At 43.4% G+C, this 72,089-nt stretch overlaps 1 protein-coding gene across 2 annotated transcripts; it reads left to right on the top strand.

Annotated features, from left to right (window-relative positions):
* The first annotated feature begins 24,788 nt into the window (after positions 1-24,788).
* Positions 24,789-71,573, top strand: sptbn4a (spectrin, beta, non-erythrocytic 4a). 2 transcript variants are annotated; one of them, XM_023962197.2, is made up of 20 exons: positions 24,789-25,435; positions 25,636-25,790; positions 40,567-40,830; positions 42,114-42,347; positions 42,493-42,582; positions 44,232-44,510; positions 44,591-44,721; positions 44,837-45,041; positions 46,303-46,548; positions 46,634-46,768; positions 46,884-47,125; positions 49,250-49,388; positions 49,491-49,575; positions 52,342-52,553; positions 52,910-54,351; positions 55,094-55,154; positions 55,233-55,501; positions 63,267-63,437; positions 63,523-63,565; positions 68,406-71,573. In XM_023962197.2, the coding sequence occupies exons 2-20, from the start codon at positions 25,668-25,670 to the stop codon at positions 68,688-68,690; spliced, it is 4,656 nt and encodes a 1,551-aa protein (XP_023817965.1). In that variant the 5' UTR covers positions 24,789-25,435; positions 25,636-25,667; the 3' UTR covers positions 68,691-71,573. The 2 variants fall into 2 exon arrangements, with proteins under 2 accessions (XP_023817965.1, XP_023817966.1); XM_023962198.2 differs by lacking the exon at positions 24,789-25,435 and having other exon boundaries at positions 25,535-25,790.
* Positions 71,574-72,089: the final 516 nt, after the last annotated feature.

Here is a 72,089-nt window from a genome sequence, read left to right as displayed (position 1 = left end):
TCATGAGCCAACTGCTTAAGTTCTAAGGTTGGTGCTTCTTTAATTAAAGTTCTCTTATTCAGTCTGTCATGTTTGCCCTTGATAAATTCAACATTTTTCCCAATCCTTCCATTTTTCGCAGATAAGTAACGTTTTTTCAGCGTTCACAGCTTTTCAACACATTGTACTATTTGTATTCAGGACCTCGTTCTTTTGGTCATGACCCAGAGCTCATGACTATTAGTGAGCATTGGAATGAGCAGTAAATTGAGAGTTTTGCTTTCTGGCTCAGCTCTCTCTTCACCACAACCGCCCTGATATGTCTGCTGGGCTTTGAGATACTCTCTGTTCATTAACGTTTGCTCACCAACATCTGAAGTCTTCAATAAACAGTTGTCATTACTCTGAAACTCAGAAATGGGTTTACACTTGTGGGAAAACTGTAGCAGAGTGAATACTGGTAATCCAGCTGATCAGATCCGTGACATTCTGGGTCCTGAAGCAGTTTGAAATGTTGCGCCTGAGCCTGTCAGCTCTGAGAAAGGCAGGTTTTATAACTACCACTGATTTATGGCAACACAAACATGTCAGATTTACTGCCGCAGTGTAAAGAGCATGAAGACTGCAGCCTCGGTCGGACTCTCCCTGTCCATTCATTTTTGACAGGTGACAGGACACCAGTAATTATCAGCCGCCATGAATAAATCACTAGATTTTATCGTGCAGCATGCCGTGCCCTCCGTGGAATAACCATTTTCAGGAGAGAGGAACCTGCCCAGCGTCCCTGAACCTGAGATTTGTAAATCTCCTTCTTGAGCCCCCATAATGACTGGTTGTTAGTCGTTTGTTATTAGAGGTCTGTGTGCCAAAACTTATAGATGTATATTTCCAAAGTGGTAGTTATGGCTAATAAGTGAGTAAGTCCAGGTTTGCTAACATGGGCTTTGCACTGGTATGTTAATGCATGTTTTTGGAGTGAGCCTCAGATTTTTCTCACCTCAATAAAATATTTCTAAAAAAGAAAAAAAGAAATCTGTTTCTAATTTTGAATATGTTCTGTTGTCAGCGACCACAGACATCTTAATCATAACTTGAGTTCTTGTTTTCAATGATTTCATGAAGCCACCATGGAAATTCTGAGTTCCTTCAATGTTTCAATTTTGTTGGATAATGTGATTAAACAGTTTTCCTCAAGCAAAGAAAGGACTTGGCATGGACATAAGCAGGGGCCTAGGAAAATATTTATTCTTACCATTTTTCAAGAGGAAAGCATCTTCGGGCGATGGGATTTAAATATTTAAAACTCACAAATGCTTCCTTTATATTGAGAGTCCATCTGAACATGTGGTACAGGGCCCCACCCTCTGTGTTCAGAATGGATTATTCGGGCTGTTCGATAACATTTTGCATTTGCTGGTAATGGAAGAGGGCTGCCTGCTGGTGTAGTGGTAAATATTCTGGTCCTACAGGGAGAAACTCTTTGTTAAAATATTGGCTGGTCTTTTTCTGTCCGGAGTTTGGATCCATCCATCTTCTTTTCCTCATCCGGGACCGGGTCACAGGGCCAGCAGTTTAAGCAAAGATGCTCAGACTCCCCTCTCCCTGGTCACTTCCTCCAGTTCCTCTGGGGGTCCCAGAGAGGTTCCCAGGCAGCCGAGATACATAGTCTCTCCAGCATGTCCTGGTGGGACATGACTGGAGCGCCTTCCCAGCGAGGCGTCCAGGAGGCATCCAAACCAGATGCCCGAATTACCTCAACTGGCTCCTCAGGATGCGGAGGAGAAGCGCCTCAAGCTCCTAGGTAGCTTTTCACCCTACCTATCTCTAAGGGAGGGCCCAGCCACCCTACGGAGGAAGCTCATTTAAGCCGCTTGTATTCGGGACCTGGCTCTTTTGGTCATGACCCAGAGCTCATGACCATAGGTGAGTATTTGGAAGAGCAGTAAATTGAGAGTTTTGCTTTCTGGCTCAGCTCTATCTTCACCACAACCAATCATAACAGCAGATGTTGGTCCTGGTGCTTTCGTGGCCCAACAAACAATCATGGAACTTGGCCAAAAACCTGCTTCATAGGTTAAGTAATTTCTCCAAATTATCCCTGCGTGTCGATTTGTGTGTGTGTGTTACTGTTAGTCTTAGCGTGGCCTGTGATCAACTGGATGTCTGACCCAAGACCCTGAAAAGAATTAAGGTCGGATTAAAAAAATAGACAGACAAATGATATCCTACAGGTAACATGTTGTGACCTCCAACCATCTTTCTACTGTCTTTATCAAGGTAAACAGTGGAATTAAATCTTAATGTGCAACCTTCATCTGCTCTTCCCAAGATAAAAACAAACAGACTATGAATCCTTCTTTCCTACTTCAGACTCTTTCCAAGAAGCATCCAGTCAGACATTTGCATGATAAAGGGAGGCTAACCAAACTCCAATTCAAGGTGAAACAGTCATTGTGTCCTTGGATAAGACCCTCAACCACATTTTGGGTGTTAAGATCCAGTAAATGTCTTAATCCAAACGTCTCCAAACTCTCTTTGTAGATCTTGACAGACGTTTTGTGATCATAATCTTCTTGGATTCAGTTAAGGCCTCAGTCACATGTACCCCTATGGGGTACAGCGTTGACTCAAAGGAGTGCCGTGGGTTTTTGGGTTGTCTAGACTGTAGATGCTCACATCCTGTGAGGCTCATGCAGCCACCTGAAGGAAAATCACGAAAGTGACACATACCATTGTCGTGCCTGTGGGGGGTATATGGTGAAGCATTGATAAGGATATTGAAATTGCACATCCTTCTGTCATGCAGGTGATGCTGTCGTCCCGTACACTTTCACCACACTCCAGTCATTAATAACTTGTGAGTACTGGCTCCTCCCTGACCGCTCACAAATGCTGCACGCACGTGGTGTGGACGTGATACACAAGCAAGTGCCCGGAGGATGTCCACACATACTACCCTCTAATTGGCTCATTTCCCTGTTTCGTGTTCATGCACTTATCACGTGAAGAGCACTAAAGGTCTTCTGTGCAATCCAAAGAAAAATCCTTATGAAGTTTGACCCACTTCACCCTTAGTCTTACTTGTTTTTTAAGTGTTCCCTACGACCTATTTCTCGTAGAGCGGTCTTTGATATTTCTTGCGGGTCACCTGTGTTTCCTGTACAGATTAGCCCATTTTTCACCCGCAGGCCCGCATTGACCCATAAGGGGCAGGTGTGACTAAGGCAAAACTGTAAGCCTCTCTGTTTGGGTTGAACTTAGGTTATCAATGCAAATATCTTATAACGATAAAGTGATGCTCCACAAGACAAAACACTGGGATGCTGAGGGTGTTTTTGTCCAAATAGAAACATTAACATTCCTGCAACACGTGAAAACATGATGTTGAGATTTATTTTTGTGTGTGAAATTTTTCTTTAATCAAATCATAAATCAACAAAGTCCTTGTCAATGAACAAACCCTTAACCCTGCAATGGTGCTTTTGTTTTGTTATTGTTATTGCAGACGCCTGCAGAAATCCATGACTCCAGTTTCCTGCGACACACGCTGGTCATGTTTGACTTATCTTTTTGTAAATCAGTCATCTTCCTCCCTGATTGTTACCATGTATGCCATGTGTGAGAGCGAGCCCGCCCATCCACAAAAACCATCTGATCGTCCATGAAAACTTGGAAATGCGTGTCTGCATCGGGGCTTTTTCTGATGCTTTAAAACAGAGCACCAAGCCAGCAGGCGTGCTGCCTCAGTAGTTATGAATCATTCTGTCTGAATTACTGGCAGTTACGTATTTGGCTGCTGAGATGGATTTTGTGCTCATGCCAGCTATAAAATCCTAGCAGTCGGGTTGAAACAGTGTCCTGCGAATTTCTGCATGCACAGAAAACGCAATTGACCAAATGTTTGCAGCCAGCGTGCTGACGCGTTCATGCTGCACAATCACTGACATTACCATGAAACATCTCGAGGGTTTTGTCGGTTTTTTTCTGCTGCAGCTTCTGCAACATTTGATCAACAAATAACAATCAACTTTGTTTACTGCCATATCAAGGTGTGTGATGATCATAGAGTTTTTCTTCAGGTCATAAAGGCAGCCTGGTTGCCATGCACAGAAAAACAGCTCTTGTAATGTTTGGATCACTAAAAAAGCCTGTAGTCTCTAATTTAGCCATAAGCAGAACATTACTTTAACCTTTTCTCTTAGTGATTTATTTTCTGAAGCAAAACCACGCAAATCTGTCAGCACTGATGTCATGACATGTCTAACAGTTTCCTCCACACTGGAATGCCTCTGGATTTCCTCCCCTCCTTGAATGCCTGAATCATCTAATGAATCACTCATTTTTTACAAAATAGCATGTACAAAGAGATCATATTCCCAGCAAACAGAAGACACTGCTGAAAAGAAGCATATTTATGATAGAGAGCAGAGGCCAGGTTTTCAAATGTTCACCTAAATCATGTGACACGTCTTTGCTGCAGCCTCCTGCAGATGACAAAAACGCACAAAAAGGCAGCAGCGCTCATTCATGCAGCATTCCTTCCAAGGAGAAGTCAGTCATTATGCTGAGTTATCATTACAGGGTCCGTTTGGAGCGCTGGAACATGTGGTCAAGGTTAACTGTCTGTGGGCTGGTTGGTTCCCACACAACCTGAGCTGTTAAAGTGATACATCTGACCGCTGCAGCGGCAGCGCAGCATCACCGCAGAGCTGTGGTTAAGTCAGGCCTAAGAAGTGTACAACATTTTCCTGAAGGGCAGCTAGCTCAAAAATATGAGGGGGGGGGGGGGGTCACTGGACAGGGGATGAAGAGCAAATCCAGACAAATGTGCAAGACTGGCATGCACAGTTCTGATCCATGTCCTGACCCGGGTCAGCGGGCCTGCATCTGGTCAAACAAAATCAAAACTTTCAATAAATGTAGCAGTGGAAATGTTTTCACAGCTCTTGCTGCTGTTTCATTAAAATGTTTCAACAGAATTAACTTTCCTTCCTAAAGGTTTTTCCCTTATAACAGTTTATGCTCATTTAAGAAACTGTTCCCAAAGTAAGTGGTCTTTGTGACCATCTACCTGAAGAGGTCAAATGATCGGAAGAGAAATGTCGTTACATCATTAAAATCCTTCACCCATTTTTGTCCAAAGGTTTCCCCCCAAAGATTGGATCAAATCCAGAGTAACTAAATACCATCCATCCATCCATTCTTCCATCCATCCATCCATCCATTCTTCCATCCATCCATTCTTCCATCCATCCATTTTTCCATCCATCCATCCATCCATCCATTTTTTCCATCCATCCATCCATTCTTCCATCCATGGAGCCATGGAGCATCATGAAGAAAGTAAAGAAACGAGTTAAAAATGGGAATGATAAAACTTTCACAAAAACTAACATCATTTGCCAGCAGTCTTTCATCTCTTTAACAAAATCTAATTGTTTTTTTTCTACATGAAATTGTGTGGCTCAAAGCTCTTGATGATCACACACACTCTGGTCATGCTTGTGTGTGCAGACTGTGGGATTAGTTATAAATGCATGCAGCCTGATCTCAACTTGTCCACTGGAACAAGAAAGGAAAATGATTGCAAAAATGGCGCCCTCTAGTGGGGAAACGCATCACAAACAGCTTCAGAGCGTCAGTGCAGTTTGTTTCAGATTTGTGCAGCAATTACTTACTTTTATCAGGTTGATGGCCTGATCCATCAGTCTGATTAGCTGAACTGTTTTGATGATGTTTATGTTATTTTGTTATTATCATTATAAAGTCCTTTTTAAAAACTTTAGCGACAAAACTGTACATTTGCATGTTTTATTTAAGATTCAAAATTCCCCTTAAAACTCTTAGTACATTTGCCTGTAAATGTACTAAGAGTTAAGTAAACCTCCTTTTCACACAAAAACTGCTCAGCTGTAACTCCAGAGACCCAGATGATGGTCTGTAGACTCTGATCTATGCTGATCAAGTTGGCCGTTCAGAACTTTTTAAAATACCATTTACCTGTTGCATTTTTCAAAAATCCTGCTGAGGTAAAGAAATCCATTACTCACTACCTCTTGACTGGTGTTCCACAAGGCTCTGTTCTGGGCCCAACTTCTTTTCTCTGTTTATGTTGCATCTCTGAGTTCCATCAATCCTGTTTTTGCTACCACTTGTAAGCTGATGGCACTCTCTGCTTTTCACACCAAAGCACCGTGTCATCACACATCTCTGCCTTCCCACAAACAGCTCTGAACATCTTCAACTCTTGAAGACAGAAGTCCTGAACTTTTCTGCCAGCTCTGCTGTATACCACAGCTTCACAATCAACCTTTAATCTTCAGTGATGATTGGTACAAATTCTGCAGGAAACTTAGAAGCCAACATTGATGACAAGCTTAGCCGTACCATCTTCTCCACCTCCTTGTCCACAGATTTCCCTACACAACATCTGGAAGACCAGACCCTACTTTCTTTTTTCACAAACCAGCTCCTTGTTCAGGCGCTTGTCATCCCTGCAACATGGAGTTAATTCAGTCTCAGCAATCAGAAATGCACACAACCTGTTTCACAAATACACACTCTCTGATACGCAACTTTATTTTGACGCAAATGTGCAATATAAATTTGGGAATGCACACGTTGTGTTTCACAAATGCACACCCTGTGTTTCACAAACACATAATTTGTGTTTCACACATGCACAATAAGTGTTTCTCACAAATGTGCATGCTGTGTTTCACAAAAACACAATACATTTTTCAGAAATTCACAATAGATGCTTCACAAACATCACTTTTAGGTACACTTGTAATATTTGACCACTTCACCCTCATCAACCCTGCTGCCCTTAAGGAGACCCAGCTCCATCTTTCGATGCCAGTTCGTTACCCCATAATGGGGACTACGTCTGGTCTGCCTGCTCATGCCTTGCTTAATCTTGCCTTGCCTCACACTAACCTTGCACCTCCTTGTCTCAGGATTCACCAAAACGAAGGTCACCCGTGTAAGTCATCTGTCACTTACCTGCTGCCTGACAACTGATAACAAAGAAAGAACCATAAAGAATAGCTAGAAAGCAATTAACTGCATAAAGGGCTATAAGGCAATTTCACATTTTTTAATGTGTCTCCTCCAAGCTGTAATAACATTCAACACAATAACATACCAGCTTTGGATTTATTTTCTCTCTTCTCCTTAAGGAAGCTGTCTTTGCCCATTCAGTCTAGATGAAGGAGTGTTGGTTTCAGGCTATGACCTGATGACCATCGATGACCGCGTAGCCGTCCTTTAAAAAGGCCTTGAGTCCTCTCTTCCTCGCCTCCTTCACTCTCGGCCAAAGACACTGACGAGTCTCCCTGTCTTCTTTGCAAAAGTCTTCTTTGAAACGAATATTCAGATCTTTGCAGATTTTTTCATTTTTTGACATTCTCCAGACTTGGTCTCGAACAATTCTAATTCCAAACTGGATGATAATTTGTCTTGGTTGGTTGTTTTTTCCTTTCTGTCCCAGCCGATGCACTATGTCTACTGTGTTTCACAGTTCCTCAACATTGACCGACATCGCTTTGGAAAGGATCTTTAGAATTTCACCTCTTGTGATTTCCCCTTCTTTCTCAGGAAGGCCAATAAGTTGCAAAGACCATCTTCCTTTATATCTTGCATGTTCCAGAGACATTTTATGGAGAGAAGTATTTTCTTTTTGCAGAGACACCATCTGCAGTGTGAGGCGGTTTACATCTTCCACAACACTTTTAACAGCAGCTGTATTTGCATCAACAGACTCTTAAACTTGTTTAACAGCATCTGTGTTGTCTTGCAGTTGAAACTCATATCCTTTCAGATATTCACGTTGACTATCAAACTTGGTTGTCAGGGTTTGAATTGCGTTAAAGAGGACACTGTTGGATATTTCTTCCTTGCTTTCTTGTGGAGTAGGGGTGTGTACTGGCAAGAGTCTGGCGATACGATACGTATCCCGATATTTTACCGGAACATATTTTCTTTCTTTTTTTTTTAAATATGACTTTAAAAAAACTGGCAGAATTTTGAATCAATACAAGTATCTGCAAATTAACTATTGCGATATTTTGCCAAATCGATTTTTTCTTACACCCCTATTGTGGAGCATTCTTTTTTAATCTTTTTAGGGTTTGGGCTTTTTACCGGTGTGTGGTGTCTGTGTCTCGTTTGATCTTGTGAGGTGTCTTCCTGCTCATCCGTCCATTCAACCTCTCCCTCGCTGTATGTCTGTCCTGTAGCCACCAGGTGGTACTCGTGGTCTTTGCTAGTGTTAGCCATTTCTTCTATCACGTCGAAGTTCGAAAAATACAACGAAAACCATATTCAGATTGAAAGTTCTTTGCTGGTACCACCTCCCCCCCCCCTAGACTTTCTCCAGCTTCCACACAGGTGACAAAAAGCCCCGCCCATCTTTGATTCTGTACCGGTCGGTGGTTAGCGTGTTAGCTTTAGCATGGCTCGTAGGTATATTGCCTTCGGTTACTGGCTTTTGCAACTTTCCAGTGGACCTTGAAGCAAGGCAAGAGTGGTTGAATGCAGTTGGCATTGATTGAATCCAGCGAACTGTGTCCTGGTGATGAGATTTAGAATGTGTTTCATTTAGGATAGTTTGCTAATACTTTATCCTTATTAGCTATGATGCTCGCGTCCTTTTAGCACTCAGACACCTTGTTCCCTTCGGTCTGGATCATGAGGAGGTGGAGGAGAAAAATCTTTAACTTCCACAGAAAGTTCTGTGGAGAAACTGGCATCACTTTGTACCACTCGCCATATTAAAAATGCAGTGTGATTACGTTACCTCAAGCCAACCTCCCTGTTAACCACAGATCAATACCCCCCCCCCCCATTTTTTTCTCTCCATTCTTCAAATCAGGGCTGAGATTGGAGTCAGCCTCCAACTGTCCTGTGGCGTTACCCCTAAAGTAAGAACAGAGTTACAATACTGATGTCCCTAATCATAATGTTTGATTTTGTTACTCCTAACTAGGGGACTTTGCATCTCCTGGGGCCTCATTTATAAACTTTGCGTACGCACAATAGAAGGCGTACGCCACTCTCTACGCAATAGTTGATATTTATAAAAAGCAAACTTGACGGGAAAATAAGCGGTCCTTCACGCAAGCTCTGACCCAGGCGTACGCACAAAAACGGGTGAAATGAGAAACGGCGACACCGTCGGCAGATGGAAGAAACACGTGAAAGTGACAGTGTGTGCCAAATCGTGCTGGCATGTGCTGTGCTACACAATGTGGCACAGCTTAAAAACGTGCCTCTACCCCCTGGCGCCGACTGCTGTGTTGGCCCCGACCCTGAACCCCATCCCCACGCATTTGAGCCAAATGCTGCTGCTGTGCGCCAGCGTTTGGAAGTGATGCGTCGCTTGTAAAGAATAACAAAAGGTGTGGAAAATATTATTTATTCAAGAATTCCTTCATCGTGCAGTTTATTTCAGTCAGTCTTGATTTCGCCCAATTCCTTGGCCACCTCTCTGATTGAACTAATGACTTCCCTCTGCATTTCAAGGACTGCATCGGTGAGGACACGTCCACTGCTGGAGGGCTGAGAGCCGCGTGCCGTGGAGACGCTGGGTCCAGACGGCTGCTCAGCTGCAGCATCGTAACCACTGGTCCCGCTGGAACACCCAGCAACTAAAATAAAATTGTTCTATATTAATAAACTGTAATGGTGTAGCCGACATACATGTGACTTGACTGCATTCATTTTAATTATTTCTCTTGCCCGTGTCACCCGGTGCATCTGGCGCGTCGGTGTGCCCCCCCGCCTCAGTCACCACTCCACTTAAAAGGGATTCCCCAATGATAGCCGCCAGTCTCTCATCAAGAGGGGTCAGCTCCGGTGTCCCCTGTCCCCCACCCGTGGCAGACACACTCTGGCGATGGAGCGCTAGACGTATTTCGCCTCGACTTTGATGTCCGACCTTTTCTTTTTTATTTCGGCCACGGTCCGAGGTTGTGAGGCTACAGCATTTACGGCGTCTGCCACCGTTTTCCACTCACGTGCCTTTTTGGCATTAGTAATGCCCACACTGTGCCCTCCAAACAACATTTTTCTCCTCTTTTCCACCTTGCCAACGATAACTTCTACTTCACATTGAGTGAAGTTACGTTTTTTTCATTTCCTCTCTTTGTTTGCCATGGTTTCGCAATCAATGAACATTCATTTGTGGGCGTTTCACGGACTATTTATGGACAAATATGGGCGTGTCATGAAGCCGCAAAAGCTGCGCTGCATTTAGAATTGGTTGTGATTTATTAAGGGAAAGATGCGTAGGATGTGCGTGCGCACGGTTTTATAAATCCTAATATTTCTGTGCGTACGCACGTCCTATGTTTCATCCGTACGCCACTTCTGACGCAAATCCTACGCAAAGTTTTATAAACGAGGCCCCTGGACTTAAAAACTTTTACGCCATGCTTGTTTGCCGTGCACCTTCAGGTCTGACATCAGTGTGGAAGCTGGAGAAATTCTTGGTAGCCATTCGATTGGCTAAAAGCGAGCACGCCTGCTTTGCTGATGAGTTTGATTGACAGATTCATTGGCCAATGGGGAAATTAGTTGACATGCAGCGTGAAGGGAGTCTCAATATTCACTGCAGAAAAATCTCTCACAAATGTGGGAAGATTCACAAAGGAGAGCGGGTTTGTGAATGCACATTCTAAAATTCACACGATCTGTGAGTTCATATTACAAGTGTACCTAGAAATGATGTTTGTGAAGCATCTATTGTGCATTTCTGAAAAATGTATTGTGAATTTCTGAAATATTTATTGTGTTTTTGTGAAACACAGCGTGCACATTTGTGAGAAACCCTTATTGTGCATGTGTGAAACATTTAGTGTGCATGTGAGAAACACAACATGTGCATTTCCAAATTAATATTGCACATTTGGGTAAAATTACAGTTGTGAATCAGAGCATGTGTATTTGTGAAACAGGTTGTGTGCATTTCTAATTATTGAGAATGCAAAGACCATCTGAAAAAAGTTTGGATCATCTACACACAGGGGGGTCAAACTCCAGGCCTCGAGGGCCGGCCTCCTGCTGCTTTTCCAGAAACCCTGCCTTGTCTGCTGCTGATTACCTGGATCAGGTGGGTTTTTTCCAGCAGCTGCTGAATCAGATTTAAAGCTTTATCCTGTGGGGAACTAAACAACACCTGAACTCCTTCAACAAGATCTACTTACCAGCTTGCATCCCACTTCCTACTGTGCTCTGAGAGCTGCGGCTGGTGAGGCACTGCCTTACCAGTCAGATTTACAAACATGTATCCAGTAACTCATTTGCCAATCACATATCTCATATAAGCATTTGTTTAGAAACATAGCAGGTTCATATTGGTCCAATGAAGACTATAAAATGTAAAGCACTTCAGCATGACGCCAAAAACACCAAGATAAATGCTACAGACAGACTATAACAGACACAGCACCACGGAGAATGCACACTCTTTAACACACACAAACACACAAAATTCACACACTGTTGTAGCCTGAAGTCCATTCATCTCTCCTTCTGAATAAAAATTTCTGTGACTTTAGTGTAAAATTCATCTTTTCATCTTTTAGTTTAAGAAGTCTGTCAGTCTCAGTAAGTATGTCTTGGGTTCGGCGTTGATCATCTATTATGTATTTATTTATGTTATTAGCTTTTAATAGAAGTTCAACTTTGAGGCATTTTTTACTGAGATTACATCCGCCATTTTTGCTGTCAGTCAGAGGAAAACAAAAAATAACAGACTCCTGTTAAACTTTATAACTATATAAGTTATATCTGGCCCTTCAAGAACAGCCACTATGCTGATGTGGCCCTCAGTGAAAATGAGTTTGACACCCCTGCTATAGACGGCCTGATCAGCGTGCCTGTGAAAAAGGAGCCCGGTCACTATGACAAACTGGCGTCTAAAGTAATGAACACCTGTTAGACCCAGTATTTATTGGAGACGGGACACAATTGGAAAAAATACAGTGTTTTCCATTGAAAAGGAAAGTGTTTTGCTGTTGACTGCGAGCTCCATGGAGAAAGTGTGTGTGTGTTAGCCTGGGGGGCGGAGCTGACAGCACAGACTCTTCCTGGAAGAGGCTGTTCTTACTGGTCAGTGTTGCCAGATTGGGTGGTTTTAGGGTCGGTTCTGCGTTTTTTTTTCTCTCATGAAAATATAATAGCGACTAGGCAGTGTGGCTGTTGGATTTCTATGTACTGGAGCTCCGTGAACACACCAGGCTCTGTCACATGACCTTTTGTTGGGGGTGTGCCGCCCCGCCTCTTAGAAATTGTGTTCTTTAAAGCTTGACACTGCGGCCGCGTGCAAGAGGAGCTACCAACTAATGTTATCGTCTGATCGCTACATAGGGCTGTCTCTGTGTATGTTTCACATACAATGCATGGGAGACACGGAGAATGTGGAGAGATCAGGTTTATTATTTTAAAGAGTTCTGCATGGTTCTCATGTCTCCATGTTTGAGTTCATAAGATCTTCCCAGAGAAAGTCTCTGCTTCAACTCCCGCAGTAAAAGCTGCATCACCGACAGAGTTTGAAGCTTGCTGTCCCTCGTTAATCCGAGAGTGATAAATAAAACCAGGGGACCTGATTTATAATTATTGTCTCGATGAAAATAAAAAATACCATACGGTGCAGGAGGCCAGAGCAGGCTGGCTCCCCATCCTGCAGCGGGTCTCTGTCTAGCCGCCAGCGTATTTATCACAATTGCTCCCACTCCATGAGCTCTGCGACAGACCGTCTAGGGCAGGGGTCTGGAACCGTTACCATTCAAAGAGCCACTTGGATCAGTTTCCCACAGAAATGAAAACACAGGGAGCCGCATCACCCTCTGCAATCAGAAGCGGTGAGTCAAACCCTCTTCCCCGCCTGTTCATATCCTCTGCATATCCTGAGAGTTGTTTTCCCCCGCGCTCCTCCAGTCTGTTCTACACAGAGAGCGCAAAATACGGTCAGCATAGCAGCAGGTTGACACAATAGTCGGGGCGCTCTAGCGCAAATTTCATTAATTTTACGTGGAAACAGAGAGAGAAAAAACTCACACATTTTGACGAATAGGCACCACGACATTCTTAGAACATAGTAATTATTTTACAAAAAACACAGAGAGCCACAGCACAAGGATGAAAGAGCCGCATGCAGGTTGCTGACCTCTGGCCTAGGGTGTACCCGACTTTGCCCCACAGAAGCCGGGACTGGCTCCATAAACCATAGAATGGATATAGCGGGTTAAGGAAATAAATAGAAGGCCGGTCCACTGAAGAAATGTTCAATACTGTACTCATTTTATTATTAGTCTGAACTATCTTTTATTTTGAAAAATAACCGGATCAAGATGCTAAATTAGTCCAGTAGGGGAAAAATAACAACACACAAAAATAGATAGAGAGAGAGAGAGAGAGAGAGAGGGACGGACGGACGGACAGACAGATAGATAGATATGGCTGGGTAGCTCGGTTTGTACGGTGAAGGACTGGCACGCAGGAAACCAGGGTTTCCTGCGCCCAAGGGGAGAATGAACAATCAATGGCAGGTAATGGTATCAAATGGTATCAATGGTGAACAGATAACATCATCCATTGAGGGCCTTTGGGCAAGACCCTTAACTACAACTCAAGCAATCCCACCCAGAGGGGTTACATGCAGAGAATGTGGAATGAATGGATGCTTCGGAACCCACAATCAATGCTAACTGCCAAACAACTGGTAGCTCAATGTTCTAATATCCACAAATGGCATCTCCTATCACAACTTGAGATTGAAGTGGTACAATACACCACTGGGGAGCCAGAACAGCAGATCAGAGTCTCTTAGAGTCCTGTTGATGTTGCACAGCTCCAAGCATTCAGTGATCCATGTGTGTGGCATTGAGTCATAGGCCTTCTTGTAATCAATCCAGGCTGTGCACAGGTTGGTGTGTCATGACTTGCTGTCTTGAGCGACTGTTCTGTCGACCAGGAGTTGGTGTTTGGCTCCTCTGGAGCCTCTACAAATGCCCTTCTGTGTGTTACTCATGAATTGATCCATGTGCCTTTTTATCTTGGTTGCAATGATGCCAGACATGAGCTTCCATGTTGTGGACAGACAGGTTATTGGCCGGTAGTTGGATGGGACTGCATCCTTTGAGGGATCCTTCTGGATCAGGATTGTTCGCCCTTCCGTTAGCCATTCGGCGTTAGTCCCATCTCTTAGCAGCTGGTTCACGGCTGGGTAGCTCGGTTGGTAAGGTGCAGGACTGTCATGCAGGATTCCGGGTTCGATTCCCAGGGCGGAATGAACAATTAATGGGCAATTAACATCACCCAGTGAGGGTCCTTGGTCCTAGGGGACCAGAGGTGGGGGGTGGGGGACCAGAGCACCCTGATGGAAAGTGGGCTACTGCAACAAGACAGAAATGGACTAGATGTGAGAACAAGGTTCTGTTAGAGTGCAACTACTCAAGTAATCCCACATGTGGAAAATGTGGAATGAATGGATGCATCAAACCCACAATTAAGGCTAATTGCCAAACAACTGGTCGCCCAATGCTCTAACATCCACAAACGGCAACTCCTATCACAACTTGAGAATAAAGCGATTCAATACAATACCAAGGGAGTGCCAGAACAGCAGGCTGTGCAAAGAGGCCCCTGAAACAATCCAGCACATAACTGCAAGGTGTAAGCTGCTGGCAGGGAAAGCATACATGGCTGGAATAATATACAGGAACATGTTTGCAGAATATGAACTGGAATGGATATAGCGGGTTAAGGAAATAAATAGAAGGCCGGTCCACTGAAGAAATGTTCAATACTGTATTCATTTTATTATTAGTCTGAACTATCTTTTATTTTGAAAATTAACCGGATCAAGATGCTAAATTAGTCCAGTAGGGGAAAAATAACAACACACACAAATAGATAGAGAGAGAGAGAGAGAGAGAGAGAAACTCCTCCAAACGTGGTAGAGAATGAAAGGGCAAAGATCCTGTGGGACTTCCAGATCCAGACTGATAGGATGGTAATGGAGAACCAACCAGACATTGTAGTGGTGGATAAAGAACAGAGGAAAGCCGTTGTGGTGGATGTGGCAGTGCCAAGCGATGGGAACATCAGGAAGAAGGAACATGAGAAACTGGAGAAATACCAGGGACTCAGAGAACAACTGGAGAAAGCCTGGAAAGTGAAGGTGACAGTGGTGCCTGTGGTAATTGGAGCACTTGGGGCAGTAACCCCCAAGCTGGAGGAGTGGCTACAACAGATACCTGGAAAGACCTCAAACCTCTAAGTCCAGAAAAGTGCAGTGCTAGGAACAGCTAAGATACTGCACAGGACCCTCAAGCTCCCAGGCCTCTGGTAGAGGACCCGAGCTTGGGTGAGAAACCACCCGCGGAGGGTGAGAGGGGTGTTTTTTTATTTTCTTATTTTGTACACATATATATATATAATGGAAATGGAAATGGGGCAATTACCATAAAAAAGACGGGCAATTACATCACCCAGTGAAGGTCCTTGGGCAAGACCCTTAACGTTAATGCCTACCTCACAACATGAGAGACAATGAACCACATGTCATGCCGGCTCAGACGTCGCCCGGCCAAACAAGGTCTGCGTCAGGTGTTGAGGAACCAGAGCACCCTGATGGAAAGTGGGCTACTGGAACAAGACGGAAATGGACTAGATGTGAGAACAAGGTTCTGTTAGAATGCTACAACTCAAGTAATCCCACCCAGAGGGGTTACATGCAGAGAATGTGAAATGAATGGATGCTTCGAAACCCACAATCAAGGCTAACTGCCAAACAACTGGTAGCTCAGTGCTCTAACATCCACAAACAGCAACTCCTATCACAACTTGAGATTGAAGCGATACAATACAATGCCACGGGAGAGCCAGAACAACAGGTCAGAGAGGAGGTTATGCCACACTTCCACCCTGAGATTGGGTACACAGCCCCAACAACCACAATAACACTGAGCGAGGCAGCAACTGACCTGAAAGACAAGATCATGTCTACAATGAACACTAGGCTACCCCGACACCAACTACGACGGTTAAGTGACGTACCTGAAAGTCTACTGGAAACTGTGAATGAAGCATTGAGGGCAATTCCTACCACAAATATTACAGAAACCAATGAACTGGTTTACACTTCAGCAGCAGTGATCCTTGAGATGCTTGGCTACAAGAGCAACCATGGAAGAAAACAGTACCCACCATGGAAGCAACGGTTAGAGGCCAAAATCAAGGCAACTCGGAAGGATGTGAGTAAGCTGACAGAGGCTCAAAGAGGTACAATGAGAAAGCAAGTACCTAAGAGATACAGCCAGATGCCCATACCTGAAGCACTGGAAACTGCCAAACAAAGGCTCCTAGCATTGAGAAGCCGCCTAAAGAGGTACACAAGAGACAATGAAGCCAGACGAATAAACAGGCTCTTCGCAACTCAACCTGCAAAAGTGTACGCTCAGTGGCAGGGTCAAAACAGCCGAGCAGACCCACCAAGGCTAGAAACTGAACAGTACTGGCAAAGTATATGGGAGAAAGAGACAGCACATAACAGCAATGCCCAGTGGCTGGTCTCTCTGAGAAAAGAACATAGCAACCTCCCTGAACAGAATCCAGTAACCATCACAGTGGCAGACATCCAAGAAAGAGTCTCAGGTATGAAGAACTGGACAGCACCGGGCCCTGACATGATACATGCCTACTGGCTAAAGAAGCTTACCGCACTCCACGAGCGCCTGGCAGCACAAATGAGCCAGCTGCTAAGAGATGGGACTCACCCCGAATGGCTAACGGAAGGGCGAACGATCCTGATCCAGAAGGATCCCTCAAGGGTGCAGTCCCATCCAACTACTGGCCAATATCCTGTCTGTCCACAACATGGAAGCTCATGTCTGGCATCATTGCAACAAAGATAAATAGGCACATGGATCAATTCATGAGTAACACACAGAAGGGCATTGGTAGAGACTCCAGAGGAGCCAAACACCAACTCCTGGTCGACAGAACAGTCGCTCAAGACTGCAAGTCACGACACACCAACCTGTGCACAGCCTGGATTGATTACAAAAAGCCTATGACTCAATACCACACACATGGATCACTGAATGCTTGGAGCTGTACAACATCAACAGGACTCTAAGAGCCTTCATAGGAAACTCAATGAAGCTGTGGAAAACCACCCTTGAAGCCAATGGGAAGCCACTTGCACAAGTGTCCATCAAATGTGGGATATACCAAGGTGATGCTCTGTCCCCACTGCTGTTCTGCATAGGTCTCAACCCCCTCAGTCAAATAATCACCAAGACTGGCTATGGATACCGACTCAGAAATGGGGCCAACATCAGTCACCTCCTCTACATGGATGACATCAAGCTATATGCTAAGAGCGAGCGTGACATTGACTCCCTGATCCACACCACCAGGATCTACAGTACTGACATTGGGATGTCATTCGGGCTCGAGAAATGCAGCCGGATGGTGACAAAGAGAGGCAAGGTAGTCCACACAGGAGGGGTCTCACTTCCAGAAGGAACAATAGCAGACATCGAGGACAGTTACAAGTACCTTGGAATTCCACAGGCAAATGGCAACCTGGAGCAGGCAACAAGGAAAGCTGCAACAGCTAAATACCTCCAACGAGTAAGGCAAGTCCTGAGAAGCCAGCTCAATGGCAAAAATAAGACCCGGGCAATAAACAGCTACGCACTGCCCGTTATCAGATACCCTGCAGGAATAATAAGATGGCCAAAGGAAGAGATACAGACCATGGATGTTAAAACACGAAAGCTCCTCACCGTGCATGGAGGGTTCCATCCCAAATCCAGCACCCTGAGACTGTATGCTAGCCGCAAGGAAGGAGGCCGAGGACTAGTGAGCGTAGAAGCCACTATCCAGGATGAAACATTCAAGATCCATGAGTACATCAAGCTCAAGGCCCCAACTGACAGTGTGCTCAGTGAATGTCTCAGGCAATGGAGAGCAGAGGATACAATGCTGGAGGACAGATCCTCATGGGAGGACAAACCCCTGCATGGGATGTACCACGGGACCATAACTGAAGTGGCTGATATCAAGAAGTCCTACCAATGGCTAGAAAGGACTGGCCTACAGGACAGCACCGAAGCGCTCATCCTGGCAGCCCAGGAACAAGCCCTGAGCACCAGAGCAATAGAGGCTCAGATCTACCACACCAGACAAGACCCAAGGTGTAGGCTGTGCAAAGAGGCCCCTGAAACAATCCAGCACATAACTGCAGGGTGTAAGATGCTGGCAGGGAAAGCATACATGGAGCGCCACAATCAAGTGGCTGGAATAATATACAGGAACATGTGTGCAGAATATGAACTGGAAACACCAAGGTCAAAATGGGAAACACCTCCGAAGGTGGTAGAGAATGAGAAGGCAAAGATCCTGTGGGACTTCCAGATCCAGACTGATAGGATGGTAATGGCGAACCAACCAGACATTGTAGTGGTGGATAAAGAACAGAGGAAAGCCGTTGATATGGCAGTGCCAAGCGATGGGAACATCAGGAAGAAGGAACATGAGAAACTGGAGAAATACCAGGGACTCAGAGAACAACTGGAGAAAGCCTGGAAAGTGAAGGTGACAGTGGTGCCAGTGGTAATTGGAGCACTCGGGGCAGTAACCCCCAAGCTGGAGGAGTGGCTACAACAGATACCTGGAAAGACCTCAGACCTCCCAGTCCAGAAAAGCGCAGTGCTAGGAACAGCTAAGATACTGCGCAGGACCCTCAAGCTCCCAGGCCTCTGGTAGAGGACCCGAGCTTGGAGGAGAAACCACCCGCGGAGGGTGAGAGGGGCGTTTTTTTTTGTTTTTTTTTATATATATATATATATTATATACATATATATATATTTTATATATATAAATTTTACATATATGTATATACATTTTTTCAGATGAAATTTGAGTTGGAAAACTGTGACACTATCTGGCAACACTGTCACTGGTCTACATCACAATGTGAGAACCCACTTGTGGATTGGGAGGGGCTGGTGCTCACAGAGCAGGTTTTTAGAGGAACACTCAGAAATGCATTAACGGATCAAAAAACTACTTTGGAGTTGTTAAGTAAGAAATGAACATTATAAGAAAAAAATGTCATCTGCAAGCAAAATATACGTCCATCATTTGAAAACAAAATCATTCATGTGTTATTTACAGTTCAGGTCCAAACAATAATCCTTGAGGTGTTCAAGTAAATATGTATACAAGTGTATTTATACCATGTTCTGGGTGAATACGTGGTTCTGATTGGCTGCAGGGTGTCCATTAAAAAGTGATAATGGACACGTTTAAAAGAAGTTTGGTCAAAAAGCATGAATGTTTTAGAATATTGCACTGGCCTAAATGTCAGTTGGACAGACGTTGGACCACAGTTTATCACAACAGTAAGACAGTAGACAGGATCTCTGTCCTTCAAATGTCTCTATGACGGACATGGCAGGATCTTTAATCTCCAATAGTTTGTTGTCTGTCTTTCTGTTTTGTTTACCTTATTGCTTAATACAGAAGAAAACATTTTTTTTATAAATAATTTCATTATTACTTAAAATAAATGGTTACCGTAGTTTGTTGATGACCAGAGTTACTGCAGGACATTTCTTCAATCATACTGATCTAGGAAACTACTTGTCGACTTCTCTGAAACAAACTTTAGCTTCATCGTCTGGACAAAAACAAGCATTAAGAGGTGAACTCTCCCTCTGAAATGGTGCTTTGGATCACTTCACATGACGCGTCACTGCTGCAGAATGTGTTTCGGCCAGGCTGTGTAGCCATAACCAACACAGCCTGCACAAACAGTCGGCTTTCTGTAAAGAGCAATTTAAATGTTAAAAAATGTTTCTTTAAATGTTTCTTCAGTTCGGAAAATTACAGCCATTGATTTGGAGTGCTTTAATCAAAAATCTAGCTGACATTTTTGCCAATAATTTGAATTATATATGACAGAGTTATACAACAATTACTTATTTTATTTCTCTGACGTTTCCATGGCCGTTGGAGGCTTTATCCACAAGTTTGGTTTTAAAACGTAACCACTAGAGGGACACAGAGCACCCTGGTGTTTCTGACCTGTTCTGCTTTCCCAACACGGAGCACACATCACTCCAGGACTCAGCTCACTTCAATGACTCCCTGTCAGTGTTGCAGTTCTGATTCAGCTTTTACTGTTTACAGTTACCATGGAAACAATGGGGCAACAGTGCATTTTTTTTCCAGCTCCCAGTTATGGAACAATATTCCCTCTGAACTGCTCATCAACAGCTTAACACGACTTCTTCAGAAAGATCTTTTTACACTTTTAATTCTCTGTAATTGGTGTTGTATTACCTACTTTTTTCACAATTTTCATTCTTTTGTTTCTCTTTGCATTTTCTTTTCTCACTTTTTATTTAGAAAGAGAGAAACCTGATGGCGTTGTAAAATGTTACATTTTCATTCTTTCACTTAGGAGATTGGTGGCATTTGTTTGTATCTACTATTTTTGTTTGTTTGTTTTCCACTTCTTTTAAAGGGTTTTGACACTTTTTAACTATTACCAAGTTTGTTTGTTTCCCAAGTATTTCCTAGAAAAAATTGTATTTGTACCTATTTTACTGAAATGAAATTGAGTTTTTGTGTTCAGTTTTGTTTAATTAGATATATATTTCAAAGAATTTTGTCTGATTTATGTTTTGAAATAAATATAAAACAACTGATCTTCTGCCTCTTAAGCTATAGCTTCATGAGAAAATCTCCTTTTTATCAACAGCTTGTCTAAATCATTTAAGACCACATGTGTTTCTATTGTGTTGTTGCTGTTTCTTTGATAAGGTAAATCTCAGCTGTAACCCATTATTCCTTTAGAGGAGTTCACTAATTATATAATTTTGGATCCTTTATCAATGTCAAGAAACACAAAGACGATTTTCTGTTGGTTCTCGTAAACATTAACTAAAGAGTTCTTTTTTTCTGTTTCTCTGCAGTTGATCTGGGTTATGTCACTCAAACAAGCCTCTACATTTATCTGGACTTGGGTCTGGCATTATTGTGTTTTTGTTTTCATATTCGCTTGTTTGTTTGCATGCTTATTGAAGTTTACAGTAGTTTTTTTACATTAAGTGTGAAAAACCCACAAAGCCAAACAACCAGAGGAGTTGGAGGAGATCTAACGTCGAATTCACCAAAAACCTTGTATAGGACTTAGGTCTCCAGCTTAATGTGAAGAAAGCAGAGCATCCAGAAAAAAGCACAGGCCCTGCTTCACTCTTTTATCTGTTAAGAAACGTAAAAAGCTTAATCCGGTGAAGGGTTTGTAGGTTTTAACAGATCCTTCATCATTTGAGGCGATTTCACAGAAAGTGTCAGAAATATGATTTTGAGCTTCTTCCATTGTGAAGAATGGATGTTCCTATGCTTCACTTGGAGTTACGTGGTCGTTTGGATCATAGCAATCATCTGTTTTGGGAGATCATGTGATTGTTTGACTTCAGCAACCTTGAGTTCGTCATCATATCCATGACCGGGCCATCCAAGGCCATGTATGGCCTGATCATGGCCTGAGGCATGTCATGTCCTCGTCACGTGTATCCAGCTTTAAAAAGACCCAGGATGACTTCTGGCACCCTGATACAAATGTTCTATATCTTGGCTCAGGTTCTCTAGTCTCTCGATTTTTCTGCCGATGCAGAATTGATAAGTTTGACTGTGACAGCCACCGTTGTCAGTTTAATATCAAGGGAACCACCACTTTAATAGCAGTTGACCACATTAATATTTTTCAAGTCAACTATTAGCTGATGAGGATTGACTGAGCTCTTTCATCCCTCAGAGAAGAGAAAATCCTCTGGATCTACGATTTCAGAAGGTGTGGGAAATATAGAAAAAGAATGCACCCTTTTGGATCATACATGGGGGTGCCTGAAAAGAATGCTAAATTTTTTGGAGGAGTTTTTGAAAAAACTCTGGAACAAAGTTTCAAAAAACATTTCTTTGAAAATGTGAGATGGTCTCTTTTAAATAAATAAAAAAAACAGGCCATGAATGAAAACCCTATGAATCTACTCAACAAAAACACGTCCTAAAACAAGATAGTACTCCATTAACTGTTTGTACAAAACACAGGTGTATATTTTAGTTTTTTAAGGAGAGTCACAGTGCTTGTTCTGAAATATCCATTAACGTCATCATGCAGAAACACAGCAAGAACATTAAGAGTGTCGGTTTTCTCTGTGTGGATGTCAAAGAGATTAAACCCAAAAGTTTTCGTTCACCTTTCAGCATATCATTTCAGGGATCGCCCTAGTGAATAAGCTTTAACTCATTGGAATCTGTTCCATTTTCCCCACGGCTTAAGTTTGGAAGGAAACCAACAGTTTTTGATGCCTCTTGTCGGAATAAGGTTGCCCTTTACAATTCCTGGAAGACACGAATGATGTTAAGAGATAAGGTTGATTTATTATGAAGAGCTCTACAACATGGGTAATCATGTCTCCATTCAGGGTTCATGAGATCATTCAGAGATTCTGCCGGCAGCTTCACTCCTGCTCCCAGAGCTGTGTCTGTATGACAGCCACTTCCACTGTCTATCTGTGTCTCCATGACCCCGTTTGAAGGCTCACTGTCCCGCATTAACCTGAGATGAGAAAATAAAAATAAAGTTAGGCGACCTTTTTTATTATTGTCTCTATGAAAAGAAGAAAAAGATCCTTAAGTTCGGGAGGCCCGAACAGGCAGCCTTCTCATCCCGCAGCGGATCTCTGTCTGCCGACGTAGCAAGTGACCAGACCGAGAGCCCCCGCGAAGTGATAGGTCTAGGCCTATCTGCAGTGGCCCAGAAGGGTCAGAACACAACACTTTAGATTCACAACACAAAATAACATACTACAATTCGTCACGATGCTAAAAAAATTAACTCTCAACACAACAAAATCAACCCACAACACAACACTTTATCTCAAAAAGTATACCTGAGTTTGGTAAAGTTGGTAAGAAATTCACAGATTCTGACTTCCGGCCTCAATGACTCTTCTGATAAACGGTAAAATGTGTCAGCAAGTATCTCAATCATTTTGTGTTAACAAAGAGAGTGAACTGCAAATGCATTTCTAAAGAAAAAACGTTGCTTTTTGCCTTTGAATGAGAATTGTTCTCTTTAAACTGTAAATGGAGACACGGCAGGGTGACAGTTGCCAAGGAACCGTCAACAAGTGCAAGTTCAGAGAAAAACACACGATCGGAATGAACCGTTTACATGAACAACGATCGGATCAACAATCGGCAATACCCACCTATCTCCATCGGAAAGAAATTTTGATCTGATCAGGGCAGACTATTCCGAACGGCGTGTTTACATGACGCATTCTTCTTCCGATCAGGCGTTCTTTCCGATTACTTTTGCCCATGTAAACGCAGCTAATGTTACAGGTAACATGTGGAGGATAGAAGAGCTTCTTAAAGAAACAAATTCTTGTTTGTTGAAGGTAAATACCTACTTTCTACACCATTACATGAATAACATCTTGAAAAATCAATCAATTGAATTTCCCGGATTCTCTTTTAAATGATAAATGGCATGTACTTATACCGCTTTCCTACCTACTTAGAGGTCCCACTCTTACACTGATGGGACCGACCTATAACCACCAGGAGCAATGTGGGGTTCAAGGACACTTTGGCACATGGAGTTGCAGCATCGGAACTGAGCCTGTGGTCTTTGGATCAGAGGTGCACCGTTCTACCTCTGCACCACTGTTGCCCCCCTCAATGTCTCTCACTGTTGAGGTGGATCTACGATGAACATTACAGACCAAACGCAGCTGTCATCTTCTGTCTTTACCTTTTTTGACCCTGTATGCATCACACAGCTTCATTTGGGCCAAACCAAATTAGTTTACGCAAGGAGTCCCATTTAAGAGGACCCCCTTAAACTTTCATGTAAAAATTAAATTCCTTGACGTACCCCAACTGTAGACACTGTGTCTGATGCCTAAAATTCAGCTCTTTTACTATCATAATTTAGTCAGTTTTCTAGTTTTAAAGCAGTTTTTTATGTGAGTAATGACTACAAAGTAAGGACATGCAGAAAAAGCCAACACAAAGGCAGCAAAACCTGTTCTCCACTTCAGCATCATAAAACTTTAACCACTACTATGCTTTGGCAAAGCTATTTGCAAAAAATGTTTCTATTTATTTATTTACTTTCGAGACCAGTTCATGAATAAAAAATGTCTATGATGCAGCAGCACGAAAAGACATGAGTCAGAAAAAAATGTTTTTTTTTCAACATTTGAATAACGAGCATGTGTGGTGTTCAGTATCATGTTAAAGCAGCCGGTGAACCCATGTGCACCTTCTGTTACCAGGTGACACGTCTGCAGCATCAAAACCACACGCAGCCTTCCTTAAAGAGACCAATGATTGGGGACCAGATTCAGTCAGAGCGGACCATGTGTGGATGCATACATGGATGCAAGCTCGCTCCAGTCCCTCCTCCCATTCCCAAATCCTGATCGCGTTCCGAGTGCAGTCATTTCTTGTGCAGAGAAATGTCCCTGGTGACACTGAAGGATGACGCAGCCACTCTCTTCCCCCCACCACCCTTGTTCTCCTGCCTACTAACACCATCTTTTCCCTCTTTCAACTCCCCCCCTTTCTTTCATTTCACTTTGGTACTACCCCTTTCTCCATTTCCTCTCCCAGTCCCCCTCCACACACACCCCACCCCCCCTTTGCTCCCACTCTCTCTGTGCTCTGGCACTGCAGTGCTGATTGTGATTGAACACACACATTGATGCACACACACTCACGCAAGCGCACACAGGAGCGTAGCTGAGAGGCAAGGACTGCAGCAGCATGCAGCAGCAGAGGCCGAGCCGTTCAGGGACTCCAAGCGGGAGAATTCAGGAGAGGAGATAGAGAGCTGTTGGAGCCCAGCCTTCGTTTGCATCTTTGCAGAGAGGGGACGGGGGGTTTCAAGAGTGGATGCTTTATCTTTGCCAGTCTCCTCTGTACTGCTTCTACATCTTCCTCAGCCTGCTCCTCTCACTTCAACTCTTCCTCCACCTCCCGACTACAGCATCATTATACAGGACTACAGATTGACCAGGACTGGCGAGTGGTGGACGGTCGGGCTTCGCCTCTGTTGAAGGATTCCTACATGGCTATGCTACATCTGCAACCTCACTGATGTCTGGATTCTAGCCGACATCCTCAGCTAGAAATTTACCTCAAACCTGCAAGGAATCTTGGATGTATATATAATTCTTTTCCAGCCTTGTCGCTGGCGCATTTCCCTCATTTGCCGGCTGTTTTTGCTCTCTGTGAGACTGGCTAGTAGGCACTGCAGCATCAGGACCGCAAGATCCATGAAGCAGTAGGGCATGAGGACCCAGGGGCCACCCGAAGCAAGGGCTTGAGTACTTCCATTGCTTTCACTGCTGAGGTTCTTATCTTGATTTTTTTCTCCCCCAGAAAAGGGTGTCTGGGTTGGGGGGTGGGGGGTGCACAGGTATCTAGGCCCCTGTGGAGCAGAGCGGGTGGCTCTGTTGTAGAAGAGGCAGGAGGACATCCTGTGGGAGAGGGGGGAAGAGGAGCTGCCTCGACTGTTGGACTCCTGATGGTGGCTATTTTTGTCTCCCCTAGCTGAGTGACTGGGACAGCGGGTGGAGGAGAAAATGCTTATGGCTCGGGACACAGCGCGGGATGAGGCTCAGAAGCTACACAGGAAGTGGCTGAAGCACCAGGCCTTCATGGCAGAGCTGGCCCGCAACAAAGAATGGCTGGCCAAGATAGAACAGGTGAGTGGCGGTGGCCGCTGGGGGTGGGGGCCAGAGAAAGTCAAGGAGAGCACATGACTGACATTCAGCTCAGATTGTGGATGTGCTGGCGATATTATCCATTTATTCATCCAAGCATCTATCCATCGGCCATCCATCCATCCTCATTCTATACTCACTCCACCTTGTTCAGGTTTGCAGGGTGGGGGCTGCTTACCCAGCTGCAATTGGGGGAAGAGAGAGTAGACCCCAGACAGGTCCATCCACAGGGCAGCACTGTGATAGTGAAGTTAGGTGAGCCGTGATCGCCCAGCTGCTGCTGAACTCTCAAGGTTATGATGCTTTCTGTTGGGCTCTCGCTGTGGTTCCTGCTGTTTTCTGCAGCTCACAGGGATTTATGTATGGAGACTGCAATGACAAGTGTGAGAAATATATGAGCCATGTTGTAGTGAAGGCCTGAAAGATTGATCTGGTGTGCTTTTTCAATTGCCTCGGCCTTGGGCTATACTGCTCCCATGAAGAGACATCTCCTCATCTCAGGCTGATACCATGCAACTTGAATTCATTCATTAACTTCATGTTTTCAATGGCAGTTTTATTTTTGCTTTTTTCCCCAAGAAACTGTGAATAAAGGCTGAACCACAGAAACAAAGGTTTTGAAATGATCCCAGCATCTTCAGTACACAGGGCATAGTTTCAATTTCAGCTGTTCAGAATCTATAGCCTTAAAAAATCATTTAGATGTGAAATGAAAGCTTTTACTTGAAATAAATTTAGAAATCATAAGTCAGAGCTTTTAAATTCCCACTGGGATTTGATCTAAGCTTATTTAGCTTCAAACTGTCTAGAAGACGTTTATATAAATCCTGTCTAGAATCTGGGTGACAATGTTTGACACACCAGTCCAGCTTTACCAACCCTTTCTTATCCTAACATGTTCTTTTAAAATGATCAACTCTGTCACAGAAATCTATTTCTCTGTTTTAATTCTGAAAAATTGGATGTTTTTTTGCATTTTGTGTGGTTATTTCTGAACTAAAAGGAGCATCACTGTGCTTGTGGAGGCTGGTCCTGCACAGAGACTGCCCCCCTCGGGGGGGTTACTGCCCTTCTCTCTTCTGTGTTTGAAGCAGAAAATACTGGAATGGTTTCATTCTCATCCACTGTCATTGCTTACATTGTTTTGTGGTGTACCACAGGGTTCCAGACTTGGTTTTCTTTTGATTTCTCTGTCTTTGCATCAGCTTATCTGTAGGTATTTCCTTCTCAGTTATGCTGACGACCAACATGCAAACTTTTATTTTAGCCCAAACTCCTGCAGGCTGTGTTGGTGGGCTTAAAATCCTTCTACATCTCAACCACAACTAAAACCTGTTTATTGTGGCTTCAGAGAAACAAGTCTGATCTGGAAAAATATTCTTCTTCTTTCACAATAGTTCCAGCCAACAACATCACTTAAGCCACTTATCTGCCTTCTTGTAACCCTTGTGCTATCCTAGGCACTTTAATGTTGGGAGTTGGATCATCTAGACCCACTAGACAGTGCTCTGAACCTTTTTTCTTCAATGATTTGTGATCTTCACTGGTGTCCATGGATTACATGAAATCTTTCCACCTTTATCCACCTTTGTCATGGTAGGGAGAACACATCAATGTAAGGGGGGGTCATCTAAGATAGCACAAGGGATAACCTGATCCTATAGAAGTTCTGATTCCTGCTGTGGTCTGGCTCCGGGTCACTGGAGTTGATGCTGTACCTGTGCCACAAAGACTCACACCTCTGAGAGGCTGCTCAGTTTCTTCCAAGGATGAGGATGAAATCCAGAGGTTTCATATAGCTGGCTGAAAAAAGCCTCTTATCCTGCAGAAACAATATCTGCTTTCTGGTAATTTCCTAAAAAACAACATTTCCCAGTTTGATTTTTAGGATGTAATCTTTAATCACTTGAGCTGTTTATTTCTTTTGCATTGTTTCAGATTGGAATTCTTTTTTGCTGCTTCTTGAGGAGATGGGTACGGAACTGGTCTTAAAAAAATATAATACTAATTATAATCAACCAAAACATATTTTAAAAAATCATCATGTTAGGTCACAGTAATCCAATATCAATAGTTTAGATTGGTAAAACATACTAATAAGGCAGAAGACCTTTGATCTAAAACACAAATCACAGCTATGAAGGGATGTTCAAGCAGAAGTAATCTAACACAATCAACCATTCCTAAAACAAAACAATTTCTGACTCTAAAACAACAATTTAAAATGTTTAATTTTAATTTATATATGAGACAAGAAAATAAGCCTTTTATTGGTATGTCATCTGATGATAAATTTTATTTTTATCTTGGATGTAACGAAAGGAAAATGTATTTGACTGTAAAAAAAAAAAAAAGGTATTCGTCAGAAAGTTGTCGCTCTTTAAAAAGCTAAGTTTGGTCTGTAATCTTCCTCATAGAAACAATTAATTGTGAGAGATGGAATGTAAAATAATCCTGGTAATCACATTGTTTGTTTTTTAAAGGATTGCTTTGTTTACTGGTGCAGAAAATAAGTATTCATCTCCTACAACCAAATCAGATTTCCGTTTCTCACAGACCTGTAATTTTTTCGTTAACCTTTGTGCTATCTTAGATGACCCCACCCTTCCATTGACGTGTTATTCCTACCATGACAAAGGTGGATAAAGACGGAAAGATTTCATGTAATCCACGGACACCAGTGAAGATCACAAATCATTGAAGAAAAAAGGTTCAGAGCACTGTCTAGTGGGTCTAGATGACCCAACTCCCAATGTTAAAGTGCCTAGGATAGCACAAGGGTTACGAAGCTCTTCTATTATCAACTTGTTACCTGTATTACTGTGACGTCACCTGTTTGACATGGTTATCTGTATTAAAGACACCTGTCCTCACCCTTACAAAGTAAGACTTCAACCTCTCCAGTGTGACCAAGACCAAAGAGCTGTCAAAGGACGCCAAGAACAAGATTGTAGACTTGACCAAGACTGGGATGGACCAATCTACCATAAACAGTTTGGAGAGAATAGATCAACTGTTGGAGCAATTTTAGAAGAAACAGAAGATCACTGACAATCTCTCTCCTCTTGAAGCTACATAAAAGATCTCACCTGGTGGAACAAATAATCTGGAGAAAGGTGAAACACAGACCAGAACTACACCGGGGAACTGGTCCCTGACCTGAAGAGAGCTGGGACCACAATGGCAATGGTTACTATGGTAACACATGATGTAATCATGAATTAAAACACAGCAGAGCTCCAAAGGTTCTCCTACTTAAAACAACACGTCTTGAGCCATCTCGAGTTTTCCAGAGACCGTCTGGATGATCCAGAGGAGGCCTGGGAGAAGGTCATGTGGTCAGATGGGACCAAAACAGAACTCTTTGGTATAAACGCCATCTGTTGTGTTTGGAGGGAGAAGAATTCTGAGTTACATCACAAGAACGCCATATCCACAAGACATGCAGGACCCTTGGTGGGAGGATGCATGAAAACCTTTGTGAGCAATCAGAAGATGTCCTTGCAGTGCCCTACCAACCAATTTTACCTGCACTTCTCCTGGATGTCCTCCATTTGAGCGTGGTGATTGGCCCCCGTCTTGCTCTCTGTTCCCATGGGTCGGGGCGGTTGGGTGCCTAGAGAGTTAGACTGGGTCTCCCTTGGGGGGACCTGCTTTATGCTGGGCATTGGATTGGGGGGATGCTCAGGACTCCCAGGTGGTGGTGGGCTGTTTTTCTGGGGCTGGCTCTCCGGTGGATTGGGCCCTTAGCTGGTGCCCCTGGAGGAGGGCTAGTCTTGTGGCTGAGCTGCAGCTTTCATTCTCCATACTCCTGTGCCCCCCTGCTCTATGGCATTGGAGGCTGCTGTGGCAGTTCTGCCAACCCTGTTCTGGATGGGTTAGGTGGGTTCCCCGGCAGGCAGATTTGCTCGGTCTGCTATTCCTTCTTGGTGTATGGGGGCCCCCCGACTACCCCTGCTGCCACGCCTTTAGTGGGGGTTTTACAATACAGTAGAACGCAAACACTCACCTGATCACAGGTGCTCACCTTTGCACAAATAATGACGCAAGATGGAACGATATGATCATGTGTTTGTTTGTTTGTATGCATAGGTATGTGTGTGTGTGTGTGAGCTGTAGTTGTGGTGTGTACATGTTGACATTTTTGTGTGTGAAGATCTTTGCAGCCAACAGGTATGTTTGTCATATTCGAGTGTGTGTGTGTGGACAGGCCGCGCTGCTTTGACTATGCCAGATAGTAATGATGATGAACTTCCACCAACTTGTTGCTTTGTGTTTCCACCCCACCTACTTCTTTAACCCCTCCCTTTTACCCCCCACCCCACCCCCACCCCCCATCTCTACATCCCACTCCCTCCTCTTCTTTTTTTCCCGTCCGGTCCAACATAGAAAGTTTACAAACATAATTAATATGAATAAAGTTTAGCCTCAATTACAAAAGAAGTTTACACAAATACAAACCTTGTGTGTCAGAAGAGTTATAACCTCCTATTGTAACAGTAAAATCTGTCCAACACAAGAGATCAGCTCTGATCTGCTTGCTCAGCTGCCGGACTAATTTAATTTAAAAAGAATACCGTTACCACTGTAAAGCAAGGGGGTGGAAGCATTATTCTGTCATTCTGCAACAGGAAAAAGGCTCATTCTGTCCCGTTTCTGCAAAGGAGACAGAATGACTGATCTGTGTCAAGAAAAATGGATGACTGAAACCATATATGGTAGGATTTTGGTCAAAACGGCTGAGTAGCTCGGTTGGTAAGGTGAGGGGCTACCATGCAGGAATCCAGCGTTCGATTCCCGAAGGGGAAGAAACAATGGTACTGGGGGCAATTACCATATCAATGGCAAGCAGTTAACATCACTTAGTGAGGGTCCTTAGGCAAGACTCCTAACGCTCCCCCAGGGGATGGGTCAAATGCAGAGAAGAATTTCCCCATTGAGGGATGAATAAAGTATCCAAAAAAAAACAAAAACTCCTTCGATCAGTGAGAACATTGAGGATCTGGATTGTACAGCATAATAATGATCTTAAACACATTGCCATGGCAACTAAGGACCTGGAACGATGACCTGGAACGATGGACTGATCAGCTTTTGTGTCACCACATGTGTTGTCCGCTGTGATGCACTTGGTCATTTTGACATTACAGTAAAAGAAACGTACCATGTCTCAATCCATGTGGAATTTTCCAAAATCGATATTCGATTAATCTCATTTTGAAATGATATAATTTTGGTTTAGGTCGATTAGATTAACAACTTGCATTCGACAGATCAGTCTGATTGGATAGCAGGCAAATATGCATTAACTAAGTTGATGAATTATTACCTCTTTCCTTGATAAGTAAAACCTTCACAGCACTAAACTATAAAGCATGCGTTTTAGATAGAAAGATAGAAGTGAACACCTGGCTGAAGATTCATGGCGCCATCTGCCAAGTTAATGTATTTAGTAAAAAAAAAAAGAAGAATCTGTGCTTTTGCAAGTCCAGACCTGAAGCTCAGTGATTCTGTATGATCTGACACTAAGACACCTTTGATTAGTTAATATTTAAAGACCTTATAATCTACAACCTCTCTCTCTTTTCCTGTAAGTGTTTTTACATAGGAACAAAAAGTTGACTACTGACTGCATGTATAAATTGTAGATAGAAGGTTTTTAGCCTTGACTGGAAAATAGTTTCAGAGGCAGAATGAGCGCCTCCATCCCCATCAAACTTCAACCATCAATCTTCTTCTTAAAGAGCTGAAAGAACATCAGTAACATTTTCAGTTCCACTGTTTCCATCTGTCTCTAAAGATACATTTAAATGGTGTTTTTTTTCAAAGTGAAACAGCATATTGTTCACTTAAGAATCAACCCTTGTAAAAAGTCTCATGTCAAATACCACAAACGTGACCTGAAAGAAGTGACAGTGAGGCAGGCGGGGGGTCCTTTGTCGGCTTTGCAGACTGCATATGTGTCTCTATCATCATCCAATCTCCGGCTGTGTCTTTGTTGTTATCTGAGAGACGCAGAGATGAGACGAGGCTGCCGTGGAGGCAGAACGCTGTGTCCTTTTGGAAGGGTTCCCGCCGCGGGCCACACCTCTGTCCTCTCACAGTGCTTACTCAGCACACACGGCTCCGGACGGGGCCTGAGGAAGATCTGTGGGACCTTCTCTGTTACATCAGGACCACTGACAGCTGACCTTGTGCCAAGCTTTTGCATGGGATCTGGGGTCAGCACTTTCGGTTGACACATTAAGAAGGCCACAAGCACAAGCACACACTGTACGCTCATGCATGTGACGGAAGTGGACACTTCGGGGCCCCCTTCTGTCTCATGGAAGAGGCTGCAACCTGCTGCAGTTCCACCAACAGACAAAGGAAGTGGCTACTGCACACAAGGAGAGTGTCTGCCCTGAGACTGGAAGGTAGTGGGTTTGAATCTGTTCTTAGGTAAGACAGAAAGCTCCAAAAGAGAGGCTTAAGCCTTCCTGCTGGCAGAAGGTAAAATGCAGACAAAAAATTCACAAATCCAGGTGTGTGGCAGACACTGGCACTGTGACTGTTCACAACACGGTTCAAATAAAGACCACCTGATTATTGCATTCCAATGTAATGGTAGAGAGGTTAAAAAATGTTAACTTTTACATTGAGTTTTCACAAAGGGTCCAAAACAGTGTTTTTAATAATCTTTGTGATTTGATCATTTGAACTGCGTTTCCTCTGAAGTTTGGGTCAGCCCTGACGCCGGCCTTGAGCTCAACCATCTCTAATCTCTGGACAGAAGAGCGAGGCTCTCGTATGTTGGTGGGTTTGTCTGCAATTTCAATCAGCTACAGATTTTTATGGTTGACTTTTTGTGGAATCTCTGAAAAGATGATAATATCTTGTGTTGATTGAACAATTAAATACACATTTAAGATGGATAGCTTTAGTAAGAAAAGACTAAAGGCTGCTTTGTGGTTTGTCCAGTTACCCTTCAACAAAGATGGGCAGAGATGCAGCTTTTTGTTTGCAGCCTGGGATAATTGTTGTACTGCAGGTCCAGTTCATAATTTTTTCACCACAACATCTCAGTCCTGTTTACCCAGTACCTTCGTGGTTTTGGTTTTTCGAGTCAGATCTTCTGTCCCCTGACCTTTTGTTGCCATATGTTTTGTTACGGTTCAGACTGGTTTAATGTCGCCACATTCAGACTGACAGCTTTTGTTAAAAATGTGTCATAGACCTTTTAATTCCAGTTTCCATCCATGTCACTTCTCTTCGCCACGGTCCGGCCAGCATCTGTCATCCAAACTCTCTTGGGTTAGAAGAAAAAAGGACAAGCTAACACGCTTTGTGGCTTTCATTTTCTGTCGTTCTTCATCACCAGCATTAAGAGTGTTTGTTGGTCAAACAAAAGGTCTGTTCTGAGTATCTTCATGAACAGGTTGTTGCTCTGAGAATCTAGGCTTCATGTGCTGCAGGGTTTGCTTGGAAACACTTATGACTCGGGTCCCACTAAAGGAAACACCTATGAAGAATATGATCAGTCCCAGCTGTTGGCTGTGTTCTTCTGCTTTGGTTCTAATTTCCTGTGACTCACAGTTTACGCATAATCTATAAGAAATTACAGGAACATTTTTGTTTTTGACGTTGTACATCTAAATAAGTTAGTAAAATTGCAGGAAGACTAAACTCCACTTCCTTGCTGATGGTTGGAACATCCCTGGCAGTACTTTAAGACAATGTGATGCAAAATGCTGCTCACATAATCCCAACTGACAGTTAGCTTTCACTTTAGCCAACATTAAGCTAGTCTAGAGCTACGCCATGACAGGCATTTATTATTCTCTACTGTTTTCACTTAAAAGAAAGAAAGGGAGTTTATTATTTCAGCATTACATGCACTCAGAATCCCATCAGCCTTTTAACTCTTGCATAATGGTTAAAAGGTGGTGATCTATGCACAGGGATGGGTTGATTATGCACCCATTCATTCTGCTCACCATATTCAAACAGTAACAACACTGTGTTTACCGAAGCACCGTGGACAACAACAGTCTTGTTGGTGGGAGCCATGCCAGCAGGGACCAGTACTGCTTCACAAAAGACTTTTAATGGCTGTTCAAGAACAAACCATTCCTACAACGTAGTATGACTGTAACAGAACCACCTGAACTTAAACAAGGAGAGATCTTGAAAGTGAGATTGAAAGGTTTTATAGTGGAGCATGGAAGGTCAGTAGTCTTTGGCTGTTGGGCTCTGGGCCGCAGACATCTTCTAGTGACGAGAGCCCAGACGCTGATGGTGGTTAAGGCCAGACCACGGCGAATCGAAGAGCCAGAAGGAGAACGAGGAGGGGGTGAAATGTCTAGAATGCAGATAAACAAACTTCAATGAATTGAAATACAGGAATTTGATTGTGATTGGCTGTAAGGAAAGTGAGCACTTTAGCTATTGGCTCAGGGTGAAGACCAAATGAGTGACGCTTGAGTGATGACTCAGCTGACCCTGTATGACTAAAGATCCTCTCTTCCTTAGTGAAATTGTGCCAAAGCTTTACGAGTGGCAGCAGAACATTCTGGGAAGAAATGTGTTGCCCCCCCCCTGCTTGAACTTTGGAACACACATTTTAATTTTAGAAAATCATTTTGTCTTTTCTCACTTAACTGCCCTAAAGTGCGTCCTCGGTTAAGTAAGCTCTGCAGCCGTTTTTTTCCCTGCTGGTTTGACGGGCTCTTTAAGGACCAACTGCCTTGAAAATTGTGTGTGTGTGTTTTTTTAACATGTTTTTGTAACATTTTTCGTGAAGAATTGATAGAGAGAGAAAATTAAGATTAAAATAGCATTTTAGAGCATTTCTTTGATCAAATCATTTGGAATCAGCAGTTTGAAATAGCTTGTGACGTACAAGTTACTGTGGCAGGCCACAAAGTCCCTCTCTGAAGAAATCCTGCTGTTCTGCAGAAACTATGTCTTAAAAAATGATTTTTTTTGGCCTGAAAATAGCATGATTACAATTAATTGGGAATACTTTAAAAATAGATCAAAAGATGACTGGAGTTGGACTTTAACAACTTAGAACACATACCAAAAGAGTGCAGCTCAACAGAAGTCTTCAGCGACAGCAAATTCCAGAAGAACAGCCAGAACGATAAAAACTTGGACGTGAGAGGTTCAAGGTCTGTTGTTTCAGACCGGGGGGGGAGTTCAGGAGAGCCAATAGGATTGGGAACTCACACAGCCTGAACATGAACAATTGGATTCAAAAAGAAGTTCGAACTATGGATAAGGGGGCTGCAAGGTGGCGCAGTGGTTAGCACTCTTGCCTCACAGCAAGAAGGCCCCCGGTTCAAGGCCCGGTTGGGGGACATGAAAAACACAACATCAATGGGGGACCTTTCTGTGTGGAGCTTGTAAGCATGGGTTTTCTCCAGGATCTCCGGCTTCCTCCCACCGTCCAAAACATGCTTCATAGGTTGATTGGCAACTCTAAATTGTCCAATAAGTGTGAGTGTGAGAACAAATGGATGTGTGATCGAAGATATTCTACCCTGCGACAGACTGGCGACCGGTCCAGGGCATCCCTTGCCTTCGCCCAAGTGGCCAGGATAGGCTCCCGTGACCCCGAAAGGGAATTAACAGTAAAGAAGATGAATGATGAATGGATTAGAACATGTGATGAGGAGGATGTGAGCCATTTCTCTCCTCTAGACACTCATCTTACTGCAGATTATGTCATTAAGTGCATTTAACCAGACAGGTTGTAACCAGTGGATCTCTGACTCTGAATCCTCAAAGACTGGATTGGGTTAGTAACCTTTTCACTGGGATAGAACCAAGATTCTTCCTGAATGTTTCTGAAAAGCAGCTAAAGCTCCAGAGCTGATGAATTCTGTGACCCTGGGCTTAAGATAGCACATGTGTGCACACGCACACACACAAAGAAACAACTAGAGAGAGAAACAGTGTGATACAGAGACAGAGAAGTTTCCAGTTTCATGTAGAGCAGGGCTGCTCACTCCTGCTCCACGTGAGCTACCACCCTGACTGTTTTTCAGATCTCCAAGCCCTGCCAGCTGCTGATTAGCTCAATCAGATGTTTCCACATTCTGATTGACTGAATACACCTGGTCCAGGTAATCAGCAGCAAGCAGTGCAGGGAGAGCTGGAAAACAGGCAGGGTGGTAGATTTTCAGGAATAGGAACAAGTAGGCCTAATATAGTGACATATTGTGATACATTAACATGCATGTGTTCACCAACGACAACCGACATGATTTTTTTTTAATAGTTTGTGTAATGCAATCCAACTGTTCTGCTTTCTTCCGTGTGTTTTTTTTGTCCACGTGTATCTTTTGCATACTTTGTCCGGTTTTTGCCATTCAAATATCAAAATGTTCTGAAAATTAAGGTCATTGTTGCTCTCTTCTTCAAGTTCTACTGCAACTTGTGTTTTTCTGCAATTCAACATAATTGCTGTTACTTTTGCCATAGAAAGACATGGGGAAGGCTCTTCTGCAACTTCAAACTTTCTGCAATTCTAACTTCTGCATATTTTATGCCTTGTTTTATATAGCTTTACCAAAGCTAATTAAAAGCTACAAGGTAGCTTTTAGGATAATGTCACAGCAGCGCCAGGCGTGTGCCCAATATAGAGACACAGAAAGGCATTTTCAGCAGTGATAAAATAAAGGTTCTAACAAGTAAACAGTTGGACTCTTTTTTTTCTGGTTGATGACACGACAACTGTTGCTTTATATTCTTTCCTACTTTGCTTACATCATATGACGACCAGCTACGGTTGTCATGTGATGGCCGTTTTGGTCCAGTTGTTCCTCTCCAGGAACAGACTGGGGGCTCTCAGCAAACCGAAGCTAAGTCCGATAGGAAACTAACTGAGACCATCTAGAAAGATGGGTCTGACAGCAGGTTCTGGTCCCGGACCAGGGTCTGCTAGGGCGGAGTCAGACTGAAAATGTGTTCAGGATTATCGGGGAAAACAAGCTCTGGTTCCTTTTGGCAGAGCAAACGTGTCCAGTCTGAATCCACTCTTTGAAACAAAGAGGCAGAAACTCAGAGATCAAACAGTCGTCAAGATCTCAAAAGAAAAGCTCACAAAAGCAGCGATCCCCAATCTAACACTGGAAGTGAGGCGGTTTGAGCAGGTGCCTCTTTAAAAAAGCATTTTACCAGTGCAGACGCTGCAGCCCAACATCCCATTCATTGGTGACTCTAGCACAGGTGGACACTGAATGCTGCATTCCTGCATGTTTCCCAACATACCCTGCTCTGGCATGTTGTAATTGGCTAGACACAGGGGCAGGCTTACTATTAGGCAAAAATAGGCAATTACCTGGGGCCTCAACTCTCTGGGGGCCCCAAGCTGAACACTTAATAAAAGTATCTAAAATAAATTTTACATCCATAATTATTTAACTCTGTCATGAAAAAAACCCTCAAATCCCTGAACTGGTATAAGATTGATCTTGTAAAAGTGTTTGGTCCACCCCCGTCCTTCCACAGCAATGGTATATTCCAGTCAACAGCAAGTCCAGAGACTCGTAGCAAACAGAGGCAGCATTGCCAGACTGGACGGTTTCCAGCTCAATAGAGCGGTTTTTAGTCTGACTTTGGGGTAAAATTGCTTTAGGTGGATGGACATAATTTGGGCGGGTACGGGATCGGTTCTGGATCGGTTCTGGAGCTTTTAGTCCCTGAATGAAACACGTTTCAAGCAGGGAAGTGCGGTCTGGGGAGAGACAGGTGAAGGACGGTGCTTCACCTGTCGTCTTCCTCACCTGTCGTCATGAGATGTAAAGTCTACTGATAATAAAATCAATGTGTGCACTAACCTGATCCATAAATGCTATTTATATGTTAGATTCTACCCATTTTAATTCTCAAAATCGCTTTATTTTGTGTATTTCCTTTGTTATTCAGCGCAAGGCTGTGAGCTTGAGATTACGCCATCCTGAGTGAAGGTATCAGGTATTGTCTATTTAGTTTACTCAGCGGATGCTAATAATGTAAAGCGTATTATTATTTTTTTTACATTCCAGACATTTTGATTCCATGTCCTCCCTTTCTATGGTCATGTATTTCAGTTCAGATCTGATGTGAAGCTGTGCTGAAAAGACAGAATGAGGCAGAATAACAACAGAGCTTTTTGTGTATATTAGTATAAACAATAGGAGGACTTTTACTGTTTGTGTTGCACAAAATTCCTCTTAATACACAATTAGAAAAAGAAAAAGTACTTCTTAAAACCATCTCAGGTGATATTTAATTTAGTTCTTAATGTTTTATTTAACAATTGTAAATTTTATATGAACAAGAACCAGTTTTCAAAAATCAAATCCCTCTCTATTACGTTTCACAAGAACTTTAGCTTTTTTTTACATAACCTAAATTCATGAAACGTAAAAATACAAGAACAATTTCCACTTTAGTTCATGATAGGGATGTAGTGTTTCATTGTTTGTGTTTTTTCACTTTCCTTTTTAATTGTTCTTAATATTTGAGTAAATCATCAGTGATTGTTAGTAAAGTTCAATAGAAGTCCATTATTTCATGTTTGTCTCTGACTGCAAACATGGTGGATGTAATAACATTGAAAATGGGTTCAACTCATAAATAATGAATGATTCATTGCTGCTAATTAATCACTGATCAATATTTTGGTCTTTTGTGGTGGTTTTTAGATCTCATTTAGGCTGGAAAGCCACAACACTATCTGGCAACACTGGCAGAGATCAATAGATGATTCAAAGCCTTTTTTTAAAAAAATGGTATGCAGAACAAACCAAGGGGCTGAGAAAAGACGAAAAGAAAAACCAAGACATTTGTTGCCAAACTTCCAAAAGTTCTGGAAGACATAAAATTGGAAAATTAAGAACAGAATAAAAAAAAACAGTTCCTTTTGCTTCTTTAGTAAAACCTGACAAATGAAAGAGAAGACAGATTCAAATGATCACAACTCCTGACTTCGAACAGTGAAAAGGTAAGATGGCCGTTTGTCTGTTTTAGGCATCAGTTCAGGGTAATGAGATGAAAGTGCTTGACAGAGGAACTCTAAACAGTGTGGATCTTTTTGATCAGCTGCAGAAGGTTCCCTTAGAGCATGCATGTTTTTACAAGTCACCCATTAAAACGGATCTTCTGCAGCACTTTATCCTTGTAATTTATATGCTGTTTTTTTGAACAGGAACAGCCACATTAAGCAGCTTTAATACATTTTGATAAAAAATTCCTTAGATAAATAATCTGATCGTTTCAGTTAGTGGAGTGTTCATATTCTGCTCAGAAAGGGGCTCATCTATTAAATCCAAAGATGGATAGATATGCGTGCCATAAAAAGTGAAATAAGCAATCGTGTTACAAATGTCATATGCAGACATCACAGATGTAGTAAATGGTAGTTAATCTTTAGGCTACATGTTTTGTGTATTACCGCTTTTACTGCAATGAATTTGAGGACATCTTTGAACAGTAACTGTTCCCATAAATGAAAGATAAATAAGGAATGGCTTTCATCCTTTCTGCTGCTTTACAGTGCTTCATCAGCAATCTGAGTTGCCTGCAGAACCTGGCAACTCGTGCTGCCATGATGTTTCTGTAGTCACTAAAATATCACACTGTCAGCCATGACTAACTGCTCTTCACAAATCCCCTCTGGATCCAACCGTTCCAGGGAAGCTTTACAGTCCAGGACCGCCAGTCCTGCTCCAGAAACCTCTGATCTCTTTTCCTTTTGCCGTCCCTGCTCCTGTAGTCCTCCTCCCTGCTTCACTCTGAGGGTAAATACAGCCGAGCAAAGCAGCAGCGAGAGAAAGGCAGTCTTCCTTTCTGCTGGCTCTGCATTATGAGAGAAAATCAGCGCTGAGTAAAGATAGGAGTGAGGGAGCGAGCGGCAGTTAAGCAGAGATTCTGTGCCAAGAGAAGGAATTCAGCGCCGCATTATGAAAGAAACAGAATATGAGGCCAACTATTTGAAAGACGAGGGACAGAAGCAGGACTCAGGAGGTGCTACCCATCATGCATGGCTGAACCCAGAAAACCCACATGCCACTATCACATACCAGACAGCAGAAGCCTCTTTTTGTGGAATCCAAAGACAGCCTTGCAACATCTTCACTCCAAGCTGGAGGAGGCCAGAATTCCTCTGAATTTGTCGCATGCACTTTTACTCCTCGACTTCACTGCTTTGAATGTGTTGGTAAAGGAAGCCAAACAGCTTCATTTTACTGTATAGCTCTGTTTATCTGTGGGTCAGATCAGATACTGAAGCTCCAAGTAGGAGCAGCAAACAGCACAGAGAACACAGCTAGTTTTTAACCTGCTCTTGAACAAGAGGGGGGCACCAAGAAATCTAGGAAAGTGTTTGTTTGTAAGATCCAGTCCCTCCCTTATACGCTGAAATGATTATTTGAAAAAAATGATCTGTAAGTTCCGTTTACCAATGTAAATGTGGAGATTTGTATTGAGCTGTTCATTAAAAATGTTATATACAAGCTGGAAAACATTCATTCCTGTGATTTTAGTCTAAACGGCTGCTCTGTGCGCCGTGCACCACCGAACTCATGAGAAGCTTGCCTCAGAGCAAAACCTGACATTAAAGCAGAAAACCAGCAAAAACAAAGAGAGCACTCAGCCAAGAAGTAACAGTGCCTGACATGATGCCATTTACAGAGAGAACCGCTCTAACATTTGCAGCAGAGTTACAGTAGATGAGCTGCACAGCCTGGTTTGACGGCTGCTCCTTAACATGCTTTGGATTTCTCTGCAGGAGGGCGAGGAGCTGATCCAGGAGAAGCCGGAGCTGCGTTCAGTGGTGGAGCAGAAGCTGGAGGAGATCAGGGAGTGCTGGTCTGACCTGGAGAACACGACCAAAGCCAAGGCCCGCCAGCTATTTGAAAACAACAAGGCGGAGCCAGTGGTAAAGAGCTACTCAGACCTGGACAGCCAACTGTCTCATCTGGAGCAGCAGCCCCCCCAGCTGGAACAGGCTCATCATCTTCCTACCTTCAACGAGCAGCTCCAGAAATTCCAGGCAAGTCTCTTTCACTGAAAAGCAGGATTTAGAGCAAGACTGTCGAGTCCTAGTCCTCAGGAGGACAGCAAGCTTCTAATTGATAGAACAGATAGTTCGTTGGTGAAAAACAAGTGGGGGCGGCAGGCCTCGGGGCCCCCCCAGGCCTCGGGGACCGCCCAGGCCTCGAGGACTGCCCAGGCCTCGGGGACCGCCCAGGCCTCGAGGACCCCCCAGGCCTCGGGGCCCCCCCAGGCCTCGGGGGCCGCCCAGGCCTCGGGGCCCCCCCAGGCCTCGGGGACCGCCCAGGCCTCGAGGACCGCCCAGGCCTCGGGGGCCGCCCAGGCCTCGGGGCCCCCCCAGGCCTCGGGGGCCGCCCAGGCCTCGGGGCCCCCCCAGGCCTCGGGGACCGCCCAGGCCTCGAGGACCGCCCAGGCCTCGGGGGCCGCCCAGGCCTCGGGGCCCCCCCAGGCCTCGGGGGCCGCCCAGGCCTCGGGGGCCGCCCAGGCCTCGGGGCCCCCCCAGGCCTCGGGGACCGCCCAGGCCTCGAGGACCGCCCAGGCCTCGGGGGCCGCCCAGGCCTCGGGGGCCGCCCAGGCCTCGTTATGAGCTGCTCTTAAGACAGAAAATATCAGTGTTTGTAATGGAAGGATGTTTGCATCTGATCCACCTACAGTCAAGAAAAAAGGCTTCTGATTTTCTCCCAGATCTAAAGATCTAAAACTAACAAAAACATGACTGTATGAGCAAAAACAAGATTTTGTGGATGAAAATATAATCCTCTTAGTTTACACAATAAAAAGAAAACTTTTGTCATAAAAGTAGCCCCGAGATGAATGTATCTATTATATAACAACCTCTGTCGTCTTTTTTACTGATCGAGTCTGTGTTTTGTTCATAAGCTTTATAAGCTTTATAAGCTTATGCACCTGAGAAGCTTTCCCTTTTCAAATGTGAAGTGAAGTGATCAGTAACCGTTTTCCGGTGAGTTTCAGCTGCTGCTGCGCCTGAGCTCTGCTGAAGGCAGAAAGGTCCGTTTCAGCATCAGAAGTGCCAGCCCGGACCACGCTCCACTAGCCAAGCGTGTCGCTCAGTTTCTGGGCTTTTTTAAGTGTTGTGCGTCTACATATTTGCCGCTGTTTTCATGTTGTCGCACACGCAAAAAATAGGCTCCATGTGCTTTTTTTTTTGGTGAACGTGAGCTAAACCATTACATAACCCAGATCGGCTCTGTGAGGAAAACAGCTGATGTGTTTGTCCGGCTTCGTTCTGCTGTTACGTGACCTTCAGCTCCTCCTTTGCAGGCCATGGAGTCTCAGATAGGGGACTTCTACAAGGATGCGGGGGAGCTGGGGAGTTTGCAGGGGCTCTGCCTACCCCAGCAGGGCCTCATGCCAGGCGACAGGGATGACACGGAGCAGTCGGGCGGGGTGGAGACCCGCATAGTCCGCCTCATTGAACCCCTGAAGGAGAGGCGTCGAATCCTGCTGGCCTCCAAGGAGATGCACCAGGTGGCCCAGGATTTGGAGGATGAGATAGTGAGTGGCGCATGTTTTTTCTTTGATGCCAAAGATGACACTGGGATGCAGAATATCATATCAGAAAGAAGACAGCCCCAGCTTCCTTGTTGGATAGATTTGTTAAATGTGCAGAACCCACTGACCTGGCATCAAATGCTTCCAGCTGTGGATCCAGGAGAGGCTTCCACTGGCTTCCTGTAAGGATTTTGGGAATAACCTGCAGAGTGTCCAGCAGCACGTAAAAAAGAACCAGGTAAGGGTCGTGCAGGATGATGGGTCATGCTCAGGGGAAGCTGATGCAGTCTCTGCCCCACAGCATGGGACAAAGCAGGAGAGCAGCAGTGTGTTTCAGAGCCGTGCATTAAGGGCTTTTCACAGCACCTTCATGCTGTTGTCCCGTGAGAAACCAGCTGCTCTCTGACCTGTCTGCCCCCAACCAATGCATGCAAAACGTGAAAATAAAGCAAAGATGTTTCCATTGCATTTTGTGCAAATCAAGAAAAACACCTCAAAAATGAAAGTTTTCTAATATCGCTAACTCTAGTCAAATGAACCATTGATTAATGAATTAACAGGTAACATTTTATTCAACTAAAATGACTAGTCTTTGGAAAGTTTGTCAAAACAGAGAATTTTTCATCTTTTTGACTCCAAACTATTAAAAAAATTCCAAATAGAAAAAGTATTTTTTCCTTCCTTCTAAAGTGATAATTTTTCCAAATGTGATGCGAATTATCTGCTAGTTTTTCATCTGATAGTGAAAAAGGTAACAACACTACTTAAGCATCGCAGGCATCCCTCTCTTGCACAGCCATCTTGAATTAGCTGTGAGGATTTAAACAGACACTAAAACAGCCTTGCAGCACTTCAGTTATGTTTGTACCGTCTTTAAATGAGACGCTTTTCCTCAAATTAAAATGCATTAAAAGGCTGTTTATTATTATGTGAGCAGAAAGATGAGTTCTGGTCATAATTGTGCCAGACGTTTGACTTAAATTAGTTTGTGTTCTCATGGTATTATGAACGGGGCTGATGTTTCCCAGACAACAGGTTAGAATAGAAGAACATTCAAAGTCATTACGGACTTCAGCCTTCGAGGAAAATGTGCGTTTCATCCCATAGGTTTGATTAAATCTGTTTTAAGTTGAGAAGAAAAGCTGCACTACATCAACGCACCACTAAAATGAAGGTTGAGTTTGCTGGGATTGTTGCTAAGAGGAAGCAAAGCATTAAAAGAGAAGTAGTCCAAGACCTGTGGAGCAGCACAACTCATTTTGGTGTTCTTGGGGGACATCACTCCCAAACACAAACTGAAATCTATCACTCAAACATGACCTAAACCAGTTGGAAGCAGGGATCCTGGTGAGATTACAAGACAAGTAACAAGCTGTTTGAATTTCTTTTGGTTGCACACCTCATCTTTTCCAGCAGATTTTAAGCTGCATAAGCACTTTGTCAACATTCTGAAAGGCCATGAGGATGATTGTTAAATCAATCAAAAAGATTCATAAGTCAGGTTTCAAATCAGCCAGAATTGGCCAAAGGGTTTCATGCTGCGACACAGAAAACTGTTAAAAGCCTAAAAAATGCATTTTAAGAAGTGACTGAGATGCTGCTCCACGCACAGCAAAAGCTTGATCTCCTCTTTGTTTTACCGGCAGTCTTGATCTAGGAACAGCTTGAAGAAAGTGATCAGCAGAAACAAGATTTCTTGAAGAAGCATGAGGCAAACCAAGAGCAGAGATGGTTGATGCTGACAGACGGCTGAAGGATTAAAAATAAATAATATGAACTTAAAAATCTTTTCTAAAACAAACTGAAAGAAATGAAAGATGCACCATCCCTTTTGTGTGACCGCTCCGTGATCAGATTCCAGGGGTCATCAAACTGTTGGTCTCACAGGCACTCCAGAGAGAGCTGACCGGGCGGCGAGCTCGGGTTGAGGAGGTCCTGGACCGGGCAGGAATCATTGCATCGCTGAGAACCCCTGAGGTGGAGTTTGTGCGTGAGGGTGCAGGGCACGTGCGCCAGCTGTGGGAGGTTTTGCAGCTGGAGACTGAGCGGAGGGCTGTGATTCTGGATGCCGCCCTGCAGGCTCAGCAGTATTACAGTGAAGGAGCCAAAGTGGAGTCCTGGCTGTCAGGACAGAAACTTCATCTTGCCAGTGAAGAAAAAGGGGCGGTGTGTACAGTTCTGATATTTCTAGTCCTCTAACAGATTCTGTAGCTTTTGTATCTTGACTTTGGAATGATGTGTTTAAGGATGAGGCAAGCACGCTGCAGCTACTAAAAGCTCACCTGACTCTGGAGCAGACTGTTGAGACGTACGCAGAGACAGTCGGCATGCTGTCGCAGCAATGTCAACGACTCCTGGAGCTGGGACACCCGGAGAGGTGTGGCATGAAACCCACTCATGCATGATGTTTCCATTTTTCGTATGGCGCCCACCTGACAAGGTGTGCATTAACGCAGTGAAACGTTGTCTTGTGTCTGTTGTGTCTTCCACAGTGAGCAGATCATGAAGCAGCAGTCCCACATAGACCGACTGTACGTATCTCTGAAGGACATGGTGGAGCACAGAAAGACCAAGCTGGAGCAGCAGTACTGGCTCTATCAGCTCAATAAGGAGGTGGAGGACTTGGAGAGGTGGATCACTGAGCACGAGGCGGTGGCCAGCTCCACCGAGCTGGGCCAGGACCTCCAGGAAGTCTCAGTCAGTACACTTGTATGGTTTGTTCACCAAAAATAAAAGCTTTTCTGAGGATATAATTCTATGACTGTTTAGCTCTTTCACAAGAAAGCTTTGAGTTCTAAATTGAATATGAAAAAAAAAAACACTTTCAATCATGACTTAAAGTTGACCTTCAGTGACAAAAACTACACAGTATCATTTTACACAAAAAAAAAAAACAATGTTTAAGCTTTCAGACTTTTCTTGGATTCCTATGATTGAATTGCTCCAAGTAACTAGTTCATTCTAAATGAGTAGTTTATGATAGAAAAGTAGTGGACCCTGGACAGTTCAGCAGTCCATTACAGGACCACACACTCACACTCCTAGAATCACCAATCACCCATGGGACATGGGAGAAAACCCACACATACACAGGCAGAGCATACCCCATATGAACCAGGGCCATCTCACTGGAAGCTTGCAAACCACCAATAGATCAATGAAGAATTTTTCATTCATCCATTTTCTAATCCATTTGTTCCCTTTCGGGGTCACAGGGCTGCTGGAGCCTATCCCGGCCAATTGCGGGTGAAGGCAGGGTAAACCCTGGACAGGTCACCAGTTGGTTGCAGGGCCACAATCACTCACACTCACACCTAGGGACAATTTAGAGTAACCAATTAACCTATGAAGCATGTTTTTGGACGGTGGGAGGAAGCTAAGGTTCCCGGAGAAATCCCACTAATGCACAGGGAGAAAATGCAAACTCCACACAGAAAGGTCCCCCATTGATGTTCTGGTTCAGGTCCCCCAGCCAGGACTTGAACCAGGGGGATTTCTTGCTGTTAGGCAAGAGCGCTAACATGCTTGAGAAATGTTTTTTTTCTGGAGATAGCTGTGGGCCAACACTGCGTACCTTCTGAAAGCAACCAGGTCGTTTTAATGATAAAGCCATCAGCAGGCTGTGTGGACACATGCTCATGGTGTCCAAAAGACAAGAAGAATAAACTGGAGGTAATCACAGCTCAGCCCAGAGGACACACAAGAGCTGTTACCTTTCAATGGGTCAGATCAAGCAAAGACCTAATTTGTGTGCAGCTGTTTAGAGTGAGAGTCTGAGGCATGGGGGACACTTGTCAGTTTTAAGTCCTGAGTGGAAATGTGGGAATGAGAAGGTAGCCACAGTCAGTGTCGGTCTCCCAAAAGACTCCAGAGCAGAGACATGTTATGAGTGTGTGCATATCCTGTTCTGTTCACGTCCTCTCTGTGTCCCTGAAAGGTTCTGTGTTCTTTGCTGCAGGTGCTTCAGGAGAGGTTCACCAAGTTTGCCACAGAGACCAACAGCACTGGTGAGCAGCGCATGGAGCAGGTGAACAAAATGGTGAATGAGATGATCGACTGCGGACATTCAGATGCAGCCACCATTGCTGAGTGGAAAGATGGTCTTAATGAGTCCTGGGCTGACCTTTTGGAGCTCATGGAGACCCGCAGGCAGATGCTGGCAGCTTCTTATCAGCTGCACAAGTTCTTCACTGACTGCAAAGAGGTGCAGCCAAAACAAATATGAAGCTGATGGTTCTCCAGATGCTCTGTAGTTTCTGTTTTTGTGACACTGCATTTCTGTGTTACAGGTCCTGGCTCAGATTGCAGGGAAGACGAAGCAGCTTCCAGAGGTGAGGGCATGCCAAGCCAACATCTCCAATCCAGCCACTCTGCAGAGGCTCATGCACTCCTTTGAGCATGCCCTCCAACTGCTGGTTGCTCAGGTAAGTGATGTGTCGTCAAACTCTGTTCATTTTAGTCGATTTCTACCAATGGTTTGCTGATTTCTACTCAATCCCAGAGGTGGCAGAACTTCAATTCTCCGTTCTGTCTTGTCAGGTGAGGATGCTGCAGGAGAACGCTGCCCAGCTGAGGACCATATATGCAGGGGAGAAGGCTGAAGCCATCATGGTACAAGAGCAGGAAGTCATGGATGCATGGAAAGAACTGCTGAGGGCTTGTGAGGCCAGTCGAGTCCAGGTGACTTCCGTGACCGACAAGGTGCAGTTCTTCTCTGTGGTGCGGGAAAACCTCATGTGGATGGAAGGCATCATGGGCCAGATAAGATGGGATGAGCCAAGGTAAGACATCCTTTCTCTGCTGAAAAGCACCTTTTTTGGAGTTACACTTGTGAACCACCTTAACCTTTTTTCTAATTAGATGTAACTGGAAAAAGTACTTTATTGACATCTTTGAGCACTCAAAGCTTCTTGTGGGACATTTTATTGGTCAATAAGAGATGATCAGCTTGAAAAAAAACTCTTCGTTTTTATTATTTTATTCTTTTGGTCTAATATTTCTTTCTGATTAAAAAAACATTTTATAAACACAACTCTTCTCTATCACTTCTTTAGTTTTTATGTTCATAATGTTGACAAGAATGATGTAAAAACATGTAATAATAAACTTTATAATAGAAATTGAGTTACAATCAAATTTGTTAACAATCTTTTCATCAGTGTAACAAACGATAGGAGACATGTGACCCATTCAAACCACTGTCCATACATGAGAGAATGCAGAAGCTTGGATTTGCATGATGCCAGTCTCCTGCCCAACAAAAAAAACACAAATATTTATATTTATTTGGTTCCTGCAGACGGAATTCCTTACAACAATAACCCCCACCCCAAATTTACAAAGAAACTGGGTCTCTTGTGGTTGCATGATGGGATAGCTGACCTATGCAAAGACAGTCCAGCTCCTTCATCACTATGTGCCGTTGCCTCAAGCTTTTTAGAAGACAGGAAGTTATCGGAAAACTGGGCGGGGCCACAGAAGGTCCACAACCCATCAGCAGGAGCAGTATCTGCTCTTTTGTTCAAAGAGAACTGGAGGATCACATGCTGAGCCATCTAAAATCCCCTTCAGCTAGACATTGGTGTGGATTTTCATGGTGGTGGTCTCTCTGCCGTCTCACAGAAGCCTTATTGGCATTTGCTAGGTTGAACCGGAACAGGTAGAACAGTCACTAGCTTGGTTTCGATGTACTATAAAATTACGCAAATTGGACTTGCGTTAATAAATTTGGCTAATGGAAACACGACAATTAAAAAAAAACTTGTATTTATCAAAAAAGGTTTTTGCGTTTGGAGGGTTTTTTTGAAGCGTATAGAAATTGACATATTTCACAAAACCGCAATGGAAACACAGGTCCAATCTGAGCACTTAGAACGATCACAGAAGAATCTGAAGAAGCTCTGGTGAAACGCTCCTCTTCCTGTTACTCTTTAGCATGACCACCTCATTGGTGGGTCAGTGATGGTCTAAGGAGACAAATCCATAGAAGATGCCTGTAGACACTAATGACCATTGTCAGACCCTGCATTGGTGGAGTGGGTCCTGGGTTCCTCTTGATGAGGGATAGTGCCCAACCACATGCAGGAGAGGATTTGCTTTGGCATTGACTGGCATCCTGTTTACCTGACTTAAAATCCCACTCCAGTCATCTTCTGATCTATTTTCAAAACCTTCCCAGTGGTCTTTTAATTATAATTATGCTGTTTTTAGCCACAATCAAAAACCTGTGTCGTTTTCTAGGACATAGTTTCTGCAGAGAAGTAGGTATGAATCATTTATTTAATAAAGATTCAATGACACAAGGTTGTTGATTTGTAGAAGTTATTTCTGATTTGTCAATAATTCAATAAAAGTAACATTACAGTTTTTTTCATAGAGCACCATTATAACACTTAATCCAGTCTCAAATAATCTTTCAGGGCAAAAAGATTTTTCATATTTTGTTTTTACATAAATCCTGATTATTATTTTTTTCTTAAACAGAGAACATTTTCTGCACTAAAGTTTCTAAACAGATTTATTCCTAATCCTCCTTTGCTGTAGAAAAATTCATAAAAGTCCTTCTTACAAGTTTACACAAATCAGAAACAACTTCATTTTCTTAAATCTTCATTCTCCGTAAAATATTTGTGTCTGGTTTAAACTTTGACTTTGAGATGAAGATTTTCCCTTTAATGTCAAAGTGGATGCTAACAATCAGACGCTAACTTCTGCCACGACCGGCTTTTAGGGTGTGATGTATGAATAAAGCAAAATAAATGACCCAACCGTGGTAGAACTGGTATGTTCTAAATACAATCTAAACATGAATGCACCGTGTCTGCAGCTTTATTGTCTGCCACCAAATCTCTTGCTCTCAACTACTTTGTCTATGTCTGAAAGGACCTTCATCTTTTACTCTTCAGGGATTTGACAGCTCTGGAAGTGATGATGAAACAACACCAGGAGCTGAAAGCCAAAATAGACGGTCGCAGCAAGACCATCCAGCAATGTGCAGACCTCGGCAAGATTTTGATAGCAGCAGGCAACCCTGCATCAGAGGAGGTGGGTTAGTTTTCTGACGTTATACCCATAAACCACACAATTTCTTCTCTGATAATTTGCAACCAGAATTCCGTCATGACTGCCTTTTGTCCTTCCCACCAGATCAAGGAGAAGTTGGACAGTCTTTTAATGAAGCAGAAGGATCTTGTTGAAAAATGGGACAGGCACCAGGAAAGGTTACAGAGCAGTGAGTAATTAGAATACATACAGATGGTTAATTGGTTACTTTAATTGTCCCTAGGTGTAAATGTGAGTGTGCGTGGGTGTGTGATTAGTGTGGCCCTGCGACAGACTGGCGATCTGTCCAGGATGTCCCTTCACCCACGAGTGGGCGGCCGGGATAGACTCCGGCAGCCCCGCGACCCGGAAAAGGACAAAACAGGTTTAGAAGATGGAGGGATAGATGTAAATATAATTAACAAAAAAGATTCAAATAAAAGATCTTTATCCACTTTATCAAATAATGTTTTTGCTATAGATTGAAATACATATTTTAGAATGCCTGACCATTGTTTCTTTTGTTTTTTTCTGTCAAAATTCATAATTTATTACTGAGCGGGAGCTTTATCCATGTTATACTTTAGATGTTTATAATGCAGGGAGAAAGAGGTGGAATAATGGCCCTCTACAACATTTAGAGATGGACCATACATCAATTAAAGTCAGACCCTATAACTGCTATAACTAATGTTTCTGTCATTTCAAAACAAATTGTTAACTTTGTTTTAACACCTAAAATGCATCTTCTCACTGTACAAATACATGGTACTCACCTGCTTCTTTTAAATACTGATCCCTTCCCTACTGCAGCCAAGTTGATTTGATGTATTTTGTTTGGCAGGTGAAAAGGCTCACCTGATTCTGGTGTGCACCAACAAAGAAAAAAACTGTAGCCCACTTGACAACAAGGGACATTTTTCACTTGCAAAGGAACAATGGTCCAGTTCATTTCAGTGTGAATGCAGATGGACTTTCTGTGAGCCAAAGAAAAAGGAGGGGTTGAAATATGTAAATAATAATTGTTAGCACTAATTATTACAATTGTCAGAAGAGTAGCCCTTTTTCTACTTTTCCTCCTTCCTTCATCCTTGTCAGAGCAATGAATTAACATCTTGCAGTATTTGCAAGGAACCCCTGCTTAAGAAGATGCATGTCCAGACCCGCCTGAAGTTTGCCAATGAACCCCTTCATGAGAGAGACTGGGAGAAGGTCCTGTGGTCAAATCAGACCAACATGGAGCTCTTTGGCATCAACTCAACCCGTCGTGTTTGTTAAAAGAGAAATGGTGCCTGTGATCCCAAGAACACCATCCCCACTGTCTAGCATGGAGGTGGAAACATTATGCTATGGGGGGGGGGTCTGTACAAGACTACTTAAGCATGTATGTTTGTGTATGTATGGGAGAGCATCATGGGCCAGATAATATGGGCGGAGCCATGTACCATCAAATCCTGAGTGAGAATCTCCTCCTATCCACCAGGAGGCTTAAAATGGGTGGTGGATGGGTCTTCCAACGGGATTAAACACAGCCAAGGCAACCAAGGAATGGCCGAAGAAGAAGTACATGATTTAGAATTGATTTGCAAAAAGAGTGAACCAAAATTCCTCCTGATATGTACAGGAACCTGCTCATCAGCTACAAGAAACATCTGACCTCTGTGCTTGCTAAAGCTGCTTTCGCACCAGACTTGATTCGTGTGGAGGAGGGCTCCAGTTTTATTGTCAAGTCAATGTAAGGTCCTGCAGCACAATTTGAGTGTCGCGGCATGATTCGGCATCACAGTGTGTCCAGAGTTAAAAAATCTAAACTTTGACGAGGACGACGCGTCGCTTCAACCCATCAGGGATTCAGCTTTGGGGATGTGACTTAATGTGTTCAATGAAGAGATCAGCGTCAGGTGGAGTTCAAATACAACATGGAGGAGAAGCATATTGTTCTCCCACAGAACCTTATGATAATTTTATTATTTGGATTAAGATTATAATAAAAAAACTTCCTGTAATGTCTTCTTATTTTTCCCCACCTTGGACTAATGTGGGACTGCGAGTCTTCAAACTGGGTCACAAAGGCACAGAAGTACCGTTGAAAGTGGCCGTCATTCAAATTCAGCTCCGGCAGCAAGGGTGAAGTGGACCGTACTGAGAGAGTCTCTGAATGATGTCATGAACCCAGACATGAAGACATGATAACTGATGCTTTCGTAGAGTTTTTTAAAATAAATAAACCTCAACATTATCTGTGTCTTCCAGGCATTGTAAATGAGAAACACAGACCCTGCTCCATGACGCTATCAGGCTAAGAACATTTGACAGTAGCTCCTCCCACGTCAAGTTTATAGAAACATTTAATTGTGCAAGCGTGAAACAGAAAATTCGGCAAGTTTCTAAATAGAGGCAGCCGACACGAATATTATGCGTGAATCGCATTCGGTGTGAAAGCAGCATCAGAAGGGTTTTACCACAAAGTTACAAGTTTTTATTTGTGTAATTTCTTTAAAGTCGACTCCTTGATTTTATTCCGGATTTTCTATCTCTCACCGTGCAAATGAACATACAATTAGGATGACAGACTGTCGATTTCTTTGTAACCCTTGTGCTATCCTCTGCACTTTAACATTGGGAGTTGGGTCATCTAGACCCACTAGACAGTGCTCTGAACCTTTTTTCTTCAATGATTTGTGATCTTCACTGGTGTCCATGGATTACATGAAATCTTTCCACCTTTATCCACCTTTGTCATGGTAGGGAGAACACGTCAATGTAAGGGTGGGGTCATCTATGATAGCACATTAAGCGGGCAAAACTACAAAATCAGCAGGGGATCAAAAATTTATTTACATCACTGTATAGATGTTCACAAACATTCAAGTATGCAAAAGATTGTCACTTTAGCAAATATAAGGAAAAACTATTGGGATGTTAAAGTTTCTTTTTTATCTGCTGTCACTTCCAGAACAAGAAAGGTTCCAGTTTGCCCAAGAGACTGTAAAGGCAGAGGCTTGGCTGAAGGCTAAGGAGCCCCTGATCACCTCTAAGCAGAAAGAGGGAGGAGAGGCCCCCACCCACCCCGATGAGGTTGAGCAGCTCATACTTCGGCACGAGGCCTTCCGCAAGGCTGCTGTAACCTGGAAAGAACGCTTCAGCTCCCTCCGCCAGCTTTCTGCAGTAAGCTTCAGTACAGATAAATGTTTAATCAGTTTGGTGGAGTCCCAGTTCAATGCTGCCACAGAAAATTCAGCCTTAAAATGTTGTATGTGCTTAGCAGACATTAGCACACGCCATCAGTTGCATCATTATGATCTTATGTCTTTGACATGACCTGCATGCAATAAATGCTCTCCTTCTGCAACCTCTCTGCTCCTATGCTATATTCCTAATATATTTTGAACAACATACAAGTAAGTCTAGAACACATGCCTTGTGTGTTTATTTGTGCTGCAATTGCATTATACAAATCCTTCTACCTAGCTTTATTTAGTTGTATGTACTTCCATCACTTATTTATCAAATTCTCTTTGTAGGCTGAAAAGAAACAAGAGGAGGACAAAAAGAAAATTCCACTCTCCAGTCGAAGGATGTTCCCTCTTTCTTGTTTGACTCCCAGTGTTCCTTCAACCAGTGCAACCTCCTCCTTCTTGAGGCAGACAGTACATGCTCAAATAGAACCCAAACCATTACAAACCAGTTTGGATTTGGGCAACAGCTCAGTAACACAAAGATTGTCATCATCACTTTCCAGCTACAACCCAGTTTTAAATGGATCAGGCTACCAAGGGCTGGAGCAAAGGAGCGCTGGGTTGGTGAACACCTCATACCTTGGAATGAAGCAACCAGCAACTGCAGGAGCAAATAACCCCAATTTCTCTGCATCCCAGATTGGAGGGACAGACACCTCTACCTTTCAAGGGAAAAATAATCTACCTGGTGGTAGTGCAGAGAGCTCATGGTATTTTGGAAGCACCACTGTGAGTGGTATTCAAAATCATCCAAGCAGCGGCAAGTTAGGAAGTTCAGGTAACATAGCTCAGCAGCCAAGCAGTGGAGGTATTGGAAGCCCTGGCTACTCATCTCCACAAAATTTGGGAAGTTCCAGTTTTTTTGGACAACAACCTGGAATTGGAAGCTCTGGGTACTTGGCTCAACAGCCTAACATTGAGAGCTCTGGATACTTGGCCCAACCATCTAACATAGCAAGCTCTGGGTACTTGGCCCAACAGCTGAACATGGGAAGTTCTGGGTACTTGGCCCCACAGCCCAATATGGGAAGCTCGGGGTACTTGGCCCAACAGCCTAACATGGGAAGTTCTGGATACTTGGTCCAACAACCCAACATGGGAAGTTCTGGGTACTTGGTCCAACAACCCAACATGGGAAGTTCTGGATACCTTGCACAGAATTATCAAAGCAGTGGATTGGGAAGCTCAAGCTATCTGGCACAAAATCATTACAGTAGTGGAAGTCTAGGGAGCTCAGGTTACCTGGCACAAAGTGGTGGCATTATGGACCCTAAAATGGCATATGCATGGCAGCATCTGAAAGCTGACTTCATGCAGCCCAGGATCAATCACATCCACAAAGCTATAAACCCCCTGCTGGAGGCCAGCAGGATGCAGCGAGAACAGTTTGGAGACATCCCAATGGCCGACATGGTTGGGCCAGAGTCAGGACTGGAGCTGCTCCATGGCCGTCTCCAGAGGGATCCCAGAGGCAGCCGCTCTGATCCTCAGATGGACCATTTGAGACGAGAAAGGGAATACAAACTAGGAAGACAAACCTCCAGTGAACAGGAAATACAAGCTCGGTTAAATGAGCTGCCAATGATTGTGCGACAGGAGCGTTATCGGAGGCGTATGGAGAGGCAGTCATCCAGTGAACAGGAAGGGAGCAACAAGCAGAGACTACAGAGACAAGACTCAAGCGATCTAGAGGGCTCTGTTAAGGACGGATCCGACAAACGCTCAGGGTACTTGACAACAATTTTTTTTCTAACTGTGCTTCATCAGCAGGATCCTGGAGATCTTTAGAAAGAGACGTGGTCTCAGACAAGATGGCGGCAAGACATCATTAGCCGGAAATGGAAATTCTACACGTTTTCAGATATGAGGCACCTTTTACTAAAATTTTTCATGTAAATCCGCTGTTCAATGTCCAACACAAGGATAAAATGGGGCAAAAGGGGTTATAATTTTATTCCTTTCAAAAAGTAAATGAACAAAAGTGTTTGGATTTGAAAAACTGTTACACCAGAGCTTCAGCTCCAGTGTTTACATTTCTGCACAACTGTAACTTTTCTGTATTCTGTTGTGGAGAAAAGTGGCTTTGCGTCGGTATTTAAAACTTTGTATGCATATCGGCACAAAGGCCCCTTTCTCTTCCGATCAGCTGATTCACATTGATCGCATTAGGAGTTACGGTCAGAGCAAAGCAGGCGTTGGCACAGACATCTCCGATCTTAAAGTTTAAATGCTTAAAGCTAATAAAAAACTAAGAACTGTTAGGGTCGCTGGTTAAGTTAGTGTTTTTGGAACAAAATAAGAGTATTTTCCAACTGAAATGGGGGTGGGGTGGGGGAGGGATCATGTACTCCCGCCTCTGGGTTTTTGGTTCTGGCCAGTGATGTCAGGGTGCCAAGTTGTCTGCAACCAGGTCTTCTTGAACATTTATGATTATTTGCTGCAAGTGTTTTAACTTCTGTTGGCCCACAGGGAGAAGAGATCTACCATGGCAGAAATTGTGGAGCAGGCTCAAGAGAGAGAAGCAGCAAATGTAAGTAGGGTTACATACATCATCTGACAGTGATATTGTATTACTTCTCCTTATATTATTGCTTGGTGTCACATTCAGGCACGAGGAGAGCCTTATCGACCTCCTAGCAGCCTCTCAGCACCTGTAACTCGCTTTGATGGACGCCCTCGTGCTCGAGACCGCCCCAAACCCAGAAGACGACCTCGCCCAAAAGAACCTGAAGAAACTCGCCGTTCTCGCTCTGCCCCAGCAACTGGTGCCCCGACAACCCCCCAGCCGCCTTCACACACTGCCCATAATGAAGGCTTCCTCTATCGTAAAAAGGCCACCAGCACTGAGCTTGAAGCTCAACAGAGGAGCCCCAACAGGTACATTCATCTCTAAGAAATAATACCAAACACAGTCCCAGGCTCTTTTCAAACAGCTATGTTTTAGCTCCAGTCATAATGTCTTACTAAAGACCACGTCCTTGCTTAAACTTAGATCCGTCTTTGTTTTCCTCGTCTGAGCTGGAATCTGGATCTAAACTGGACGACTGGATAAATCTGATATTGCTCATTGTTTTTGTTGCACCAGTAATATTAGGTTGGTGGGTGTGAGGGGCAGTAAGCTAGCAGGAGAGCCTGTAGACAGACGAATAATGGGAAGTGGGGGTGAGATTTGCTCTGCACCAACAATCCCGCCCACAACACAGTTGAATTTCTGATGAACTCCTGCTGCTCTGCAGAAACTATGATCTAGAAAACGACCCAGAATTTTGGCTAAAAAGTGCATAATCATAATTTAAAGAACCACTGGGAACACTTGGAGAACAGCTCAAACAGAAGTTTAGCTCAGGCGGTAGAGCAGGTCGTCCAACAACCGAAGGGTTGGCGGATTGATCCCCGCTCTCCCCAGCCAGTGGCCCCCCTCCGAGCGTGGCTAGTCTGCAGCTCACTGCTACCCCCAGGGGATGGGTCAAAATGCGGAGAAGAATTTTACCCATGTGGGATAAATAAAGTATCAATTATTATTATTATTATTCATTCATAACTCAAACTTTAAACCTTTTGGCATAGTCAAAGCATTTTTTCCCTTTAACCCATAAGAACCCAGACTCACTTTTTCTTAAAACTAAAAGTATGTGTTTTTTACCACAAACCAAGTGGACCACAGAACCTATTTCTAATATTTCTGTTACACCGATGTCACCATTGGTTTTTATGGGCTAAGAACCAACTGAATTATTTTAACATTTACCTGGTTATAGTGCAGGAGGCTGCACGTTAGCTCGGTGGTTAGAGCTCCCACCTTACAGCATGGCCCCTCTGTAGGGAGTCTGCATGTTCTCCCTGTGTGTGTTTTCTCCAGGCCCTTCAGCTCCCCTCCACAGTCCAAAAACATGGCCACCCTGAATTGCTTGTAGGTGTGAATGTACGAGTGAGGACAGTGGGGCAAAAAAGTATTTAGTCAGCCACCAATGGTGCAAGTTCTCCCACTTAATGCTGTTAACTCAATACTTTATTCTATACCATTTGTTGGCAATGACAGCAGTCAAATGTTTTCTGTAAGTCTTTCACAAACTGTTGCTGGTATTTTGGTCCATTCTTCCATGCAGATCTCCTCTAGAGCAGACATGTTTTGGGGCTGTTCCTGGGCAACACAGACTTTTAATTCCCTCCAAAGATTTTCTTTGGGGTTGAGATCTGGAGACTGGCTAGGCCACTCCAGAAACTTGAAATGCTTTTTATGAAGCCACTCCTTTGTTACCCGGTCAGTGTTTTGGGATTGTTGTCATGGTGAAAGACCCAGCCATGTTTCATCTTCAATGCTGATGGAAGGAGGTTTTCCCTCAAAATCTGACCAAACATGGCTCCATTCGTTCTTTCCTTTACATGGATCTGTCGTCCTGGTCCCTTTGCTGATAAAACAGCCCCAAACCATGATGTTTCCACCCCCATGCTTTACAGTAGGTTTGGTCTTCTCTGGATGCAGTTCAGCATTCTTTCTCCTCCAAACACGACGAGTACAGTTCTTACCAAAACAATATATTTTGTTCTTCTGACCATAGGACATTCTCCCAATCCTCTTCTGGATCATCCAAATGCTCTCTAGCAGACTTTAGACGGTTCTGGACATGTACTGGCTTTAGCAGGGGGACACGTCTGGCCCTGCAGGGTTTGAGTCCCTGGTGGTGTAGTGTCTCATTGATGGTAGCCTTTGTTACTTTGGTCCCAGCTCTCTGCAGGTCATTCTCTAGGTCCCCCGTGTGGTTCTGGGATTTTTGTTCACGGTTCTTGTGATCATTGTGACCCCATGGGGTGAGATCTTGGGGGGAGCCCCAGATGGAGGGAGATTATCAGTGGTCTTGTATGTCTTCCATTTCCTAATAATTGATCCCACAGTTGATTTCTTCACCTCAAGCTGTTTACCTGATGCAGATTCAGTCTTCCAGCCTGGTGCAGGTCAACAATTTGGTTTCTGGTGTCCTTGGACAGCTCTTTGGTCTTGGCCATAGTGGAGTTTGGAGTGTGACTGTTTGAGGTTGTGGACAGGTGTCTTTTATATAGATAACCAGTTCAAACAGGAGTCAGTAATACAGGTAACAGGTGGAGGACAGAGGATCCTCTACAGAAGAAGCTACAGGTCTGTGAGAGACAGAAATCTTGTTTTGTAGGTGAACAAATACTTATTTTCCACCATGATTTACAAATAAATAATTTTAAATCAGACAATGTGATTTTCTGGATGTTCATCCTCATTTTTTCTCTAATAGTTGAGGTCTACCTAAATCTAGCCACAGGGGTTGCAAGCCAGTTGCCTCTGTGCCGGTCCCAAGCCCGGATAAATAGAGAGGGTTGCGTCAGGAAGGGCATCCGGCGTAAAAATTGCCAAAATAACCATGCGAATCATCCACAACACTTTAGACATACCGGATCGGTCGAGGCCCGGGTTAACAACGACCGCCACCGATGCTGTTAACCTACAGGGTGTCGGTGGAAATTTGACTACTGTTGGTCAAAGAAAGAGGGGAGGCAGAAGGGTCCGTGGCCAGAGAGAGAAGGGAAAAGGCAGGAACATAGGTTTGAGAATAGGGACTCTTAACGTTGGCACAATGACAGGGAAAGGCAGAGAGCTGGCAGACATGATGGAGAGAAGGAAGGTAGATGTACTGTGTGTGCAGGAGACAAGGTGGAAGGGCAGCAAGGCACGTAGTATTGGAGGAGGATACAAACTGTTCTATCATGGTGTTGATAGGAAGAGAAACGGGGTAGGAGTGATTCTGAAGGGGGAGTTTGTAAACAGTGTTCTAGAGGTGAAAAGAGTCTCAGACAGGATGATGAGCCTAAAGTTAGAAATTCAAGGGGTGATGGTGAATGTAGTCAGTGAGTATGCGCCACAGGTTGGCTGTGAGTTAGAAGTGAAGGAGAGATTCTGGAGTGAGTTGGATGAGGTCATAGAGAGTTTTCCCAGAGGAGAGAGAGTTGTTATTGGAGCAGACTTTAATGACTTTCATGTTGGTGAGGGCAACAGAGGTGATGAGGAGGTGATGGGCAGGTTTGGTGTGAAGGAAAGGAATCTGGAGGGACAGATGGTGGTGGACTTTGCGAAGAGGATGGAAATGGCTGTAGTCAACACTTACTTCCAGAAGAGAGAGGAACATAGAGTGACGTACAGAAGTGGAGGTAGGAGTACTCAGGTGGACTACATCCTATGTAGACGAGGTCATTTGAGAGAGGTTAATGACTGCAAAGTGGTGGTAGGAGAGATTGTAGCCAGACAGCACCGCATGGTGGTGTGTAAGATGATTCTGGAGGTCAGGAAGAAGAAGAGAGGGAAAACAGAAAAGAAGACCAAGTGGTGGAAGCTACAGAATGAAGAAACTTGTGAGGAATTTAGGCAGAAGTTGAGACAGGTCCTTGGTGGTCAGGATGAGCTTCCAGAGGACTGGGAAACTACAGCAGAAATTATTAGGGAAACAGGTAGGAAGGTGCTAGGTGTGTCATCTGGAAAGAGGAAAGACGGTAAAGAGACTTGGTGGTGGAATGAGGAAGTACAGGAATGCGTCCAGAGGAAGAGGTTGGCTAAAAGGAAGTGGGATGTAGAAAGGACTGAGGAAGGTAGACAGGAGTACAAGGAAGCGCAGCGTAGAGTGAAGAGAGAGGTGGCAAAGGCCAAACAGAAAGCTTACGATGAGCTATATGACAGGTTAGACACAAAGGAAGGAGAGAAGGACTTGTTCAGGCTAGCCAGACAGAGAGACAGAGATGGGAAGGACGTGCAACAGATAAGGGTGATTAAGGACAGAGATGGAAAGGTGCTAACAACCCAAGAGAGTGTACAGAAAAGATGGAAGGAGTATTTTGAGGAGCTGATGAACGAGGAAAATGACAGGGAAAGAAGGGAGGAAGATGTGGTTGTTGTGGAGCAGGAAGTAGCAGAGATTGGAAAGGATGAGGTTAGGAAGGCTCTGAAAAGGATGAAGAGCGGAAAGGCCGTTGGTCCTGATGACGTACCTGTGGAGGTATGGAAGTGCCTAGGAGAGACAGCAGTGGAATTTCTAACGAGGTTGTTCAATAGGATTTTAGAGAGTGAGAAAATGCCTGAGAAATGGAGGAGAAGCGTTCTGGTTCCGATCTTTAAGAACAAGGGTGACATGCAGAACTGCAGCAACTATAGAGGAATAAAGTTGATGAGCCACACAATGAAGCTGTGGGAAAGAGTAGTGGAAGCCAGGCTTAGGAAGAAGGTGGAGATTTGTGAGCAGCAGTATGGTTTCATGCCCCGTAAGAGCACCACTGATGCCATTTTTGCTTTGAGAATGTTGATGGAAAAGTACAGAGAAGGTCAGAAGGAGCTGCATTGTGTGTTCGTAGATTTAGAGAAGGCGTATGACTGGGTGCCGAGGGAGGAGCTGTGGTACTGTATGAGGTCGTCTGGAGTGGCAGAGAAGTATGTCAGAGTAGTTCAGGACATGTATGAGAGAAGTATGACGGTGGTGAGATGTGCTGTAGGTCAGACAGAGGAGTTCAAGGTGGAGGTGGGACTACACCAAGGATCAGCTTTAAGTCCCTTTTTGTTTGCTATGCTGATGGACAGGCTGACAGACGAGGTAAGACAGGAATCTCCCTGGACAATGATGTTTGCGGATGACATTGTAATTTGCAGTGAGAGTAGAGAGCAGGTGGAGGAACAGCTAGAGAGGTGGAGGTTTGCTCTGGAAAGAAGAGGCATGAAGGTCAGTCGTAGTAAGACAGAATACATGTGTCTGAACGAGAGGGATCAAGGTATAAGCGTTAGGTTACAGGGGGCTGAGGTGAAGAAGGTGCAGGAGTTTAAGTACTTGGGGTCAACAGTTCAGTGTGATGGGGAGTGTGGAAAAGAGGTGAAGAGGCGAGTGCAGGCAGGTTGGAGCGGGTGGAGGAAAGTGTCAGGAGTGTTGTGTGACAGAAGAGTGCCAGCAAGACTCAAAGGAAAGGTGTACAAGACAGTGGTGAGACCAGCTCTGCTCTATGGGTTAGAGACGGTAGCAGTGAGACAGAGACAAGAGGCTGAGATGGAAGTAGCGGAGATGAAGATGTGGAGGTTCTCCTTAGGAGTGACCAGGTTAGACAGGATAAGGAACGAGTACATCAGAGGGACGGCTCATGTTGCCTGTGTTAGCGACAAAGTCAGAGAAGCCAGACTCAGATGGTTTGGACATGTTCAGAGGAGGGATAGTGGATATATTGGTAGAAGGATGTTGGAGATGGAGCTGCCTGGCAGGAGGGCAAGAGGACGGCCAAAGAGGAGATACATGGATGTCTTAACAGAGGACATGAAGTTGGCTAATGTTAGGGTAGAAGATGTCCATGATAGAATGAGGTGGAAAAGGATGATTCGCTGTGGCGACCCCTGATGGGAAAAGCCGAAAGAGAAAGAGTTGAGGTCTACCTATGATGAAAATTAAAGGGCCTCTCTCGTCTTTTTAAGTGGGCAAACTTGCACAATTGGTGGCTGACTAAATTCTGTTTTGCCCCACTGCATGTGGCCCTGCAACCGACTGGTAACCTGCTGAGGGTGTACCCCACCTTCACCCTACAATAGCTGAATTGGCTCCAGCAGCACCATGACCCCAAATAGGAACTCAGCAGGCTCTGAAAATGGATGGATTGATGATCATGGTGCAACAAGACTGTAGGGACCACAGCAGCGTTTCTATAATTGTCCACGTTATGTAAGATCGTTTTCACCTGATTAATACTTTTTTTCTCTCCTTTTCCTTTTGTCAAAAATACAAATACATTTACTGAACAAAACATAAATTTTAGAGCTTTACAATTTTACAACTCTATGAACGGAAGGGAGCAGTTTGAGGAATACAATTCTTATCAAGCGTTAGAATGAGGAAGAAAAGTGATTGAAGTGTTTTTGAATGTGGCATGGTTGAAGGAGTAACACTCCTTACAGCTAAGAACAGGAAACTGAGGCTACACTTCAAACAGACTCACTAAAACTGGACAATAGAAGATTGGAAAAACGTTCTCTGGTCTGATGAGTCTCCATTTCTGCTGCAACATTCAGATGGTAGGGTCAGAATTTGGTGTCAATGACATGACAGCGTGGATCCATCCTGCATTGTATTAACAGTTCAGGCTGGTGGTACATATACAGACAGATCTTGAGAGGGTCCCATTGTTAGCTATTCACGACCCACACAATGAATAGAAAACAAAGAAAAAGTAGACAGTGAAGTAAAAATAAAAAGACGAAGTAACATACACTAAAAACCATTTCAATAACTCTCAAATTTTTCAATAATTATTTTTAAACTGAAAAATATTTTCAAAACATTCTGTTGATAATTCCAAAGTTTAACACTATTAAAAGAAAAAAAAGTGTGAATGACTGGGTACTTGAAATTAAATCTCCTATGATTTCCATCATCAGAACTGTCATGGTAGGGTGAACACGTCAACGTAAGGGTGGGGTCATCTAAGAAACCACAACAAACATTGTTAAGCATGCTTAACAATGTTTGTTGTGCTATTTAGTCTTCAAATCTCAGAAGAATTAATTATCAAATGAATGAATACTAAATTTGTACTTTTTCTATACCTAACTCTATTCATTCAAATAATTCATTTCTGCAAGAAACAAAGCAGCCTTATTGTAGTTTTCTATGTATTACCCCACACTAAACAATAAGTCAGAATAAGTAAACGCATACAACATTCTTATTGTTTTACCAGATAAAAATACTTAACATTATTAACACAAATATATTTTTGGACACTTTAGTTTTAACATATATGTTGATACAGATTTTCATCTAATGCAGGGGTGGGCAAACTACGGCGGGCGGACTGGATCCGGCCCGCTTCCATTTTTTAAACCATTTTTTTATGCCCTTCATTCTCTGTTTCTTCTTTTAAATGTTTTAAATTATTTTCATAGCAAAAACATTTGTCTTCTGCAAAAAATAAAAGATTCAGTAAATTTTAAACTTGTTATATACAAAATGAAAAGAAATGGACCTTTGTGGAATGCCACATTCAATATCCATACATTTGGTAGAATGACCAGCAAACTGCACATATTGTGTTTTATTAAATAGAAAGACGTCCATTTAAAAACAAAGAATTGGAATTCCTCTCTTAAATGCAGATATGCTGATTTGATGCCAGCCTAGGACAGCAGAGAGTGTGTGTGCATGGGTGAATGGGACTGTAACTGTAACGTGGCTTGGACCTTCAAGGATTGTAGAAAAATGCTACATAAGTATCTGCTATTTGCCATTTACCATGATATTATAGACCTACTTTGTCTGTTTAGTAGTCTTCATTTGAAATAGCTTTGATGCCGTAATGCTAAAAATTGATATTAAACTCTAACTTTTCTTTGGCACTTAGACAAATCTCATTTCTGCATGCCTAACCTTTTATAGCACCTCTATGAAATTGTCTTTTACCTGCTTATTTCTACAGACAAAACTATGTTGTTCATCTGTCAGCAGTTGCCAAAGACAGTATGTATCTGTGATGAGTCATAAGCATAGACTAGAGCATTGGGAGCTTTCCTTCAAAGCTTAATCATTTTTGTGGTAAAAGCAATCACACAATTGAGAAAACTGCCCTAATGCACAAAACATGTGTTTATTTTTACACTTTTCAGCAAATCCTGGGTGAATGTATACTGTGTGCTGAAAGAAGGAAAGCTGACTTTCTATAAGGACGCTAGGAATCACAGCACAACGTATAATGGAGAGCCTCCTGTTGACCTTGGAAACTGCTCATTCGATCCTTCCATGGGATACAAGAAGAAGAAAAATGTCTTCATCCTTCAGTAAGAATCTTCTTAAGATGCAATATTGTTAACATTTTTAACAGAAATGCAGAACTACTCTAACAAAAACTGCCTTATTTCACAGAGAAAACGATGGAAACAATTTCATATTCCACGCAAAGGATGAGGTAAGAAAATTAAAGTGTTTCTATTATTTGGTTAAGAAAAAAGGAATGAAAAGTTGTCAAATATTTGTCTGGATCAGGAAAGAATCCATCAGAGGAACAGATCATGATAGATGTTTTGGAGATAAATACAAGGAAGCAGATGGAGATGGTTTGGACATGTTGAGAGGAGGAACAGGGAGGATGCTGGTAGAAGAGGAGGTTCATTGATGTAGAGAAGAAGGACAGGAGAGTTGTTAGTGCGAGTGAAGAGGATGCAGAGGAGAGACTTAGATGGAGGTAAATGATTTGCTACAGCGCAACCAAAAGGGAGCAGAGAAGGAGCAATATCTGAATCTATCCCTTTTTAAGTTGAATTGAATTGAATTCATTGAATTCATTTGAATGAAAGTAAAATAACTGTCTGAAAACTACGTGTTATTTTTAAGCTGACTGAACTAAAAAAATGATTTATCTTAACTAAAGCAAATAGTTAAGTTAGATCAAAGTAAAAATGTTTCTCTTTCCAACATCCATATGTGGTCTTATCACCCTCTCATGGGGGATAAAGTATTATCTGAGCTTCTTCATCCACTAAATTATCTTCAAATGGATACGGCATGCTGCTTCACCTCTCTGAAAACAAACTAACCTTCCTCAATCTTACCGTGGTAACTAGCATAACCTGCTTTCTGGAATACCCCTCAGGAAGCTTGTGACCTGCTGTCAGAAGTCAGAGCTCTGTCTCCCCCTCTGGGAGGTTATTCCAGAAAGCAGGTTATGCTAGCTCCCACAGTAAGTTTGAGGATAAGGAAGTGGACAACCGCAGCTTTCTGTTCCAGAAATGGAGGTATGTTTCAGAGTATGTCAAGTTGCCATAGCAACTCATGCTCTGAACATAACCTGGTCTGGAGCAGGTTTAGCTGAAGGTTAGTTTGTTTTCAGAGAGGTGAAGCAGCATGGCGTGTCCATTTGAAGATGATTTAGTGGATGAAGAAGCTCAGATAATACTTTTTCCACCATGAGAGGGTGATAAGACCACATATAGATGTTGGAAAAATAAACTTTTTACTTTGATCTAACTTAACTATTTGCTTTAGTTAAGATAAATCATTTGTTTTAGTTCAGTCAGCTTAAAAATAACACATAGTTTTCTGACAGTTATTTTACTTTCATTTAAAATTAATTCAATTAAGTAGGTGTAACTTTGGTGCTGCTGTTAAATCAGCACCGCAAGGGATTGTGGGATACCATTCCGTTTGCCTGTCAGGACGGATTTGGGTTTAAGTGTGGGTTTTTGACCAAATGTGTTCAGTTGTTTAGCTGTTTTACCGTGTTTTGACGAGTTATTTTATCCTACTTTGCTTAAGTCTCTGCACCATGAGTGAGAGGGAGGCAGAGGATGATGAGTTTATATAGCACCCCTACCACAAAGTAATGCTATGACAATGATGGAAAATTCATATTTGAATTCATGCACTCTTTGCATATTGTGTTGTTCTTTTTATTGTTATACAAATAAGTATATCTGCCGGCTCAAACTTAGACATATGAGAGTTCAAGAATTGTAATGACTTAAGATGGAAAAAATATTAATTGAATTGGAGTAATATGACATTTAGTTAGAAAAATATGTAAATTTGAGTTGTATAAACAATTATTGAGTTTTATAGACGTAGGAAATTAGGTTGAATAAATTTAACTCAATTATTTGTTACCAATAGAAGTAATTCATTTAAGTTGGCAAAATTGGATAAGTTATATACATATAAGTCACAAGGAAAATGGAAATCAGATCAGAAACTCGTGCGTTTACTTTGTCTGTTCTTCTACTACAAGCAGAAACTCTTTCTTCTGATGATGCAGCCGTGTTACTTTTTTGATGGACGTAAAATCTTCATACGCCGTCATTAAAATCTCAGACTCCGTCTCACTGAAGTATAGCACTTTTTTTTTGTTCACCACGCGTTTCCATGCTGACTCCGGAAATCGGCGATCCATTGAGAATGTCTTTATGTACTTGCTGTGCACGTGCATTAACCCAGGGTTAACAAGTGGAGCGTAATTACGCCTACTCATATCCGATCTTTTGGAACAGACATACCCAGAGTAAGCAAGTTCAGACGGATTTCAGCCAGAGTTCAGGCTTAAAGTCAGGGTAATTTAAACATGCTTCCTGGAATACCCCCCTGGTCACCAGCGCTAGCCGTCCCCAGTGTTCCTGCCGCACTACATCTCCCAGCAACCCCAGCACACATGTCCTGGATGCCACACACCTGACTCTCATGTACAATCACTCACAGTATACTTAAGCACTGAACCTCACTCAGTGCGAAGTATTGTTTGTCCAACTCTGCCTTCATTACCGAGCGTCGTATCCAGACCTGGGGCCTCATTTATAAAACTTTGCGTAGGATTTGCGTCAGAAGTGGCGTACGGATGAAACATAGGACATGCGTACGCACAGAAATATTCGGATTTATAAAACCGTGCGCACGCACATCCTACGCATCTTTCCCTTAATAAATCACAATCAATCCTAAATGCAGCGCAGCTTTTGCGGCTTCATGACACGCCTATAGTTGCCCATAAATAGTCCATGAAACGCCCACATATGAATATTCATTGATTGGGAAACCATGGCAAACACAGAGAGAAAATCAAAAAAACGTAACTTCACTCAATGTGAAGTAGAATTTATCGTTGGCGAGGTGGAAAAGAGGAGGAAAGTGTTGTTTGGAGGGCACAGTGTGGGCATTACTAATGCCTAAAAGCCACGTGAGTGGCAAACGGCGGCAGACGCCGTAAATGCTGTAGCCTCACAACCTCGGACCGTGGCCGAAATAAAAAAGAAATGGTCGGACATCAAAGTCGAGGCATAAAAAATGTCTAGCGCTCCATTGGGGGGGGGGGCACCGGAGCGCCAGATGCACCGGGTGACACGTGTGGTTCCTCCGAGTGCTCCTCTGTAACGCCGGGCCCAAAAGCCCGCAGAGGTCCAACAGGACGGCTCGAGGAAGTGGGAACCGGCTCATAAGCCACTCATCCTCGTTTGCCAGCAAGTCTTCTTGCTGTCTAAAGATGCGTTCAATCCGAATTCTTCCATTTGCCACATCTTCTAAGAGCGCAAGATCAGCCATTGTGCGTCATTACGCATTGTGATGGGGCATTTTATTTCCCTCCATTTAATTACATCTGACAAGCTACAGATGTCGGGAATAATCGACGTGGAAATGGGAAATTGTTCAGCGCAAATGTAATTTCTTGTTGCTTTCTGAATGGTTGAGACATATGCCATACATTGTTTTATCAAAAATAAAACAAACTAAAGGCATATCCATGAATACCATAATTCCATAGCTTATGAAGAAATGTTTTACTATGAAAACAACTTTCCCTAGTGGACAATTAATGCATCTCTCTCTATCTATCCATCTGTCTGTCTAATTGCACCTATATCTGCTCCGCCAGACGGACACACTGACGGGAATATCAGTTTTGTACATTATTTCGTTCTGTTAACTATATTATTTATGAGGATGAATTGCACAACATGCCAATATTGCAGAACATATTTCACTTTTCCTTCTGCAAATAATTGTTCATTTGAATTTCTGTTGTAATTTTCGTTTGATTTTTTTGTTTGTTTCACTGCTTGATCGATCAAACGGGTGTTCGTGTAGGCTGTTAATTGTAAGACTTGCTTTGTGAAGTCTTCATGTTATTTCTGAGAGGCAGTATTGTCATTTTCACTTTCACGCGTTTCTTCCATCTGCCGACGGTGTCGCCGTTTCTCATTTCACCCGTTTTTGTGCGTACGCCTGGGTCAGAGCTTGCGTGAAGGACCGCAGATTTTCCCGTCAGGTTTGCTTTTTATAAATATCAACTATTGCGTAGAGAGTGGCGTACGCCTTCTTTTGTGCGTACGCAACCTGTATAAATGAGGCCCCTGATCTTCTGATTTCCTGACCCTGTTTTGCCACTGATTGCCTGCCGCCTGCCCTGAATCTCACCTGGATCCTGACCTTCCCTGTTACTTCTCTTGCACTCCAATGCTTGTTATTGACCACTACCTGACCCTGAATTAGCTTCGTGAACTTTTAGCTGAGCTAATAAACCTGCTGCATTTGGAACCAGCCGTCTGCCTGTTCCTGTGACACCAGCAGACTGTAGTTTATACGTAACGTACGTATTCTTCTAACAGCCTTTTCTTTTTTCATCTGCTCCTGTTTCAACAAAATTTGCATAAAGAAATACTCAGTTTTAAGCCTAATTTACTTCATACATGAATTTATTTTATCATGAATCTTTGTATAAAATTGTTCCTCATTTCTATGGATCATACATATAGTTAAAAAGAGGATATGCATGATGGAGGGCAGTGGAAAATAACAGTGAGACCTACTGAAGCTAGGTTGGATGGTTTTTGCCTTTTGGTTTACACATTGAGGCATCTTCTGTTATAAACTGTTTTTTTTAAATAAAAACATAACCGTACTGAAACATATTTCAAACTCACAAGAATTTTTTGCCTACTTACTAGTCAAATAAACCTATCACACTTGATTATTTCAGTTATGTAGAACTGATGTATTTTTGGACCAAAAAAAAGTCTTAAATATGGCAAAGATCATCTTGTATTGGACTAAAAACAAGAACAGTAGATCTGCACAAATTGGTTTCCTCACATGAAACAAGTCTCTTCCTAATCATCTTCTCCAATGTCCGTCTGGGTTTTGTCTGAAGAGGACATGTAGCTCTAGAACTAAAATTTCAAACTCAAATCAGAGAATTAAAAGTATGAACAGGTGATGTGTCACACAGGAGGAGAGGTCTTCACTAAGCTGTGTGTTAACTTCTGCAGGAAGACCTGAAAGCTTGGACTTCGAACATCACCGCCTCTATAGATGAGCATGAGGCTATGGCCAAATGGGACAAGCCGGGGACCTCATCCATGGACCCCGATCACTCTGAGAGGAAGGAGAAGTCCGAGGGGGATGCAGACGCTCGCTCAGAGAGGTCTGAGGTGGTGGAGATGGAGGAGAGGTCAGACAAAGGTGACGGCTCCGAGAAGTTAGACACTTCCGAAATCGCAGACAAGTTGGAGGGTGGGGCAGGGGGCTCCAGCACGTCTGGAAAAAGCAAATGAGGAGTCTCTTTGCATTTTGATGTTCTTCATAGACACCAGGTGTGGGAGGCAGAGGGTGGGAGAGGTGTTTGAGCATGTTTGCAGAACCTCAGTGTCAGAGGCCCATCACTGGCTTTGAAATGACTATTGTATACTATGACAGACTAATCTCTCAGACCCCCCCTTCACCCATGCAATACATCAGTGCTATTGTGCCACCTGCTGGTTGACGTGGGGGTCGGCCCACACAGACGCAGAGACAGACGGATACAAGTTTCGCCGCTGTCCCGTTCTATCGTTGATCGTTTAATCTCTCGGATTCACCGCATCTTTCTGTACGTACCTTTGAAGACGTCATGCTGTGTCCCACCAGACCAACCCCAGACTTCCACAAGTCTCACAAGATTACAAAAGACTATGTTTTTGAAGCAATACACTTTTTTATGTTCTTCTCTTTGTTAAAACAGAAATGAAGGCAGGAAAGAAGCAGTAACCAGAGAAGCCAATGTGATTAGCGTGCACGCCAGACACAGCGCACGCACGTGTACGATAGTCATGCCCACATGTATTCCCATCACAGGCCTTGCTTTGAGTCATGCTAGTGTTATGGAATGTGGGTGCTGGCCCCTAAAGTCTCGATTACATGTTTTTAGACCAGATTTGGGGTTTTGCATTTTTTTGTTCGACACAAAGACAAAATCTCCACTCTGCATGGAACAGTCTGCTTGTGCTCCCATTAAACACAGGAACCGCAATAATCCCTGTGAATTGGGAGGCGGCGGCACTTTTTCTTTTTAGCACTCTGGCACTCCAGAGGTATGTGACACCTGCAGGAGAGCCGGTTTGGAGAGGAGAGCCAACTAAAATATCATAATTCAGAAAACTATGTCCACAGGTGCGTCAGCTGTTTGCACTTCAGTGGTGCAGTTCATTTTTCACCGAATGTAGAGTTTGCAGCAGCTGTGGAATGTCCCCTCACCATCAGGCCTGTGGGGCCCTAAATTGTAAAACCAGCTGAAGCTCTCCATGTCTCAGCCATGTGGGAGCTGCTCTGTGAGAGGCAAGTCATGCTAAAAGTGTCACGGCTCAAGTTCTAAAATATACTTATATCTATCTTTGTATGTATACCAATGAAACCTGTGCTCCAATTAAACAACACTCCCAATGGAACAACCTAGACATTTGTAACACCCTGCAAATAAAACAGTCATCACTCTGATATAATGATGTTTATGACATTAAAATTTAAAAAAATATATGCAAATTACAAGTCCTAATAATCCTAGTGCGTGTATAAATGTACACCGGTATCTATATGCTGTATTAAACTCCTTTTACCAGGGAAAAGCAGCAGGACATACTGTAGGTATGTTTGTTGTATTTTTATATGCATATATTTATTGATGTGAGAATCAGAAAATGTCCCACAGCCCCAATAAGATCTGGTCCTGGCAGCTGAGAAAGAGGAGCTGCACTGATGCATTACACACTGATGAAGCACAAGACAGCCTGGCTTCAGCGGATGAAGCTAAGCTGTGTTGGTCGACAGACACAGGTGCATTTATTGTTTCTCATGCAGATTTTTGAATGAGGATCACAGGCAGCAACAGAAACTCTCTTCCTCTGCTGCGCTTCATCGCCCCTCATCTCATTCTGCCCCTCGCTGTGGGACTTCCTAATAGTCTTCCTTTAAAACACCAAAAGAATGCGTTAGATGCTGTGCTGGTTGAATTCTGTGAGTTCAGGTGGAGTGAGGAAGGTTTTTTCACAATGTTTGTTTGTCAGTCTCTGTTTTTACACAAGTGCCATGTCATGCAGTTTGCTGGTTCAGAGAAAAGGGGGTACAGGCCGTTTCTTTCAGATTTTGTCACTTTTTTTTGCTTTTTTTAGCACTGAATGAAGAGGATTTTCTTGTAACTGTCCTGATTCATGGCAGAAATCTATCCAGCACCCCCACGTTACAGGTCCCATCACTTTTATGAAACACATGAGGGGCATTTTCCACTCGGCTAAGTCCACTTCAGCCAACATACATAGGTAGCAGAAAGCGTGACTGAATGCAGAAATATTGTGCAAACATTGATGGTCTAACATGTATGTCTTTGTTACGTCCCATTCCAACTTGCTGCTATGACATTCAATAAATCTCCAAACTTGCTGACGCAGACGTGACGTGGAATTGATGTGGTCACACATGCAGGTCGCATGCACACACACACAAAAACTGGCATGTCCTGTCCAACACGGCTGTGTCTTTTGACCTCCCGCAGCAGTGAGGCCCACAAACACAAGGACATGAATCTTGGCTTGGTTGAATATTTTAGATCTAATACTAACAAATTTTCTTTGGAACCACCAGAGCCTGAGACTAAAGACAATCCTTGTTTGCACCTCTGACTCCAGGAGTGGCCACGTTTAACCATCTTTCCCAGACTTCCCTGCCCCACGCACAGAATATTGCCTGGATCAGGTGCCAGTTAGGTGCTTCACGAGCAGGGGTGGTTGGGAGGGAAAAGGCGGGTTGTTGCCCCGCCCCTGAACTGGAAGGCAGATCTGCTCCACACACACGCATCACGTCAACATTTCCACTGACTGCTGGTGCACTGAAAAGCCTCCAGACCAGACCCATATGAAAAGTGGAGGAACGTATAAATAGTTGATGTGAGAGTAAAAATAAAGGTTGGTGCAGTCTTTGTTTTGCACATCCAGGCCTGCGCTGGGATGCAGCCAGGTCTGTTTCTTAACAGAAGCGTTCATGTCCGCTGAACTGCACAAACTCTGCACAACTTCTTGTATGTTTTGAGAATGTACATTTTAATTATGATTTATTTGTTGAACAACATCTGCTAATATGTGTGGAAATCTACGGTCTGGGATTGTCTCATAAAATCCGTTTATCCTTCATGTTGCCGTGGTCTTCTTTCTCTGTGTGCTCTGGTTGTGTCAAGCAGCAATGATGTCACAGACTGCTGTCAGTAAATGAAGCAAGGCTTCCCTTTGCTCATAACGATAATAATACATTTAATTTAGAAGCCCCTCAAGGACAATGTACCTCGTGATGAATGAGGGTGACACCCCCCCACACACACCCCAGCACCTCAAACAGCATCACTGTTCAAGCTCCAGACAAAAACATACGGTTGCTTCAAGTGGTTTTGTGCTAACAGCAAGAATTTTGTTTGTTTCACATTAAATGTGAAGAAAATTCAGACATTAGTAAAATAAAACAGCAGATCAATCAATCAATTAATGCTCTTCATCTATGCGGCTTTACTCTTCCTCATCCTCCGTTGGAGGGGGCTTCCCTTTGCACAAAGTAGTACCTGTACACCTGGAGTTTATTTCATCAAGTATATTTGAGTATAAGCATAGCAAGTATATATAAACCATGTATTCTTCGAACAGTGTAGGAATACAGAA

This window comes from Oryzias latipes, chromosome 14 (genome assembly GCF_053564925.1).
Source record: "Oryzias latipes strain Hd-rR chromosome 14, Olatipes_Hd-rR_3.1".
Classification (NCBI taxonomy): domain Eukaryota; kingdom Metazoa; phylum Chordata; class Actinopteri; order Beloniformes; family Adrianichthyidae; genus Oryzias; species Oryzias latipes.
Note: the sequence above shows the minus strand (reverse complement) of the source record. Positions and strands in the feature narration are given on the sequence as shown.

What these genes read in the sequence shown, in the direction of transcription:
- sptbn4a (XM_023962197.2), top strand. Translation starts at nt 25,668, where the DNA reads ATGCTTATGGCTCGGGACACAGCGCGGGATGAGGCTCAGAAGCTACAC. An exon ending in GAGCTGGGACACCCGGAGAG is followed by an intron (nt 44,722 to 44,836) that starts GTGTGGCATGAA and finishes TGTCTTCCACAG; the next exon opens with TGAGCAGATCATGAAGCAGC. An exon ending in GCAACCCTGCATCAGAGGAG is followed by an intron (nt 49,389 to 49,490) that starts GTGGGTTAGTTT and finishes CCTTCCCACCAG; the next exon opens with ATCAAGGAGAAGTTGGACAG.